This window comes from Rutidosis leptorrhynchoides, chromosome 2, assembly GCF_046630445.1.
Source record: "Rutidosis leptorrhynchoides isolate AG116_Rl617_1_P2 chromosome 2, CSIRO_AGI_Rlap_v1, whole genome shotgun sequence".
Lineage (NCBI taxonomy): Eukaryota > Viridiplantae > Streptophyta > Magnoliopsida > Asterales > Asteraceae > Rutidosis > Rutidosis leptorrhynchoides.
Genome location: NC_092334.1, coordinates 213,648,366 through 213,720,454, shown reverse-complemented (window position 1 = coordinate 213,720,454; position 72,089 = coordinate 213,648,366).

The following is a 72,089-nucleotide window of genomic DNA, read 5'->3' as shown; positions in this document are numbered from 1 at the left end:
TCATTATTAATAAATTATTAATTTATTTAAAACTACTGATATTATCACTATTATGAGATTTATTATTAAAACTATCATTATTATTATTATTATTATTATTATTAGTATTATCTATATAAGTATTATCAAAAATAATTATGTGTATGAAAATTAAAAGTTTTAAGAATATTATTAAGGTATAAGTATGTTACCCATATTAACAAAATTTATATAAATATTCACATATAACATGTTAGGTATTTTTAAATATATATTAATATAACTATATAAATATCAAACATTCTGAATATGTACACAAACCAAATAAATATAGTATATAATTTATGGTATAATATAAATAAACTTGTTCGATTACGATTATATATTTTAATATATATACAAATGATATAGGTTCGTGAATCCGAGGCTAACCCTATACTTATTCAATGTCGTCATATGTATTTTTACTACAAAATACATTAGGTGAGTTTCATTTGCTCCCTTTTAAATGCTTTTGCAATATATATTTTTGGGACTGAGAATACATGCGCTGTTTTTATAACTGTTTTACAGAATAGACACAAGTGAGTAAAACTACATTCTATGGCTGGATTATTAAACCGAATATGCCCCTTTATAGTCTGGTAATCTAAGAATTAGGGAACAGACACCCTAATTGACGCGAATCCTAAAGATAGATCTATCGGGCCCAACAAGCCCCATCCAAAGTACCGGATGCTTTAGTACTTCGAAATTTATATCATGTCTGAAGGAGGATCCCGGAATGATGGGGATATTCTTATATGCATATTGTGAATGTCGGTTACCAGGTGTTCAATCCATATGAATGATATTTTTTGTCTCTATGCATGGGACGTATGTTTATGAGAAATGAAAATATGAAATCTTGTGGTCTATTAAAATTATGAAATGATTATTTATGTTAAACTAATGAACTCACCAACCTTTTGGTTGACACTTGAAAGCATGTTTATTCTCAGGTAAGAAAGAAATCTTCTGCTGTGCATTTGCTCATTTTAGAAACATTACTTGGAATCACTCATGGCATATTTCAAAAGACGTTGCATTCGAGTCGTCGAGTTCATCAAGATTATTATTAAGTCAATTATAGTTGGATACATTCTGAAATGTTATGCATGCCATCAATTTTCGTTGTAAAGAAAGATTGTCTTTTAAAATTGAATGCAATGTTTGTAAAATGTATCATATAGAGGTCAAATACCTCGCGATGTAATCAACTGTTGTGAATCATTTATAATCGATATGGACTTTGTCCGGATGAATTAGGACGGGTCTCTACATTTTGGATGGTTTTGCTAGACGTTGACATGAGACGTGAGATCCATGACTTAAGGGTTACGCTCATGAGTGAGATTACGAAGTTGCGAGGCGAAATGGAGGGGGAGGTCTTCACTATTCACCAACGCCTCGTGGATTTACAAACCAACATGAACTATTGTTTGAGATTCATGGCTAGTGGGGGTGGCAACACTTGATGCAATGCTCCGAAGGTGGACGTTCCCAAGCCGCCACCGTTCGTGGGGAAGCGGGAAGCCCGAGCGGTTGATGATTTTATATGGGAGATGGAACAATAATTGGAGGGAGTCAACACAGTGGATGATGCAATGAAGATCAAGACGACAACCCGTTACTTGAAGGATACCGCAGCGTTATGGTGGCGTCGTCGATATGGAGATATCGAGAAAGGTACGGTTACTATTGATACTTGGGATGATTTCCTTACTGAACTTAAGAATCAATTCTACCCCAAGAATGCTCAAAAGGATGCGATGAGTCGTCTACGTAAATTACATCATTTCGGGACGATTCGGGAGTATATTAAAGAATTCACGAACCTTAGCCTGGAGGTCCCATATATTCCCGATGATATTCTCCTCTTCTATTTTCTCGATGGTTTGCAACCTTGGGCTAAAACGGAGTTGGAGAGACGAGGAGTCCAAGACCTTGCCACCGCAATTGCTCAAGCGGAGGCACTAGTCGACCATGCTAATAGGAAAGATTCGTTCAAGTCAAAAGATAAGAAGGTGATCCATGAGAAAGGTGGGGGGAGATAAGCCCGCCCAATCAAGGAATGATAATACACGTAAGCCACCAACCGGGAATAATAAGAGCATAAAAACTTCTTACAAGAATGATGGATGTTTCATATGTGATGAACCGCATAGAGCCCGAGATTGTCCGAAGAAAGCTAGCCTTCATGCTATGAAAGCTCAAAAGGCGGGTTTTCAGGATGAGGATGTGTGCATGGGATCGATGCAAATACTCAACGCTATCAAGGCCAAGGTGGAGGTACCCAAGGTAATGGCTAAAGGACTCAAATTCGTGGAAGTTTATGTTTGAGGAAACCAGGTACGAGCTTTGGTAGATACGGGTGCTACTCATAACTTTGTCTCCACCGAGGAAGCTAAGAGATTGGGGATTAAAGAGATAAAGGAGGGCGGAATGATGAAGACGGTGAACGTGAATGCTAAACCGATTAGTGGGGTGGCTAAAGATGTGCAAGTGAAGATTGGAGAATGGGAAGGAACGATTGATCTATCGGTCGTGCCTATAGATGACTTCAAGTTAGTACTTGGGATGGAGTTCCTAGATAAGGCACGCGGTTTCCCTATGCCATTCGCTAACTCACTGTATATCTTGGATGGTGGAAAAACTTGTATGGTGTCAACCAAACGTGGAAGCAAGAGTGCATCCAAGTCACATTCGGCCATGCAATTCAAGAAGGGGTACAACAAGAATGAGACATGCTATTTAGCGGTAGCAAAGCAAGAGACGGTTGAAGATAAGGGAAAACTAGAGGTACCCAAGGAAATTGAGAAAGTCCTTGATGAGTTCAATGATGTCATGCCCAAGGAGTTACCAAAGAGGTTACCACCTAGGAGGGAGGTTGACCATGCGATCGAGTTGGAGCCGGGATCAAAACCACCTTCCAAAGCCCCATACCGAATGCCACCACCCGAGTTGGAGGAGTTGCAAAGACAAATCAAGGAGTTGCTGGATGTGGGATACATCCGACCGTCAAAATCCCCGTATGGTGCTCCGGTGCTATTCCAAAGAAAGAAGGATGGGTCATTGCAGATGTGTATAGATTACCAGGCACTCAACAAGGTAACTATCTAGAACAAATACCCAATCCCACTTATTGCTGATTTGTTCGATCAACTTGGGAAGGCGAGATACTTCTCCAAGTTAGACTTGAGATCGGGATATTATCAAGCCCGAATTGCCGAAGGAGATGAGGATAAGACCACATGCGTGACGAGGTATGTCGCTTATGAATTCCTAGTCATTCCATTTGGTTTAACCAATGCCCCTGCCACATTTTGTACTTTGATGAACAAATTATTCCACCCGTTCCTCGACAAGTTTGTCGTGGTGTACTTAGATGACATAGTCGTATATAGCGACACCATGGAAGATCATGTGAGGCACTTGAAATAAGTTTTCCAAGTACTAAGGGATAATGAGTTGTATGTGAAACTAGAGAAATGCTCATTTGGATTAAAAGAGGTGGAATTTCTTGGACATCGAATAAAAGATGGGAAGTTGCTGATGGACGGGGCTAAGATCAAGGCAATCCAAGAGTGGGAGGCGCCAACTAAGGTTACTAATTTACGATCTTTCCTTGGTTTAGTAAACTACTATCATCGTTTTATCAAGGGATACTCGGCGAAAGCGGCTCCATTGACAAAATTGTTAAAGAAGAACAAAGCTTGGTTGTGGGATGAGAAATGTCAAGCAGCATTTGAAGAGTTGAAAGGAGCGGTCATGGAAGAACCAGTGTTGAGACTTTCGGATGTGACCATTCCGTTCGAGTTACACACAGACGCATCGGACTTTGATATTGGAGGAGTTCTAATGCAAGAGGGTCACCCGATCGCGTTCAAAAGCCGAAAACTTAACGAGGCAGAAAGGAAGTACACAGTGCAGGAGAAGGAGATGACGGTGGTGGTTCATTGTTTGAGGACATAGAGGCATTATCTTTTGGGATCAAGGTTCGTGATCAAGACGGATAATGTGGCAACGAGTTATTTTCAAACCCAAAAGAAGTTGAGTCCCAAACAAGCTAGTTGGCAAGACTTCCTAGCTGAATTTGACTATGTGTTGGAGTATAAGCCTGGGAAAGCCAATGTGGTAGCTGATGCCCTAAGTCGTAAGGCGGAGTTTGCAGCGATCAAAAAACCACAATTCTTCCTTCAAGATCGTATAAAGGAGGGATTAGAGCATGATCCTATAGCCAAAAACCTTGTTGGATTGGCTCGAGATGGGAAAACGCAAAGGTTTTGGCTCAAGGGCGATCTATTATTCACCAAAGGAGACTGGTTATATGTGCCTAAGTGGGGTGATCTTAGACGGACAATCTTGAAGGAGTGTCATGATTCAAAGTGGGTTGGTCATCTGTAGCGACCCGACAAAATCGTCATTGACGGCGCCGTCTACTTAGGTCCCGTTACGTGGTCATAAGTCTTTAAAACAACGTTTGACCAAAAGATATGTCGCATTCATTTCAAATGTAAAGATTGTTCAAATTTCACAAGAATAGTTCCACCACAAGTTACGTTACAAAGTTATAAGTACAAGTGAAACTTATGCGACACAATTTAAAAGTAGCCAAAAGACGCTCCATGTATGCATATATACTCGACATCCAATGCAAGTATCAAAATAATGAGCGGAAGCATGTATCACAAAACGTTCAGGGACCTGAGAAAAACATAGAAATCTGTCAACGAAAACGTTGGTGAAATCATAGGTTTAAGTAAGTAAGTGAGTAAAAGTAAGTCGAACCACAAGATTTACATCAAAGATAAAATAGTAATACATTCTAAAAGTTAATATTCACGAGCACCCAATTATCAAGGCTTAACATTCCGTCCGTTGATACCCCATTCATAGTGCTAGAACAACACTGTTTCTCGAAAATATATTTCATCTGTGGACGGTAGCGAACCGTCCGAGATGAGGGTTTGTCAAACCCATATGGCCATACAACATAAGTTCACGCCTACACTTACACCCTGCAAGTGTAACTAATGATAACTGAATTGAGGATTTCGTTCTAAACTCGTATGTAGAATGTTTGTTTTCCTGTACTTGTGTTCACTTAGTAAAAGAAATGTTTATGTTTTCTCATCCCAAATATAAGTTCAAAAAGAGTAAAAGTGGGACTATGATCTCACCTTGAGTGCACGAGTAGTAAAGTACTTCAACAAGTAAACGTGTGCAAAGAACAATGCTAGTCTTGACCTAAACAATAGGTTGTATCAATAACGGTACACACGATAGGTCAAAGATGTTCAATTAGTCCTATGGCTCGTTAAGACTCGATCATAATAGCATGTGAATCAAATTGTCATGTTTCATGCAAGGTACAAGTATAAAAGCATGTTAGAACGATTTCACAAACATTTGGTTAAGTTTGATTAAAAGTCAACTTAGGTCGGGTCAAAGTCAACAAAAAGTCAACACATTCGGGTCGGGTCCCGAACTATTTTTCTGAGGTTTTTAATCATATATGAGCATGTTAGAACAAGTTACATGTGAATCGGAGGTCCATAGCATAGCAAACATTTTTCGTAAAATGACCAACGAAGACAGAGGCCTGCCAGTGTATCTGGACGGCGTCCAGCTTTGAAGGCTGGGACGGCGTCCAAATATCTGGACGGTGTCCAGCTTTGAAATATGGGACGGCATCCAAGGATCTGGACGGCGTCCAGGTTGGTTGATGTGCAGCGGGGTAGTATATAAAATAGTTATTATTTTACTAGGAAAATACTATTAAATACGATACAATTTTACACAAGATATTTATTTATTTATAGAATGGATATACTTAAACCTTGCTACAACACTTATAGGCAGTGTACCTAATCGTACAGTAGTGTAGTTTTTAGTAAGTCCGGTTCGTTCCACAGGGAAATCTTTGAACAAAGCTCAACGCTATATTAGTTTACTTTTATAAAAATACAAATATATATATAAGTAATATTATTATTATAAAGGGGGGTTTTTTTACCGTTTAATAACTGGTTTGTCGATTTTAAGACTTTAGTCGCAGTTAAAACCTAATGTAAAATATAAAATAAATACAAGACTAAAATTAAAGCGTAAAGTAAATAACGATAATGAAATTGCGAATAATAAAAATGCGATAAAATAAACTTGCGATAATTAAAAGTACGATAATTAAAAGTGCGATAAGATAAAATAAATAAAAGTGCGATAATTAGAAGTGCAATTAAATATAAAATAAAGGAAATTAAATATGTAATAAAAGAATTATGCTTATTTAAACTTCCGTAATCATGATGTTTGACGTGTTGATTTTAGTTTTATGCCCATGGGTTAATTGTCCTTTGTCCTGGATTATTTAATATGTCCGTCTGGTTTTTGTCCATAACAGTCCATCAGTCATAAATATAAATTGCAAGTGTCCTTGTCAAATTATTATTATACCCGAAGATAAATATTCCAACTAATTGGGGATTCGAATTGTAACAAGGTTTTAATACTTTGTTTAATGAATACACCAGGTTATCGACTGCGTGTAAACCAAGGTTTTACTACTTTGTTAACAATTACACCAATTACCCTTGAATGTAATTTCACCCCTGTTTTAATTATTCTAGTGGCTATTAATCCATTCCCGTATCCGGTTAAATGAACGATTATTCGTACATATAAATACCCCGCCCATCGTGTCCGATCGAGTGTATATGGTAATTTATAGGGACGCCCAATTGTAAATCTTTATATTAACATTAACAAACTTTCATTTAGTTAAACAAATATAAAGCCCATTAATAGCCCATAGTCTAGTTTCCACAAGTGTCGTTCTTTTATCCAAACCCCAATTATGGTACAAAGCCCAATTACCCAATTTTAGTAATTAGCCCAACATCATGATTACTTCGTTTTAAATAAGCATAATAATAACTTAGCTACGAGACATTAATATAAAAAGGTTGAACATAACTTACAATGATTAAAAATAGCGTAGCGTTACACGGACAGAATTTCGACTTACACCCTTACAACATTCGCTAACATACCCTTATTATTAGAATTATAATTAAAATTAAAATATAAATTATAAATATAAATATATTTACGTATGAAGAGGAAGAGAAAAAAAAAGATGATTAAATTTGATCAGAATTCGGTTGGCTTTATAGCCAGAGTTGAAAATTGGGGCTCCGCGACTCGCGGCAAAATGCCCTTAAAACTCCGCGAGTCGCGGAGAGGTATTTACAGCTCACACCCTTGGAGTTTCTTGCTGCCGACGGTTTTTAATATATATATATAATATATATATAATTAATATAATTAATTATATATTATATTATATTTATATACATAGTTAACTTGTAATTTTTAGTCCGTTGCGTCGAGCGTTAAGAGTTGACTCTGGTCCCGGTTCCGGATTTTCGAACGTCCTCGCGTACAATTTAATATCTTGTACTTTGTGTTTTGAATCTTGTACTTTTGTAATTTCAAGACGTTTCTTATCAATAATTGGAACCTTTTTGATTGTCTTTTGTACTTTTGAGCTTTTTGGTCGTTTGCGTCTTCAAATCGTCGAATCTGTCTTTTGTCTTCACCTTTTATTATTTAAACGAATATCACTTGTAAATAGAACAATTGCAACTAAAAGCTTGTCTTTCTTGAGGAATAATGCTATGAAATATATGTTCGTTTTTAGCATTATCAAATATTCCCACACTTGAGCGTTGCTTGTCCTCAAGCAATATTGTCTTGAAATACTAGAATCACTTCTTTATTCTTCACACTTTGTACATCAGTGATTTCTATATGGCGGTATAAACAATGGTAGTAACGATATGGTTTACAGTCCCACATGACTATAAAAATTTAGATCCATTAAGGAAATTGGATCTTTATGAAAACATTTGATCTTTTGAAAATTAAATCTAGTTTTTACCCTAGATAAGTTTTTCGGAATAACCCTTTACCGGTGTTTGCAAAATATTTTTGTGGGTTTGGTGGGTTTCAGATTTGAAAATTTTAGCTCAAAACTTGCGGTTTTGTGTCACCCACTTGCTAACCTTGTATTTGGAAAGCAACACGTCCAGTTTACTTGTCCCGTATATTACCTTTCGGCAAACTACCGTCCGGTTGTAAAGGAAAGCGTTGAACAAGCAACTGTTTAAGGCAATGTCCCGTGACATGCTTTTGATTATGGTCTATAACGTGTCGGACGCAATTACTATCCTTGGTAGGAGCAATAGTAAAGCTCACCCTTATAATTTTTCGGTCTGGCACAAGGTCCTGTCTTTGACCATGCTATGCAACCACCGTTCTTACGGTTGACACCCGATTTAGTTCAGGTGACCTAATGAATTCCAGGTGAATTCCTAGGATTTTACGTTCAATGGTAATGAACGCATTGAAAATGGGTTTTCAGAAAACAAATCGGTTTGTATTTTTGATCAAAATATTTTCTCGTTCAAGCTCGAGTTTAGATATCATTGAATTCCATGAGTTTGAATTCTCAATCTTTAAGGTCAATCTCAAGGATTGAGTAATATCAGGCTCAAAAGCTGATTTTTAATCTTTAAGGAGATTATCCTTTCTGGGGATCTGATTTATTAGTCTTATCCAGCTAATTTGCACGGTGCCCCCCCATTGTATGAGATAAATCCTTCTCATGGTTAGGATAAATCTGACCACTTGGCGACCCTGTTTAATGCTGAGGTCTGTGGATTTCCTGCTGATTTTAGTGATGACTTTTCTAGATTTTTCGTCAACCTACAGCTGGTCTGGACGACAACTTCATGACCTAAATCAAGAAGCGCGTTTCTTTTTCGGAAGACTTTACTTCCTTTTAATGATGGAATTGATTCATCGTGTAGTTCCATCTCTTCTTTTCTTTCATTGGGTAAAACAGTTTAGTTTAGTCCAAAGCAAAAGTATTTTCAATTATTTGTTACAGATATATGTGACATATGTTTAAGATAACTTGGTAAATTTTCCCACACTTGGCTTTTTATTTTTCTTTTTATCGTCCTCTATTCCATTTTAAATGAATTTTAACATTTTAGTTTGTTTCTCAATTTATGTCCTTTCCGAGGTAACAATAATTTCGGTGTTAAAACCTAGTTTTATCGTTCATAAATATGTATAAACATGATTTGAATTCATTTAATTGAAAAATTTTACTAGAATTGGGTAGTCAGTATATAAGACTAGGGCTGTTCTTTTTTATCAGAGAGCACTAGATTCTAATACAACTACTGCTTTACTAGTATTTTTAATGGTAACCAAGTGTATAAAGTAAATTTTTTTTTTTTTTTTTTTTTTTTTTAATGTTTTTGGCATACTTTAAATCAATAAGATTAAAAATAATGATAATAAAAGTTCTCGTCCCTCCCTCGGGTAAAGCAATTTCGGTTCAAAGACCTAGTCTTCAACTTACGACGAATTTTAAAAATCATATTCTTAACTTAATGAGATAAAGTAAATTTTTGTTTTTAAATTCACACAACTTAAATATAAAATTCAAAATTAATAAAAAAAATAATCACACCAAACTTAAAATTTGAAATGCATAAAATTAAAATTTCATATTTTAAAAATTAAAAATTCACACCAAACTTAATTTAAAAATTCATAAATTCATATCAAACTTATATTAATTTTTCAAATATTTATAATTTTAAATATATTGTTTTTACAAAGTTTACAATATTAATTTAAGATTTAAATATTAATTTTAAAAACATGGTAAAAATAAAATTAAAAATCTTTTTGTCTTTTTATCCCACTTTAATTAATCAAATATTATCAAAAATATGCGCCCCTCTTTTCGGTAAAGTAATTTCGGTTCCAAGACCTAATTTAACTCATGACGAATTTTTGAAATATTTTGGGTTGATTGATTAAAGATATTTATACCTTAAGAATAAACGTTAAATTTCGCAGTGATGTAATAAATTTTTGAATGATATCAATAATTTCGGTCGCCAAACCTAATTTTATTTAATACCAATTTAATACTTTTTAGCGAACAAATTAGCGTTTATTATCAAAAGGTTAAAAATAAAAATAAAAATAAAAACTGTACAGACATACCTGTGAAATAGATTTCTTAGTTATATGATCTATTATATTCATAAGATAGTCGGTTTAATTGATTTTCCATGGCTGCATAGGCGTAACCTCGAGCATTCATTGTCTTTTCTTCTAAACATATGAACGGTCCGTCTCTGCATAAAGTAACAAATTCGGTATTTGAATAGGTTTGATTATTTGAACATTTACCTCCATGTGACCATTTTCCGCATTTGTGACATCGTTCTAGGTGTCGTGCTCTTCTTTTCGCTGCGGATTTTGATTTTCCTTTACCAAATTGTAACTTATTATCTTCGCATCTGGATCCTTTTCTAACTCCGTCCATTCTTTCTCTGATTACTGATACTAATTCACTCGGGAGTATGTCATTATTACGTTTAGTGATCAAAGCGTGTAGCATTAGACCATGGTTTAGTTCACAGGCAGTCTTCATTTCGTAAAAACCTAAAAAAATAAAAATTCAGAATGGGGGGAGAAGACTAGTTCTTTAGGGTCTGCTAGGGAAAGACCATACGTGTTCCATTTTCGAGAACTACACGAAAACAGACAATCTAACTCTAACAGAAATACATATTATCCTTTAAAGACTTGATTCTCCCCACACTTAGTTAGCTGTGGTGTCGAAATTGTGATTAACTTTGTTGTCGACTTCCATCGGACCATGTATGTAATGTTTAACTCTGTGACCATTAACTTTAAATTCAATCCCATTTGAATTTATCAATTCTATCGTTCCGTATGGGAAAACTCTTTTGACTATGAATGGTCCAGACCATCTTGATTTCAATTTTCCAGGAAATAGCTTGAATCGTGAATTGAAAAGAAGAACTCTGTCTCCTTCTTTAAATTCTTTTGAACTTCTGATTCTTTTATCATGCCATTTCTTCGTTCTTTCTTTATAGATTAACGAATTTTCGTATGCTTCATGTCTTAATTCTTCTAATTCGTTTAGTTGACTTAATCGTAGACGTCCGGCTTCATGTAAATCAAGATTACATGTCTTCAAAGCCCAAAATGCTTTGTGTTCAATTTCTACTGGAAGATGACATGCTTTTCCATAAACAAGTCTAAAAGGTGTGTTTCCAATTGGAGTTTTGTAGGCTGTTCTAAAAGCCCAGAGTGCATCCTCCAATTTAATGGACCATTCCTTCGGATTTGATCCTACGGTTTTCTCTAGAATACGTTTTAAAGCTCGGTTTGTATTTTCAACTTGTCCACTTGTTTGTGGATGATATGCGGTGGAGATTTTATGAGTTACTCCATATCTTTTAAGAACTTTCTCAAGTTGATTATTACAGAAATGAGTACCCCGATCACTTATTAAAGCTTTCGGTGTTCCAAACCTTGCAAAAAGACGTTTTAAAAAGTTGACTACAACTCGTGCATCGTTAGTTGGGAGAGCTTGTGCTTCCGCCCATTTAGATACATAATCAATGGCTACGAGTATATATAGATTATTATGAGATTTTGGAAATGGACCCATAAAGTCAATACCCCAAATGTCAAATACTTCACATACTTGGATGACATTTTGTGGCATTTCATCGCGTTGACTTATTTTTCCGGCCCTTTGACATGCATCACAGGATTTGCAAAGAAGGTGTGAGTCTTTGTAAATTGTAGGCCAATAGAATCCAGCTTCATAAACTTTTCTTGCTGTTAGTTGAGGCCCATAATGCCCTCCTGTTGGTCCTGTGTGACAATGGTTTAAAATTTTACTAGCTTCATCTCCAAATACACATCGGCGTATTATTCCATCGGGACAACTTTTAAACAGATGTGGATCTTCCCAGAAATAGTGTTTTATATCACTGAAGAATTTCTTTCGTCTTTGGTACGATAATCCTTTTTCAAGGAATCCACAAACTAAGTAGTTTGCATAGTCTGCAAACCATGGGATTTCTTTATAATCTATCTTCAATAGATATTCATCAGGAAAGTTGTCTTGTATGGCCGATTCATTCAGAACTTCTAATTCGGGATTTTCAAGACGAGAAAGATGATCAGCGGCGAGATTTTCTGCTCCTCTTTTATCTCGGATTTCAATATCAAACTCTTGTAAGAGTAAGATCCAACGGATTAATCTTGGTTTAGCATCTTGTTTTGAAAATAGGTATCTAAGAGCAGAATGGTCGGTATAGACCACCGTTTTTGCTAGAACGAGATATGATCGAAATTTGTCAAAAGCAAAGACAATAGCAAGGAGTTCTTTTTCAGTAGTTGTATAGTTCGTTTGTGCTCCTTGTAACGTCTTACTAGCATAATATATAGGTTGAAATCGTTTTTCAATACTTTGTCCTAAAACGGCTCCCATTGCAAAATCACTTGCATCGCACATTAGTTCAAATGGTAGATTCCAATTTGGTGTTATCATGATCGGTGCATTAGTGAGTTTTTCTTTAAGAATATTAAAAGATTTGATACACTCATCTGAAAAGATGAATGGCGCATCCTTTTCTAGGAGTTTATTCATAGGAGTGGCAATTTTAGAAAAATCTTTTATGAAACGTCGGTAAAAACCGGCATGCCCTAGAAAACTCCTAACTCCTCTAACATTGGTGGGATGTGGAAGTTTAGCAATTACATCTACTTTAGCTCTATCCACTTCAATTCCTTCTTTTGAAATTTTATGTCCAAGAACGATGCCTTCTTTAACCATGAAATGACATTTCTCCCAATTAAGTACTAGATTTGATTTTTCGCATCTAATTAGCATTCGTTCCAGATTAACTAGACATGATTTAAATGTATCACCGAAGACTGAAAAGTCATCCATGAATACTTCCATGCATTCTTCTATCATGTCGTGAAAAATTGCCATCATACACCTTTGAAAGGTTGCAGGGGCGTTACAAAGTCCAAATGGCATGCGTTTGTAAGCAAAAGTACCATAAGGGCACGTGAATGTGGTTTTCTCTTGATCTTCGGGTGCTATTGGAATTTGAAAATATCCGGAAAATCCATCTAGAAAACAATAGTAACTATTTCCGGCTAATCTTTCCAACATTTGATCTATGAAAGGTAAGGGAAAGTGATCTTTTCTGGTGGCGTCATTTAATTTTCTATAATCAATACATACATGCCATCCTGTTACAGTCCTAGTAGGAATAAGCTCATTTTTCTCATTTGTAATGACAGTCATGCCACCCTTCTTAGGCACGCATTGAACTGGGCTTACCCATGGACTATCAGAGATTGGATATATCAAACCTGCATCTAGCAGTTTAATAATCTCTTTCTTAACTACATCTTGCATATTAGGATTTAGTCTTCGTTGGCGTTGCACATACGTTTTATGACCTTCTTCCATAAGGATTTTATGTGTGCAATACGAAGGACTTATTCCTTTAATATCATGAATCTTCCATGCAATGGCTGGTTTATGAGCTTTCAACACAGAAATGAGCTGTGATTTCTCATTTTCAGTAAGAGAAGACGATATTATTACAGGTAATTCAGATTCACCATGTAAATAAGCGTATTCCAAATGGTTTGGAAGTGGCTTTAATTCTAATTTCGGAGGTTCTTCTATCGATGATTTATATCGATATCTGTCTTCTTCTTTTAATATTTGAATTTCTTCTGTTGTTGGTTCATATCCATTAGCTATAAGTGTAGCTAACATTTCAGCTTCATCAATTGGTTCATTACCTTCTCCTAAAGAACATTCTCCTGTTCCTTGTAATTCTGGAAATTCTTCTAATAATTCTGCATGTGCATCTATAGTTTGAATATAATAACATGTATCATCTGCAGATTGTGGTTGTTGCATTGCTCTATCAACTGAAAAGGTAACACTCTCATCCTCTATACTTAGGGTCAGTTTCTTACCGAACACGTCTATCATTGCTTTAGCCGTGTTTAAGAATGGTCTTCCTAATATGAGAGGAACTTGAGAATCTTCTTCCATGTCCAAAACAACAAAATCTACTGGAAATACTAAAGTACCAACTTTAACTAGCATGTTCTCCATTATCCCTCTAGGATATTTTATTGATCTATCGGCTAGTTGTATGCTTATTCTGGTTGGTTTCAATTCTCCAAGGTCTAGTTTAGCGTATAGTGAATACGGCATTAGATTTATACTAGCACCTAAGTCTGCCAATGCTTCTATTGAACTAAGACTACCCAGAAAACATGGAATTGTGAAACTTCCTGGATCAGATAGTTTTTCTGGTATCTTATTCAACAGCACTGCTGAACAATTAGCATTCATAGTAACAGCCGAGAGTTCTTCCATTTTCTTTCTATTCGTGATTAGATCTTTCAAGAATTTAGCATATCTTGGCATTCCTGAAATTACATCAATGAAAGGAAGATTTACATTTATCTGTTTAAACATATCCAAGAATTTGGATTGCTCGGCTTCAAGTTTTTCCTTCTTCATTTTACTCGGATAAGGAAGTGGTGGTTGGTATGGTTTAACATAAGGTTTATCCTTAACTGTGTTATCTTCATTAACCTTTTCAACTACCGGTTCTTTTTCCTTATCTTGATCAGGTTGTGGTTCTTGTGTAGTAGGAATAGTTTCATCAGAAGTTACAGGTATTTCAGGTGGTTTAAGTGTTGTTCCACTTCTTGTGGTAATAGCTTTAGCTGTTTCATTCCGGGGGTTAGCATTTGTATCGCTTGGTAGACTTCCCGGTTTTCTTTCACCTATTAACCTTGCTAGGTTACTTACTTCTTGTTCTAGATTTTGAATAGAAGCTTGTTGATTTCTAAATGCTTGAGCATTTTGTTCATTGGTTTGTTTTTGAGATGTGAAAAACTGCGTTTGAGTTTCAACTAGCTTCGTCATCATATCTTCTAAATTCGGCTTTTTATCATCGGTTTGTTGTGGTGGTTTGTTTTGAAAATTCGGTCTTTGCTGATTGTAAGTATTATTGGATACTTGTTGATTGCTAGGACCTTGTTGGTTGTTGTATGGAATATTTCGGTTATAATTCTGGTTTTGATTGTAAATCGGTCTTGGCGGTTGATAATTATTCTGATAATTATTTCCAGGCCTTTGGTTTATGTATGAAATATTCTCTCTTTGTTCCATTGTTAATTCAATACTGAGACAATCTTTTGTCAAATGTGGTCCTCCACACTGCTCACAACTAATTCGTATAGCATGAATATCTTTAGTCATCTTTTCCATTCGTCTCTCGAAAGCATCTATCTTTGCGGAAATGGAATCTAAGTCATGGCTAGAATCGGCTCTAGCTGCTTTAGATGATCTAATGATATCTTTTTCTTGGTGCCACTCATGTGAGTGGGAAGCAGTATTATCAATAATTTTGTAAGCATCAGTTTCGGTTTTCTTCATAATAGAACCACCAGCTGCTATATCTATATCTTTTCTTGTAGTGATGTCGCATCCTCGGTAGAATATTTGTACTATTTGACAGGTGTCTAAACCATGTTGCGGACATCCTCTTAATAACTTTCCATATCTAGTCCACACCTCATATAGAGTTTCATTTGGCTTCTGTGTGAACGTAACAATTTCTGCTTGAAGTCTTACGGCTTTAGATGCAGGAAAAAATTGTTTAAGAAATTTGTCAACTAAAACATCCCATGTATCGATCGCTCCTTCAGGTAACGATTCCAACCAATCTTTGGCTTCTCCCTTTAAAGTCCAGGGAAATAACATGAGATATATCTGTTCATCCTCCACTTCTCGGATTTTAAATAGTGTGCAGATCCTATTAAAGGTACGTAGATGTTCATTTGGATCTTCCTTCGGCGCACCACTAAATTGGCATTGATTAGTCACCATGTGTAGAATTTGTCCTTTGATTTCATAATCTGGCACATTAATGTCTGGATGAGTAATTGCGTGACCTTGGCCAGTGCGTTTAGCTCTCATTCGGTCTTCCATACTTAAAGGTTCCAGATTCTCCATAATTGAATTTGTTGAATCGGTATCACTAGATGATTCTGATTTAATAGTTCGTTCCTCAACAATCTCTGTTTGAATGATTGGTGGTTCCGGAGGAAAGTTTAATGGTTCAGGATCTACGAACCGTTCCTGAATATTCTCTGGATTCTCAATTGTGAGGTTTGTTTCAAAAACTGGATTATCGGAAATTTGAACTGAAGTACTTGGTCGACTGGATGACGATTCTAAAGAAAAATCAACGGCGGTTATATTTGTTAAACGATGTCTTGATCGAGTTACAGGTGGTGAACGTACAAAAGGTGATGAACGTCTTGCTCGGTGCATTCACTGAATATCCTATTAGTTTTAAAAAAAGAAAGAAAAATTATAATAAGTTATCCAATCAATAGACTTTTCTGATTTTGCCCACGTTTCGAATAGCCAAAAGATGCAGCAGAGGGGCAGGATTCGTTTGGTCTCAATATAATTGAGGACTGTTTGGCTCCAATAACCCGGTCCACGTACAAATCCAACTATTACTACGAACCAGAAAATTTTGATGTCTATCAATTTAACCACTTACAATAAATTTTCGTAATTTTAAGAAATTTAGATAAGAAGTAGAAAAAAAAATTCTAAGTCCTAAAAACTAGAATGGCGAGAAATAAGAAAGAAAAAGAGAGTTCGTCGAAAAAGGTCGAAAAAGAAAAAAATGGTTGAAAAATAAAAGGTGACGGAAAAATAAAAGAAACTTATAAAAACTTAAAAATACTTAACTAACCTAACCTTATTACTACAACTAACTTAAAATTATAATCGCAAATTGAAATTACTAATTGGAATGATAATTGATACATAATAAAAGGTCTAAAAATATTAAAGCTTACAAGGAAAAACTAAATCCCAAATGGAAATAACTTAAAAAGAAACTAAAACTTAAAAAGGGCGTCGCAAAATTCTAAAGCACCTAAATCTTAGTCTAAAGAAAAAGCACTTAAGGAATTCTACGGCAAAGCCTAAAAATATAGGAGTAAAAATAACTATAGCAAAAACTAAGTTTAAAATTAAATATGAGCTAAAAAATACAAATATTACGCTACAACGATTAAAAAGGTACAAAATATAAAAATATACAAAAAGTTGTAAAAAGTACAATTTTTATAAAAATATTATTTTTATATTATTTATTTAATAAAACTACTAATTTTACAATTTAATAAAACTAATTTAACTAAAATATATAAATAAAAAGTAAAAGTAAAATTAAAACTAATAATAATAATAATAATAATTAATTTTAATTAATAATTAATATTAATAATATCCCGTAATTAATGCTCGATTAGGGCTTCCTTGTCGCCTGTCAGAAACCCTCCGCGAGTCGCGGCAATTAAAGAATAAAACCCCGCGAGTCGCGGGGTTCAGGAATTCAGTTGACAGCTTTGTGTTTTTACGCGTTTTTCTTTATTTTTTTTTTCTTTTTTATGTTTTCTGTTTTTAATTTAAATAAACGATTTTAAAATAAAACTTATATTTTTATAAACTAAAATAGAAATAAAGAAACTTATAAAACTTAAATATTTACAAAATCTTAAAAATACATATATTTTTGTTTTTCTTTTTATATTTTTGAATATTTAAAACGTATTTTTACAAAAACGACTTTTAATAAAAGTAACTAAAAATTTTTTTTTTTTTTTTTATTAGCGTTGCGCTTCCGGCTTTTAAGATAGTTCCCCGGCAGCGGCGCCAAAAATAACTTGATGTGCAGCGGGGTAGTATATAAAATAGTTATTATTTTACTAGGAAAATACTATTAAATACGATACAATTTTACACAAGATATTTATTTATTTATAGAATGGATATACTTAAACCTTGCTACAACACTTATAGGCAGTGTACCTAATCGTACAGTAGTGTAGTTTTTAGTAAGTCCGGTTCGTTCCACAGGGAAATCTTTGAACAAAGCTCAACGCTATATTAGTTTACTTTTATAAAAATACAAATATATATATAAGTAATATTATTATTATAAAGGGGGGTTTTTTTACCGTTTAATGACCGGTTTGTCGATTTTAAGACTTTAGTCGCAGTTAAAACCTAATGTAAAATATAAAATAAATACAAGACTAAAATTAAAGCGTAAAGTAAATAACGATAATGAAATTGCGAATAATAAAAATGCGATAAAATAAACTTGCGATAATTAAAAGTACGATAATTAAAAGTGCGATAAGATAAAATAAATAAAAGTGCGATAATTAGAAGTGCAATTAAATATAAAATAAAGGAAATTAAATATGTAATAAAAGAATTATGCTTATTTAAACTTCCGTAATCATGATGTTTGACGTGTTGATTTTAGTTTTATGCCCATGGGTTAATTGTCCTTTGTCCTGGATTATTTAATATGTCCGTCTGGTTTTTGTCCATAACAGTCCATCAGTCATAAATATAAATTGCAAGTGTCCTTGTCAAATTATTATTATACCCGAAGATAAATATTCCAACTAATTGGGGATTCGAATTGTAACAAGGTTTTAATACTTTGTTTAATGAATACACCAGGTTATCGACTGCGTGTAAACCAAGGTTTTACTACTTTGTTAACAATTACACCAATTACCCTTGAATGTAATTTCACCCCTGTTTTAATTATTCTAGTGGCTATTAATCCATTCCCGTATCCGGTTAAATGAACGATTATTCGTACATATAAATACCCCGCCCATCGTGTCCGATCGAGTGTATATGGTAATTTATAGGGACGCCCAATTGTAAATCTTTATATTAACATTAACAAACTTTCATTTAGTTAAACAAATATAAAGCCCATTAATAGCCCATAGTCTAGTTTCCACAAGTGTCGTTCTTTTATCCAAACCCCAATTATGGTACAAAGCCCAATTACCCAATTTTAGTAATTAGCCCAACATCATGATTACTTCGTTTTAAATAAGCATAATAATAACTTAGCTACGAGACATTAATATAAAAAGGTTGAACATAACTTACAATGATTAAAAATAGCGTAGCGTTACACGGACAGAATTTCGACTTACACCCTTACAACATTCGCTAACATACCCTTATTATTAGAATTATAATTAAAATTAAAATATAAATTATAAATATAAATATATTTACGTATGAAGAGGAAGAGAAAAAAAAAGATGATTAAATTTGATCAGAATTCGGTTGGCTTTATAGCCAGAGTTGAAAATTGGGGCTCCGCGACTCGCGGCAAAATGCCCTTAAAACTCCGCGAGTCGCGGAGAGGTATTTACAGCTCACACCCTTGGAGTTTCTTGCTGCCGACGGTTTTTAATATATATATATAATATATATATAATTAATATAATTAATTATATATTATATTATATTTATATACATAGTTAACTTGTAATTTTTAGTCCGTTGCGTCGAGCGTTAAGAGTTGACTCTGGTCCCGGTTCCGGATTTTCGAACGTCCTCGCGTACAATTTAATATCTTGTACTTTGTGTTTTGAATCTTGTACTTTTGTAATTTCAAGACGTTTCTTATCAATAATTGGAACCTTTTTGATTGTCTTTTGTACTTTTGAGCTTTTTGGTCGTTTGCGTCTTCAAATCGTCGAATCTGTCTTTTGTCTTCACCTTTTATTATTTAAACGAATATCACTTGTAAATAGAACAATTGCAACTAAAAGCTTGTCTTTCTTGAGGAATAATGCTATGAAATATATGTTCGTTTTTAGCATTATCATTGGTATTCCAGTCTGATGCAGTAAGTTTCTAAGTACACGAACCAAAAACCAAATAAATACAATTTATGATCCGCAAACAATCAAGTCAAGTATTTTATACCGTTGGGATGGTAATTTGACGAGGAAGACAACTAAACACATTTCAACAAGTAATTTAACACCTACAACAACCCAAAACCGCATTAAGCGTTCATAATCAAAGGTTCAAGTTCTAAAAACGCATTTCATGATTCGGGTAACCAATTTACATGTATGATATGCCGTTTCGAAGGTAATCAAACACACGTTGCAACAAAACACTTATCAACAATATTTCATAGCATTTGATACATCAAAAGTTCATATAAAGCTTATCAAACCCTAACCAAAATCTCAAAACCAATAATCATGTTAATGTAAGGTTTTCATGTCAATCAACACACCAAAACGAAGTTAATGAAGTAACTAACACTTTGAACACACAACCATTAACATCTAAACACATTTTATCATTCAAAATCAAAGGTTAAACTAACCCATTTCAAGTGTTCATGCTAGTTACACCAAATAACAAGATCGAGCCTACAAATTACATACACGACATCACAATGAGCCATAGACACTAACTAACACCATTTCAAGTCAAAAACACGAATTTAGAGAAATCTAGAGTTTTAGAAATGTTACCCAAACTAGATGAAGTTGGTACCAAAATGAAGAGGATGAAGAGAGGATCACGAATATGTAATTTATTTTGTTGTAAGCCTCCTAGATCGAATTTAGATGATGATTGAATGAATTTGGTAATTGTGTGTGTGTTCTTGCTAGAGAGAAAGAGTGAGAGATGGAGATGATTGAATGGTGGTGATTGGGTGGACTTGTTGACCTAGTCAACTAGTTTGACCCGTGTCAATTTTAGTCCCTCAAGTTTGAATCGGGTGCGTGAATTACCTAATCGAGATAATTTAAAACGCGTATTAACGAAAAATGTTATAAATATATAACGGACTTTAAAATAGTTAAACGGAAAGTAACCGGAAAAAGGCGGGATGTTACATTACCTACTCCTTAAAAGAAATTTCGTCCCGAAATTTAAGTAGGCGTAGTAGTCGTTGTTCCTTCCTCGAGATCTTGCATTTCCGAATTTACGAATAGATGAGGATACTTCCTTTGCATTTGATCTTGTCTTTCCCAAGTAAACTCGGGTCCCCTTTTGGCATTCCAACGGACCTTGATAATTGGAATTCGGCTTTGTTTTAACGTTTTGACGGAGGTGTCCACAATTTCAACCGGTTCCTCCACAAAATGAAGTTTGTCATCGATAGTAAGCTCCTCGAGAGGGATGACGAGTTCGGGTTCGGCTAAACACTTTTTCAAGTTAGATATATGGAAAGTAGGATGAACGGAACTCAGTTGAGGGGGAAGATCTAAACGATAAGCAACGGTTCCAACACGCTCCAAGATTTCGAAAGGACCAATATACCGCGGATTTAGCTTCCTGCGTTTCCCAAAGCGGATTACACCTTTCCAAGGTACGACTTTTAACATTACTCGGTCACCGACTTGAAATTCAAGATCGTTGCGTCGTTTGTCGGTATAGCTCTTTTGACGACTTCGGGCCGTCCTAAGCCTATCTCGGATTTGAACGATTTTCTCGGTGGTTTCGTGAATGAGTTCGGGTCCGGTGATTTGTTTGTTGCCTACTTCGGCCCAACAAAGAGGAGAACGACATTTTCGGTCGTATAATGCTTCGAATGGTGCGGCGTTAATACTCGCGTGATAACTATTGTTGTAGGAGAATTCGGCGAGAGGCAAGTGCTTATCCCAAGCTTTTCCAAAGTCGACAATGCAGGCTCGTAGCATGTCTTCCAAGGTTTGAATTGTGCGTTCGCTTTGTCCGTCGGTTTGTGGATGATATGCGGTGCTCATGTCTAAACGCGTTCCCAATGCTTCTTGCAAAGTACGCCAAAATCTAGAAACAAAAAGGCCATCTCGATCGGAGATAATCGATATGGGTACACCGTGTCGGGCTACGATTTCTTTGATGTAGAGTTGTGCGAGTTTCTCCATGTTGTCGGTTTCCTTCATGGCTAGGAAGTGCGCGGATTTGGTGAGTCGGTCAACAATGACCCAAATAGTATCATAACCGCCAACCGTCTTTGGTAGTTTGGTGATAAAATCCATCGTTATCCTTTCCCATTTCCATTGCGGGATTTCGGGTTGTTGAAGTAGTCCGGACGGTCTTTGATGTTCGGCTTTGACTTTGGAGCAAGTTAGGCACTTTCCAACATAAGTAGCGACGTCCCTTTTAATGTTCGGCCACCAATATTGTTCTTTGAGGTCATGGTACATCTTATTGGCACCGGGGTGAATCGAATACCTTGACTTATGGGCTTCGTCTAAAATAAGGCTTCGCAAGTCCCCATAACTAGGTACCCAAATTCTTCTGGCGAAATATCGGAGTTCGGTTTCTTTAACTTCGAATCGAGAGGTGAGGACGTTCAAGTGTTCGAGAGAGATGTTTTCATCCTTGAGAGCCTCATCTTGGGCTACCCGAATTTGGCTATTAAGGTTTGTGTGGATGGTGATGTTTAAGGCTCGGACACGAAGAGGCACCGCTCTTTCTTTTCGACTTAAGGCATCGGCTACTACATTTGTCTTCCCGAGATGGTAACGAAGCTCGCAATCGTAATCGTTTAAGGTTTCGATCCACCTTCGTTGTCTCATGTTTAGTTGCTTTTGATCGAAGATGTGTTGAAGGCTTTTGTGATCGGTGAAGATAGTACTCTTGGTTCCATAAAGATAGTGTCTCCACATTTTAAGTGCAAAGACAACGGCTCCAAGTTCGAGATCATGAGTCGTGTAATTCCGTTCATGAATTTTTAGTTGTCGAGAGGCATAAGCAATGACTTTCTTCCGTTGCATCAATACACACCCAAAACCATGTTTCAAGGCATCGCAATATACAACAAAATCATCATTGCCTTCGGGAAGTGACAAGATAGGAGCGGTGGTTAGCTTTGTCTTCAAGATTTGAAACGCGAATTCTTGCTCGGTCGCCCAAATGAATTTCTTTCCCTTGTGAGTTAATGTGGTTAGAGGACGTGCAACCAAAGAGAAGTTTTCGATGAATCTACGATAGTATCCGGCGAGACCCAAGAATTGACGAATGTGAGTAGGAGTAGTAGGAGTCTCCCATTTACTAATGGCTTCGATTTTCGTTGGATCGACTTTAATACCTTGGTCACTTACAACATGACCAAGAAATTGAACTTCCTTTAACCAAAATTCACACTTGGAGAATTTGGCATAGAGTTGTTCTTGTCTTAAAAGTTCAAGCACAAGTCGGAGGTGTTCCTCGTGTTCTTCTTCGCTTTTTGAATAGACTAAAATATCATCGATGAACACGATAACGAATTTGTCAAGATACGGTTTGCACACGCGGTTCATAAGATCCATGAACACCGCCGGTGCGTTAGTGAGACCAAATGGCATTACGAGAAATTCATAACTACCATAACGAGTTCGGAAAGCGGTTTTGGAGACATCTTCCCCCTTAACCCTTAATTGATGATAACCCGAGCGGAGATCGATTTTTGAATATACACAAGACCCTTGTAATTGATCAAAGAGGTCATCGATGCGAGGAAGAGGATATCGGTTCTTAACCGTCAATTTGTTTAGTTCACGATAGTCAATGCACATTCGTAGGGATCCGTCTTTCTTTTTAACAAACAAAATCGGAGCGCCCCAAGGTGAATGGCTAGGTTGGATAAAACCACGATCAAGTAGTTCTTGGATTTGACTTTGCAATTCTTGCATTTCGGATGGAGCGAGTCTATATGGTCCACGTGCTATGGGTGTGGCTCCCGGAATAATATCGATTTGGAATTCAACCGGTCGATGAGGTGGAAGACCCGGCAATTCGTCGGGAAATACATCAGAATAGTCACTAACAATTGGCACATCATCGATGTGCTTCTCATCGGACTCGACTTTCTTAACGTGTGCAAGGATCGCAAAACAACCCTTACGGAGTAGTTTTCTAACTTTAATACACGAAACGAGGTTGAGTCCGGTGCAACTCTTATCACCATAGACGATCAAAGGTTCACCATTCTCGATAGGGATTCGGATTGCGTTAAGATCACAAAGGATGTGAGATTTCGTTTTGGCTAGCCAATTCATACCGATTATTACATCGAAGCTACCTAGTTCCATGGGTATCAAGTCGATTTCAAACTCATTACCCAAAATGTTTAATGTGCACCCCCGGTAATATGTGTCGGCACTCAATAGTTTCCCGTTAGCCACTTCAATGGTATAAGTGGTATCTAGTGGACGTGGTGGAGTATTAAAAGAATGAGTCAAAATCTTGGATACAAAACTCTTATCGGCACCCGAATCGAATAAACAAGTAACATAAGTGTTGTTGAGAAGAAACATACCCGTGACCAATTCATTATCATCTCGGGCTTCCTCGGTGTTGATGTTGAAAGCTCGGCCGCGCGTATTGGGGTTATCTTTCCTCTTCGGGCATGCATTTCTATAATGGCCCGTTTGGCCACATTCGTAACAAGTGACCGTTTTTGGGGGATTGGGCCCCTTTCGAGCGATGGGGGCGGCGCTTGTACAATTGTTGGCCTTATGACCAACTCCTTGGCACCGGTGGCAAATTAGCTTGCCGCATTCACCCGAGTGGTGCTTGTGACATTTGTTGCAAAAAGGTAGAGTTCCGGCATAACCTTTCTTGCCGTCGTTGTTGAAAGGCTTTTTGGTGAAGGTATTGTTGTTGTAGTTGCTTGATGGAGTGGCTTCCCATTTTCTTTTGTTGTTACCTAACTTGTCCTCGGCTTTAGGTGCCGGTACTACGATTTCGTCCACCGTCACTATCAATTTGCGGGCCATGTTCAAAGCTTCTTGATGATTAGGGGGTTTGGATGACATTACTTCGTGTTTGATGCTCTTTGGAAGACCATCCATGTAAAGTTCAACCTTTAAAGACTCGGGGTTCACAAGGTTTGGGCACATCAAGGCTAGTTCAGAAAATCGTTGATTATAGGCCTTGAGATCGTTTCCGACTGCTTTTAGAGTTCTTAGCTCTTGTTCGAGCTTTCGGGTATCTTCACGAGGGAAATATTCGACAATCATCTTTTCCCTCAAGTCGGCCCAAGAGAGGGCGTGGGCTTCATCGGTACCCACTGATTGTACATAGGTGTTCCACCAAGTGAGAGTGACGCCGGAGAAAGTGTGAGTGGAGTACTTGACCTTATCTTGGTCCCGACAACCGCTTATGCTAAAAACGGCTTCCGTTTGCTCAAACCATCGAGTGAGAGCAACCGGTCCTCCGGTTCCATCGAAAGTGTGAGGTTTGCACCCCATGAAAGCTTTATAGGAGCATCCCTCGTTTGAGTTACCGGCTCCATTGTTGTTGTTGTTGTGGTTGTTATTATTATTGTTGTTGGATGAGTGACCGGCCATGGCCGCATCTACGGCGGTGGCTATCATGCATTGTAGAGCTTGTTCGGGAGTTTCACGGCGTGGCGCACGGCGAAGAGGCATTGTTCCTTCAAAACAAAAGAATACCGTTGGTTAGTATTCTAAATAATACTAACCGTGATATGGAATAAAGATAGAGAGAAAATTTTTCCTTGACTCGCCTTAAATTCTTTATGCCACAATGTCGGAACGTTCATATGAGTCACCGTAATATAATCCCGGAAATTATATTACCCTGATTCATATGTTGTAAGACCCGAATATTTATCTTGCTTGTTTGTGTATTAAGACATTCGAGATTGGGTTTCGCGGATTATTTATATAAAGTTTAAAATGAAAAAGAATCTGTTTCAGAGAGGCCGCGCGCCGCGCGGGGTAGGGGCGCGCCGCGCCGATTGCTGCTGACAGAACTCCCTTGTTTTTATTTAAATTAAATGAGGGGTAAAAGGGTAAAATCACATGGGGCCGGATTTGTGTGCCATATTAGCTACTTTGGATCAGTTTTGGATCATTTTTCATGTCCATTCATCCCTTCCAAATATTTAGAGAGAGATTGGAGGTTTTGGTGAAGAAGAAGCTCGAATCGTTCAAAGTCTCGGGTTTTAAAGTTGTTCCTTTCGTTCTCGGCTACGCGGTGATAGTATTGGTAAGCTCAAACTCCGAATTTCATTTATCTAATTTGATATTCAAGTTAGGGTTTTGAGTTAATTAGTTGTAAAACCCTTTTAGGTGATGAAATGAGTTTAGTGATGCTAGTAATCGGGTTTGTTGTTAATTGTTGGCGGATTTCGGGTTGGTGAACTATTTGGCCATGTTTAGAACTTGAAATTTAGTTAAATCACTTAAGTTAGTGATTATGGAAGTATTGGAACCCATTTAGGGTTATTTGGTTGACTAACTTTGACTTTGGGTCAAATTAGGGTTTCGTGGTGATTATGACCCAATTGGCGATTTAATGAAGTTTATAAACTTAAAATGGATTAAGTTGAAGTATAAAACCGAGCTAAATGTGTTTTGGTGTCAAAACTTGCAAAGAATGAGATTTTGACCTTTATGGGTCAAAATTAGGGTTTAAGGGTCAAAATGGGTATGACACGTGTTTAACACTTGAGTTCGGGTTTAATTGGCATATTAGGACCATTCTCACTTGTGTTAGTGACTATTGGTTAGTTTGGGCACGGTTTGTGCTTGGAAGTGCATTTGGGTCGAAATTGCACTTACGAATTGGGTTGATTTGTAAATCCACTCTAAGTGTATTATTGTAATTGTGGTAATGGAATAGGTACTTTCCATTGGCGAGTTGCGGATTACTTGGAAGCATTCTTCAAGACTTCAAGGTGAGTGGAATATCTATATATGTATGTATATGATTTATGTGCCCGTGGAAATGGTGTCACATAGCCGTTTGGTGACCATAGTTGTGGGATATAGCCGTTTGGTGACCATAGTTGTGAGATATAGACATTTTGTCCACATTGATAGTTGCCCGTAGTAATGATGTCACATAGCCGTTTTTGTGACCGTAGTGGTGGGACATAGCCGTTCTTGTCCATAATGATTATTGTGAGTGGAATATGTATATATGTATGTATATGATTTATGTACCGTGTTGATGGTGTCACATAGCCGTTTTGTGACCAAGGTTGTGGGACTTAGCCGTATTAGTCCATGTTTTGTACTAAGGCACATAGCCGTGTTTGTGCATTTAGTGGCAAGTAATAGCCGTGTTTGTGTATTTAGTGGCAAGTAATAGCCGTGTTTTACTCCCACGTTGTTATTTGAGTTACCCGTACACATAGCCGTGTTGGTGTACGAAAGCGTGAGTAATAGCCGTGTTCTACTCACATTGAGCAAGTGATGCCATAGCCGTTTTTGGAACACTTGAGGGGTGATGCCATAGCCGTTTTTGGAACACCTCGGGGGGTTAGCATGCCATAGCCGTTTTTGGAAGCTAACGAATGTTATGAACATCGATGACTTGATTCGCGAAGTCGTTCCCCTAGCGAAGAGATTGGTTAACCATGAATTGTAATTGTTGATGCTAGCATTTAATTTGATTTATTATTTATATTTATTTATGCTAATGATGTTGCTAGTTGTACGGTTTGACGTTACTAGCTATTGATTGCTCATGAGGTTGCTAGTTATACGATTTGATGATACTAGCGTTTGGTACGATGAGGTAAGTGATTTATGTGTATTTATGTGATGTCGTGGATGCGAGTAGGTAAGTTGTATATGCATGTATATATTTATTCTACTCACTAAGCATTAGCTTACCCTCTCGTTGTTGACTCTTTTTATAGATTGCATGCGGATTGGTGGCTCGGGTAAGCGCGAGGACTAGAAGACTTGCATAGTTTGCTTTAGAGACTTGCTTTGGATTGTTTAGGATTGGGTAGCGTATTCCCAATCGCCATGCTCGGCTTCGTTTTGTATTAAAAGTCTTATGGTCAAATATTGCATTTTGGTACTCAAGGGGTAATTTGGGTCGATGTGGGACCCGCTTCGTAAAATTGATTTTATTAATTAAACGTGCTAGTTTTTCATATATGAAGTCATGGTTAAAAGCGTTTTAGCTAAATGTGTCGGGAACTAGTCAAACATTTTCGTTAAATTGACTTCCGGGGACAGCGGGCTGTCCAGGTGGTTTGCCGCGCCGCGCGGCCACCTGGCGCGCCGCGCAGATGGCCTGCACCAGAATTTTTTTTTTTTGTTTGAAATTTCGTCGTGTTTGGTCGGTTACGGTTTGGGTTGTTACAAGTGGTATCAGAGCATGGTCTAAGGGATTTAGGTGACTTGAGATAGGTGCCTAGACTTAGACTTTTGTGTGTGCTTAATTTGTTGCGGGACTTGTAGGATTACGGGTCGGAATGGGTTTAGTTAGTGCCTTGTTTATAGGTCGACTAACGTTTATATTAGTAATGCGGATATTATTAATATATTATTTGTGTTGTGGTGTAATTCTCGCGTGTGCTTCTATCGCGTAGAATTTTGTTTGTGTTTGTTTATAGCATCGAGCGAGGCGGTCGTTGTACTAACGAGTCGATGCGGCGTGCGTGCGTAATAAGAACTTGCAGACCTTATTACGGGTGCAAATCGTGTCTAACAAGTGATGTACGACGAGTGTTTAGCAAGATGGGAGGGTGTTGTGCGTGTCGTATTATACGTGCGTGGACTAATCGTTTTGCATTCTTTAGAATGACGACGCGAAACGAGACCGAGACGAACGACACGGAATTTAACGCTAGAGTTACGGCCGCCGTTGCGGAGCAAATGAGGGCGTTTCGAGAAGAAATGGATGGGAAGTATTCCGAATTCCAAAATAGGGGTGAAATGGAGCGTTGTCTTAAGAGCTTCATGAGGACTAAACCCCCTATGTATGATGGGAAACCGGATCCTTTGGTGAGTACGACTTGGGTTTCGGATGTCGAAGGGTGTTTTCGTACTATGGAATGCCCACCCGAGAAAAAGACGAGACTCGCTACTAGTTTGTTGCGAGGTAGGGCGAAGGATTGGTTGGATGGCAAGATTGATCTTGTCGGTGGTGAGACGTTTATGGCATTATCATGGGACGAATTTAAGGAGGGATTCTTCGAGGAGTTCCGAACTTCAGCCGATTTATCGGAATTGCGCTGTGAGTTGCGAAATTTGCAACAGGGTTCTATGGACTTGAATACTTTAAAGACGACTTTTATGTCGAAGGCTCGTTTTTGCCCGGATTATTTGGGGAACGATCGTTTGTTGATGGAGGATTTCTATCGAACTTTGAGCGATGACTTGAAAAGCAAAATTAGCCGGGGTTACGCGAAGTCGTTTGCGGAGTTATTTGCGGTGGCTAGAGGTTTCGAGTCTTATACGCGATCGAAAAAGGCCGAACCTTCAAGTGAGAGAAGGGTTATTACTTATGGTGCTCCGAGTAAGAGGACTAAGGGTCCGAGTGCGAGTACGAGTAATGTGGTAAAGGGCGCGGTGGATTCTCGTGCGCCTAGGTGTTTAAATTGTGGCGTTAGGGGTCACAAGTTGTGGGAATGCACAATGCCGAGAAGTGATGACGGAATGTGCTACTATTGTCATAAAGAGGGACATCGCAAGCCGGATTGTCCCGAGTTGGCGGCGGCGAATGCCGCAAGGAGACGTTGAGGTACGTTTCGTTTTAATAAATATGTCTTTTGAATATTTATTTATGTGGCGTTTAGGTTCGGATTTGTTAGATGCATTGTGTTGTGCATGTTGTTGTTATGGGTGACGTTCCTAATGGAAGTACCCTATGGTGACGTTTTAATTGATTTGTGAAGGGCGTAAGACTTGGTGCAACCAAGCATTCCTTAGTATTTGGGAAATGTTACTACCAAGCCACGGAAATGGATTTGGTGTTCGATTGTTAAGCGCGTGTTCGCTTCTGTGTTGAAGTGATGAACCATGGGGTTCGTCGGGTGATTGGAACCTTTGAGATCGAGTGTTTAAAATCTTGACGTATGTTGGTAATGGAGTCTTTATGACGCGACATTAGGTGCCTCTTTTATACCTACTAGCGTGGTGTCGACTCCGATTGTGTTGTGGTTACATTGTACTTAGGGTCCCGGGAGAAACCCTTAGGTACATGAGTGACTAAGTGAAACTTGACAAACTAAAGCAATTGGATAATTGCGAGGGTATGGTTTGTGTAATCGTGCTACACTTTTCGTTCGAAGTGTTTAAGGATTGATTGAAATCCTTTGTGTGCTCAAGATTAGAGCAAGGTGTGGTGATGGGTCGTGTGTACCCAATTGTTGGTAAAGTCTACCTTTGGTAGCATCGTACGGGTGTACGAGTTGTGATATAGGAACGTGGTTCCAAGTGGGGGAGTCGCACTCCCGCACGAGGAAGTTTTAGTGTGATATTTCGGATGATGCTTTTGGTAGATCCGGACACTTTGTCGAGACCTAGTTTTGGTCGATTTGTGGTAGAGTACGATTTCGGATGAATTGTACTTATGGTTTAGATTGGAATTACCACCGAGGTGGTAATGTGGTAAACCTCGTTGAGAGATAATGGTCGTGTTTGGTGAGCAAGGTGAAATCCTTCGGTTAAGGAAGGTGTGTGTCGGGTTCTCTTTTGGAGAATTCTTGTTCGGTACCTATGTTTGATATAGGTGGTTCTTGCTCGATTATGGTATGTGGTTGATGAAGCATGACCTTCGGGGTCCGCTGACTTCATCGTAGTATTGTGGATTAATGAAGCATGACTTTCGGGTCCGCTGACTTCATCATGGGAGTACGTGATTGATGGAGCATGATCTTTAGGGTCCGCTGACTTCGTCATGAGCGTGGTGTTGAGATCGGTGAAGCATGATCTTCGGGTCCGCTGACTTCATCCGGTATTGAGATTGGTGGAGCATGACCTTCGGGGTCCGCTGACTTCATCAAGAGAGTTGTGTTGTGGGACGTGAATATCGGGTTGTTCGTATTCACAATATTTCGGGTAGTACGATTGTCCCTGTTAGTTGGGCTCATAGTTTGAGGTAGTGAATATCGGTTTGCGCGTATTCACGATGACTCGGGTTGTGCGGTCATTTCGTTGTGAGATATATGGATTGGGTTGGTGGATTTCGGGTTGTTTCGACCATCCTCCATATGTGTTTTGGCTCGGGTTGTTTCGGCCATGTTGAGTTGTAATCTATTGGTTGTTTGATACACCAATGGTGGGGTCGTAAGGACCATGTTGTAGGAACTATCGGTCGTTTTATGCGTCGATGGTGGGGTCGTGAGGACCACGTGGTATGATTAGTGATGCGATAGCCGTGTTTCGCTCACATGTTTGTTACGGGTGTGACGATGGATGATTTCGTACACCTTGGGACTTGTGTTCCCATAGCTGTTTTGGGCGCTATCGGTTTCTAACCGTGGGTTTGTGTTGCTACGGTAGCTGCGTATGGGTCGTATTGCGCACTACAATGGATGTTGTTAAGTGGTGTTGTCCGTAAGGATTCGTTTGGTTCGGTCTTCATCGGTTCGGGTTGATGACCTTAGGTTGTGACTTAGTTGCTTTTAGCGTTGTACTCGGTAATAGTACGCTAACGGATTTATATCTCGGTACGAGAGTGGTTGAGTTTTCCCGATGTTAGGGAGGGAGCATGGTTGTAGTGCTCGGATTGTGGTTTCGATAAATCGCGGGTGACGATTTAGTTGTGGAAAGCGATTCGTTGGGAAAGAATTGCTTAGGAAAGTCGGATTGGGACTTATGTCGAGGACCGTAGGGTGAGGTCCACGTGGTTAAGTGATGAGGATCACGAGGACGTGATCGAGTTTAAGTGGGGGAGAGTTGTAAGACCCGAATATTTATCTTGCTTGTTTGTGTATTAAGACATTCGAGATTGGGTTTCGCGGATTATTTATATAAAGTTTAAAATGAAAAAGAATCTGTTTCAGAGAGGCCGCGCGCCGCGCGGGGTAGGGGCGCGCCGCGCCGATTGCTGCTGACAGAACTCCCTTGTTTTTATTTAAATTAAATGAGGGGTAAAAGGGTAAAATCACATGGGGCCGGATTTGTGTGCCATATTAGCTACTTTGGATCAGTTTTGGATCATTTTTCATGTCCATTCATCCCTTCCAAATATTTAGAGAGAGATTGGAGGTTTTGGTGAAGAAGAAGCTCGAATCGTTCAAAGTCTCGGGTTTTAAAGTTGTTCCTTTCGTTCTCGGCTACGCGGTGATAGTATTGGTAAGCTCAAACTCCGAATTTCATTTATCTAATTTGATATTCAAGTTAGGGTTTTGAGTTAATTAGTTGTAAAACCCTTTTAGGTGATGAAATGAGTTTAGTGATGCTAGTAATCGGGTTTGTTGTTAATTGTTGGCGGATTTCGGGTTGGTGAACTATTTGGCCATGTTTAGAACTTGAAATTTAGTTAAATCACTTAAGTTAGTGATTATGGAAGTATTGGAACCCATTTAGGGTTATTTGGTTGACTAACTTTGACTTTGGGTCAAATTAGGGTTTCGTGGTGATTATGACCCAATTGGCGATTTAATGAAGTTTATAAACTTAAAATGGATTAAGTTGAAGTATAAAACCGAGCTAAATGTGTTTTGGTGTCAAAACTTGCAAAGAATGAGATTTTGACCTTTATGGGTCAAAATTAGGGTTTAAGGGTCAAAATGGGTATGACACGTGTTTAACACTTGAGTTCGGGTTTAATTGGCATATTAGGACCATTCTCACTTGTGTTAGTGACTATTGGTTAGTTTGGGCACGGTTTGTGCTTGGAAGTGCATTTGGGTCGAAATTGCACTTACGAATTGGGTTGATTTGTAAATCCACTCTAAGTGTATTATTGTAATTGTGGTAATGGAATAGGTACTTTCCATTGGCGAGTTGCGGATTACTTGGAAGCATTCTTCAAGACTTCAAGGTGAGTGGAATATCTATATATGTATGTATATGATTTATGTGCCCGTGGAAATGGTGTCACATAGCCGTTTGGTGACCATAGTTGTGGGATATAGCCGTTTGGTGACCATAGTTGTGAGATATAGACATTTTGTCCACATTGATAGTTGCCCGTAGTAATGATGTCACATAGCCGTTTTTGTGACCGTAGTGGTGGGACATAGCCGTTCTTGTCCATAATGATTATTGTGAGTGGAATATGTATATATGTATGTATATGATTTATGTACCGTGTTGATGGTGTCACATAGCCGTTTTGTGACCAAGGTTGTGGGACTTAGCCGTATTAGTCCATGTTTTGTACTAAGGCACATAGCCGTGTTTGTGCATTTAGTGGCAAGTAATAGCCGTGTTTGTGTATTTAGTGGCAAGTAATAGCCGTGTTTTACTCCCACGTTGTTATTTGAGTTACCCGTACACATAGCCGTGTTGGTGTACGAAAGCGTGAGTAATAGCCGTGTTCTACTCACATTGAGCAAGTGATGCCATAGCCGTTTTTGGAACACTTGAGGGGTGATGCCATAGCCGTTTTTGGAACACCTCGGGGGGTTAGCATGCCATAGCCGTTTTTGGAAGCTAACGAATGTTATGAACATCGATGACTTGATTCGCGAAGTCGTTCCCCTAGCGAAGAGATTGGTTAACCATGAATTGTAATTGTTGATGCTAGCATTTAATTTGATTTATTATTTATATTTATTTATGCTAATGATGTTGCTAGTTGTACGGTTTGACGTTACTAGCTATTGATTGCTCATGAGGTTGCTAGTTATACGATTTGATGATACTAGCGTTTGGTACGATGAGGTAAGTGATTTATGTGTATTTATGTGATGTCGTGGATGCGAGTAGGTAAGTTGTATATGCATGTATATATTTATTCTACTCACTAAGCATTAGCTTACCCTCTCGTTGTTGACTCTTTTTATAGATTGCATGCGGATTGGTGGCTCGGGTAAGCGCGAGGACTAGAAGACTTGCATAGTTTGCTTTAGAGACTTGCTTTGGATTGTTTAGGATTGGGTAGCGTATTCCCAATCGCCATGCTCGGCTTCGTTTTGTATTAAAAGTCTTATGGTCAAATATTGCATTTTGGTACTCAAGGGGTAATTTGGGTCGATGTGGGACCCGCTTCGTAAAATTGATTTTATTAATTAAACGTGCTAGTTTTTCATATATGAAGTCATGGTTAAAAGCGTTTTAGCTAAATGTGTCGGGAACTAGTCAAACATTTTCGTTAAATTGACTTCCGGGGACAGCGGGCTGTCCAGGTGGTTTGGCGCGCCGCGCGGCCACCTGGCGCGCCGCGCAGATGGCCTGCACCAGAATTTTTTTTTTTTGTTTGAAATTTCGTCGTGTTTGGTCGGTTACGGTTTGGGTTGTTACATATGTGCATTCGACATCATTTCATATAGTCAAGGTGGCGTGTCAATCAAATTAAACATCGTGAGATTAAGATGAACTAAGAGTAGATATGAGTAGAAGTGTTCGAGTATAAATGCACAAGTAGTCAAGTAATTCCTACTTCAAGTCTATATGCCGGTTGTAGTCTAGACTCACCAATGTACCCTATGACTCGAGGTTGACACCAATGAACTCTAAATCCCTACAACCAACGCTCTGATACCATATGTAACGACCCGACAAAATCGTCATTGACGGCGCCGTCTACTTAGGTCCCGTTACGTGGTCATAAGTCTTTAAAACAACGTTTGACCAAAAGATATGTCGCATTCATTTCAAATGTAAAGATTGTTCAAATTTCACAAGAATAGTTCCACCACAAGTTACGTTACAAAGTTATAAGTACAAGTGAAACTTATGCGACACAATTTAAAAGTAGCCAAAAGACGCTCCATGTATGCATATATACTCGACATCCAATGCAAGTATCAAAATAATGAGCGGAAGCATGTATCACAAAATGTTCAGGGACCTGAGAAAAACATAGAAATCTGTCAACGAAAATGTTGGTGAAATCATAGGTTTAAGTAAGTAAGTGAGTAAAAGTAAGTCGAACCACAAGATTTACATCAAAGATAAAATAGTAATACGTTCTAAAAGTTAATATTCACGAGCACCCAATTATCAAGGCTTAACATTCCGTCCGTTGATACCCCATTCATAGTGCTAGAACAACACTGTTTCTCGAAAATATATTTCATCTGTGGACGGTAGCGAACTGTCCGAGATGAGGGTTTGTCAAACCCATATGGCCATACAACATAAGTTCACGCCTACACTTACACCCTGCAAGTGTAACTAATGATAACCGAATTTAGGATTTCGTTCTAAACTCGTATGTAGAATGTTTGTTTTCCTGTACTTGTGTTCACTTAGTAAAAGAAATGTTTATGTTTTCTCATCCCAAATATAAGTTCAAAAAGAGTAAAAGTGGGACTATGATCTCACCTTGAGTGCACGAGTAGTAAAGTACTTCAACAAGTAAACGTGTGCAAAGAACAATGCTAGTCTTGACCTAAACAATAGGTTGTATCAATAACGGTACACACGATAGGTCAAAGATGTTCAATTAGTCCTATGGCTCGTTAAGACTCGATCATAATAGCATGTGAATCAAATTGTCATGTTTCATGCAAGGTACAAGTATAAAAGCATGTTAGAACGATTTCACAAACATTTGGTTAAGTTTGATTAAAAGTCAACTTAGGTCGAGTCAAAGTCAACAAAAAGTCAACACTTTCGGGTCGGGTCCCGAACTATTTTTTTGAGGTTTTTAATCATATATGAGCATGTTAGAACAAGTTACATGTGAATCGGAGGTCCATAGCATAGCAAACATTTTTCGTAAAATGACCAACGAAGACAGAGGCCTGCCAGTGTATCTGGACGGCGTCCAGATTTTCTGGACGGCGTCCAGCTTTGAAGGCTGGGACGGCGTCCAAATATCTGGATGACGTCCAGCTTTGAAATATGGGACGGCGTCCAGGTTGGTATTCCAGTCTGATGCAGTAAGTTTCTAAGTACACGAACCAAAAACCAAATAAATACAATTTATGATCCGCAAACAATCAAGTCAAGTATTTTATACCGTTGGGATGGTAATTTGACGAGGAAGACAACTAAACACATTTCAACAAGTAATTTAACACCTACAACAACCCAAAACCGCATTAAACGTTCATAATCAAAGGTTCAAGTTCTAAAAACGCATTTCATGATTCGGGTAACCAATTTACATGTATGATATGCCGTTTCGAAGGTAATCAAACACACGTTGCAACAAAACACTTATCAACAATATTTCATAGCATTTGATACATCAAAAGTTCATATAAAGCTTATCAAACCCTAACCAAAATCTCAAAACCAATAATCATGTTAATGTAAGGTTTTCATGTCAATCAACACACCAAAACGAAGTTAATGAAGTAACTAACACTTTGAACACACAACCATTAACATCTAAACACATTTTATCATTCAAAATCAAAGGTTAAACTAACCCATTTCAAGTGTTCATGCTAGTTACACCAAATAACAAGATCGAGCCTACAAATTACATACACGACATCGCAATGAGCCATAGACACTAACTAACACTATTTCAAGTCAAAAACACGAATTTAGAGAAATCTAGAGTTTTAGAAATGTTACCCAAATGAGATGAAGTTGGTACCAAAATGAAGAGGATGAAGAGAGGATCACGAATATGTAATTTATTTTGTTGTAAGCCTCCTAGATCGAATTTAGATGATGATTGAATGAATTTGGTAATTGTGTGTGTGTTCTTGCTAGAGAGAAAGAGAGAGAGATGGAGATGGTTGAATGGTGGTGATTGGGGTGGACTTGTTGACCTAGTCAACTAGTTTTCCCCGTGTCAATTTTAGTCCCTCAAGTTTGAATCGGGTGCGTGAATTACCTAATCGAGATAATTTAAAACGCGTATTAACGAAAAATGTTATAAATATATAACGGACTTTAAAATAGTTAAACGGAAAGTAACCGGAAAAAGGCGGGATGTTACATCATCCAGGTATCAAGAGGACGTTGGCATTAGTAGAAGGCACTTATTATTAGCCAAGGATGGAAGACGACATAGAGACGTACGTGCGGACATGCCTAATATGCCAACAAGACAAGATAGAGCAACGCCAACTAGGAGGACTATTAGAGCTGCTACCTACACCGAAAGGACCATGGGAGAGTGTTTCCATGGACTTCATTACTTGCTTACCCAAGTCAGAAGGGTGTGGGAGTATTATAGTCGTGGTAGACCGGTTTTCTAAGTATGGTACCTTCATAGCCGCATCATCCGAAGTTACCGCGGATGAAACCGCAAAACTATTTTTCAAGAATGTGGTGAAGTATTGGGGGATACCGCATGTGATAGTAAGTGATCGAGATTCGAGGTTCACAGGGCGTTTTTGGACGGAGTTGTTCAAGATCATAGGGACGGACTTGAATTTCTCCACGAGTTTTCATCCCCAAACAGACGGACAGACGGAAAGGGTGAATGCACTATTGGAGCTCTATCTTCGACACTATGTAAGTGCAAATCAACATGATTGGACTAAGCTTCTTGATATTGCTCAGTTCTCTTATAACATGCAGAGGAGTGAGTCCACGGGGAAAAGTCCTTTTGAGTTGGTAACAGGGCGTCAACCATTGACCCCAAATGCTTTCGCCGCTTCATATGATGGAAGCAGCCCATCCGATTATAAAACGATGAAGGAGTGGCACGAACAAGCCGACTTGGCACGAGCATCACTAGATAAGGCGGCCAAGAAAATGAAGAAATGGGCGGATGAGAAAAGACGACATGTTGAGTTCAAGTTGGGGACCAAGTGATGGTGAATCTTTTACCTCAATAATATAAAACATTTAGGAAGGTGCACAAAGAATTGATCCGGAGATATGAAGGCCCATTCCCGGTAATTGGACGTATTGGGAACGTATCTTATCGAGTTCAACTACCGCCCAAGTTAAAGATTCATCCAGTCTTCCACGTAAGTTTTCTAAAACCTTATCATGGGGACGAGGAAGACCCAGAACGAGGAGTTTCCAAACGAGCACCAATGGCAGTTGCGACCTCATTAGATCGTGAAGTGGAAGATATCTTATTGCATCGAAAGGTACAGAGACGAGGTGTACCGAGCCATAGAGAATACCTAGTTAAGTGGCGTAACTTGCCCGATAGTGAAGCAAGATGGGAAGCCGAAGACTTATTGTGGCAGTTCACAGACAAAATCAAGAAGTATCACGAGGATCACACGACGAGGACGTCGCGAGCTTAGGTGGGGGAGAATGTCACAACCCAATAAGTTTGTGGCCCAACCCACTAAAATTATGACCCAATTAAGAGTTTTAACCCAAGAACCTCATGGAAGGCCCAAGAACATCATGGAAGCTCCCTAGAACTTTCCCATGAGTTCTTCCATGGAATGGTATGGAATGTTCATGGAAATATCTATCTCCATGTATATACTTGAAGTTTCTAGTACTTAGATCCTAACCATTGATTTAGATTAATCTTAGCCATCCATTTTGTGATGACCCGGGAAATTTCGACTAAATTTAAACTTAATCTTTATATGATTTCGATACGATAAGCAAAGTCTGTAATATTGAGTCTCAAAACTGTTGAACTGTTTTATATATCATGTGACCTTTGACTATTTCTGACGATTCACGAACCTTTGATATTAAACAGAAATGTAGATATAAATAATTACATGATGGTTTAATTATATTAATGAACTATTATGTGTTTAAGTTATTATTAAAAATAACTTAAAATAACTAAAACTTGTTATTTTAAATATATTGAGTATATAAATTATAATTGATTTCGAACATAATTTGTCAATGATAACAAAGTACTAAATATATAATGTTATACTTTGAGTGTATTTGTTTCCATATATAATTAACTATTGTATATTTAAAACATATTTATATATATAGTAGTTTAAAATATGTATCTATATATGATTTCTGTGCATAAATATTGATTCTATGTATATCATAATATATTAAAATGTGTAAGTAATAAATATTCAAAATGTGTTACTATAATATATTCATTAATTATTAGATATTTAATAAGATATAAATTCTACATATTAAATCTAATTACAAGTTAAAATATACAAGTTATAGCTAATATTATTTTAGTATCATTAATAAGATTATTAATATCAAATTTAATTATCATTATTGTTAATATTATCATATTAGTATCTTTATAAATAATATTATTATTATTAATAATATTATTAATTACTAGTATTATGATGATAATAATTATTATTAGTAATATTAACAAGTATAAATATTATTAAGATATTTAATATTTAATAAATATATAAAAAAATGTATAAGTATAAAGGCAGATTTATGAGATCAAGTTTTTATCTTCATTCTCTTTTCTTCTTCTTCTGTTTCACTCGTGACCACCTGTCCAAATCTCGATCGATTATTATTTTATTTTTTTTTCTTTTCGACATCAATCATTCGTTTGGTATATCAGCTGCGAGATGAAAACAAATCAGATACATATTTATTTTTTTTCCTCTCTTCGGTCCTCTGTATATTCTACTTTATGGCAAGAATAAAAAATTGAATCAGTTTTAAAAATCCATTAATGTAGTTATGTTAGAAATCGTCCCTTTAAACTCTCTATAAAATATCGAGCCTCAATTCATCGAATTGATTATTAATTTTCGAAGTCAAGGTTTTTGAAATAAAAAGTCAATTTTTGTTCTAAGATCAAATTGAAGTTTTATAGATCGTTTTTGCTGAAATTAATGATTGAGGAAGTTTTTATGGATTATTTAACACACAATTCATGTTATCAACTTTGTCCAAAACATTATAGATTGCAAAATCATTTTTTTTTTGTATATAGCGACGGCAGCAGAAGCTGAATTCTGTTTTTTTTATTATTTTTTATTATTTTTTATTTCTCTTTTGTTCAATAACTCTCTTTGAAATTTTAATAGTCGTTTACATGTAATAAATAAAATGATGAAATCGTTAATTTGGTTTTTGAAATTGAATTGGGGGATCGCTACTTTAGGAAGATGAAGAACAAATAAGGAAAATTTATGTAATACGGGTTAAATAAAAAGGGTGTACGAATTAAAACAAAAAAACTGAGTTAGATAGATGGTTAGGAAGTGTTGATGGATAGCGAGGGGTCTCGGGTTCGAACCTGGGCGTGGTCTTCTTTTTGGGAAAATATTTAAAGGTAGCTTTTATTTGTTATTACTATTATTATTACCATTTTATTATTTCTATTGTTATTATTTCTATTGTTATTATTATTGTTGTTGATATTATTGATTATTACTATAGTAATATTATTATTACTAGTATTAGTATTATTATTATTATTATTAATATTACTATGATTATTATTGTAATATTTTGATTATCGATATTAAGGTGATTATAAATATATTAACAACATTCATGTTACAAATTTAATAATAAAAGTGATACGATAAAGATTATGGAAAATGGTCATAATTATTTGAATATAGGTACAATTATGAATATGATTACGAATTTAAGTTATAGAAACTATAGTCATAAGTTTAGAAAATTATACGAAGCTTATGTTAAATCTGATATGTATTATTAGCACTGATATTATTATCATTTTACTAAATGTATCATTTTAATTAAAATTATCAAAATTAGCAATTTTTTTTTTTAGATTACCATTTACATTAAAATAGATACTATTACTACTATTATTAGTACTATTATTATTATCATTATTATTAGTATCATTTTTGTCAACACTACTACAAATAGATACTTTATACAACAATACATTACAATAATATTAATATTATGTATCATTATATCGTTATTATTAAAATGATAATTACTATATTATATATATAAAATGTATAAGTTAATACTCAAATATATATTATTATCATATATAAAACCTTATATATATTTTATAATATAAATAATGATAAATATTAACTATATAAAATGTATAAATTAAATATATTAAAATGATCTAAATAACATGAAATATAACAAGTATATTATTAATAATAAAATATATAAACTTGCTCGATTACGATTACATGTTTTAATATATATACGAATGATATAGGTTCGTGAATCCGAGGCCAACCCTGCATTGTTCAGTTGTTCGATATAGTCATATGTATTTTTACTACAAAATACATTAGGTGAGTTATAGTCCCACTTTTAAAATCTAATATTTTGGGATGAGAATACATGCAGTTTTATAAATGTTTTACGAAATAGACACAAGTAAATGAAACTACATTATATGGGTGAATGATTGAAGCCGAATATGCCCCTTTTGCTTGGTAGCCTAAGAATTAGTAAACCGATCTACTAATTGACGCGAATCCTAAAGATAGATCTATTGGGCCTAACAAACCCCATCCAAAGTACCGGATGCTTTAGTACTTCGAAATTTATATCATATCCGAAGGGTTTCCCGGAATGATAGGGGATATTCTTATATGCATAATGTTAATGTCGGTTACCAGGTGTTCAATCCATATGAATGATATTTTTGTCTCTATGCATGGGACGTTTATTTATGAAAATTGGAAATATGAAATCTTGTGGTCTATTAATGTTATGAAATGTTTGTTTATGATAAACTAATGAACTCACCAACCTTTTGGTTGACACTTTAAAGCATGTTTATTCTCAGGTACGAAAGAAATCTTTCGCTGTGCATTTGCTCATCTTAGAGATATTACTTGGAGTTATTCATGACATATTTTAAATGACGTTGCATTCGAGTCGTTGAGTTCATCAAGTTTATTATTAAGTCAATTATAGTAAGATATATTATGAAATGGTATGCATGTTGTCAATTTTTGATGTAATGAAAGATTGTGTTTTCAAAAACGAATGCAATGTTTGTAAAATGTATCATATAGAGGTCAAGTACCTCGCGATGAAATCAATTGTTGTGAATCATTTATAATCAATATGGACTTCGTCCGAATGGATTAGGATGGGTCTTCACACATTTTGTGTTAGGAGTAGTATAAATAGGGGTGGTCTCATTTGACACACCATGTAGCGACCCGACCAAATCATGTTTGACGGCGCCGAATACTTCGGTCCCGTTGCGTGGTCATAAGTCTTTATCATGACGTTTGACCAAAATATGTCGCATCTATTTCACAAGAAAAAGGATGTTTCAAGTTTACAAATGTAGTTCAAAGACTAGTTACATTACAATGTTTAACGTACGTATGAAACCTATGCGACACAATTTAAAATAGTCAAAAGACGCTCCAACTATGCATGTATACTCGACATCCAAGCAAGTATCAAAAAGAGTGCGGAAGCATGTATCAAGTAGCTTTCAAGGACCTGAGAAAAACATAGAAATCTGTCAACGAAAACGTTGGTGAAATCATAGGTTTGAGTAAGTAAGTACAAGTGAACCACAAGATTTGCAACAATGATATAATAGTAATACATTCCAAAAGTTTGTTTCACGAGCACCCAATTATCAATGCTTAACATTCCTTCCATAGAACCCCATCACAATAGTGTTAGAACATACACTGTTTCTCGAAAATACATTTCATTCGTAAACGGTAGCGAACCGTTTGAATGAGGGTTTGTCAAACCCATATGGCCATATAACATAAGTTCTCGCTTACACCCGGCAAGTGTAACTAATGATAATCGAATTGAGGATTTTTGTTCAAACTCGTATGTAGAATGTTTGTTTTCCTGTACTTGTGTTCACTTAGTAAAAAGAAACGTTTATGTTTTCTCATCCCAAATGTAAGTGCAAAAGAGTAAAAGTGGGACTATGATCTCACCATGAGCGGAAGAGTAAATAAGTACTTCGACAAGTAACGTGTGCAAAGAACAATGCTAGTCTTGACCTAAACAAATAGGTTGTATCAATAACGATAGTCACGATTGGTCAAAGATGTTCAATTAGTCCTATGGCTCATTACGACTCGATTATGTAGCATGTGAATCAATTTGTCAAGTTTCATGCAAGATACAAGTTAGGAATGTTGCATAATCATTTGGTTAAGTTTGACAAAAAGTCAAACTTTGGTCGGTCAAAGTCAACGAAAAAGTCAACACGTTCGGGTCGGGTCCCGAACTATTTTTCTGAGGTTTTTAATCATATATGAGCATGTTAGAACAAGTTACATGTGAATCGGAGGTGCGTAGCATAGCAAACATTATTCGAAAATTGACAAAGTTGGACAGACCACTTTGGCGCGCCGCGCGGGTATATGGCGCGCCGCGCCATTACCTGTACAGAGAAATCTGGCAGTTTTTAAGTTTTATGCACGAACCTAACTTCATACAATCACCATTTATGACCCGCAAACAACCAAAACATGTATCTTATATCATCGGAAAGGTATTTTGACAAGGAAAACAACTAAACACATTTCAACAATCACATTTACTTTTACAACAACCAAAATCACATTCAAGGCTCCTCATTAAATGCATTCAAGTTCATAAATGAAATTTGATGATTCGGCAACCAATTTACATGAATGATATGCCGTTTCGAAGGTGATCAAGCATACAATACAACCGAACACTTACAAATAACATTTCATGTCATTCAAAGCATTAAATGTTCACATTAAATTCTATCAAACCCTAACCAACAACATCAAAATCACTAATCATGTTTATGAAGTTTTCTAAAACAACCTACACATCAAATTGAAGCTAGTGATACTAGGAACACATTTAATACATGTATTTATCACTTTTAACAACATTCAAACAACCAAATCACCAAATCAAACACACCAAAGTTCATATTCAAACTAGTTACTTCAAATAACGAAATCGAACATATAAATCATATATTCATGTTAGACTTGAGCCATAGACACTAATTAACAACTTTATAAGTTAAAAACATCAAGAACACAAAATCTAGTGATTTTAGAAAGTTACCCAAACTTGATGAAATCGGTATGGAATCGAAGAGGAAGATGAGAGGATTTCGAATATGCAATTTGTTTAGATGGATGCTTGCTCGATTTGATTTGGATGATGAATCCTTGAAGTGGTGTTTGAGAGATTTGGTGAAAGTGTTAGAGAAAAAGGGAAAAGAAAAAGAATTAATGAATAGATGAGAGTGAAGGGTTGACTAGTTGACCTAGTCACCACTTTGCTCTCTTGGCAACAATGGTCCCTCTAGTTCGGTTGCGGGTGCGTGAATTACCTAAACGAGATATTTTAAAACGCGTATTAACGAGGGATGTCATAATCATATAACGGACTTTAAATAGTTAAACGGAAAAGTAAACGGAAAAGGCGGGATGTTACATTACCTACTCCTTAAAAGAAATTTCGTCCCGAAATTTAAGTAGGCGTAGTAGTTGTTGTTTCTTCCTCGAAATTTTGCGTTTCCGGAATCGGGAATAAGTGAGGGTATTTCTTTTGCATTTGATCTTGCCTTTCCCAAGTAAACTCGGGTCCTCTTTTGGCATTCCAACGAACCTTGACAATCGGGATTCGGCTTTGTTTCAATGTCTTGACGGAGGTGTCCACAATTTCAACCGGTTCTTCCACAAAATGAAGTTTGTCATCAATAGTAAGTTCTTCGAGAGGGATGATGATATCGGGTTCGGCAAGACACTTTTTCAAGTTAGATACATGGAAGGTAGGATGAACGGAGTTCAATTGAGGCGGAAGATCTAAACGATAAGCAACGGTTCCAATACGCTCCAAGATTTCGAAAGGACCAATATACCGCGGATTTAGCTTCCCGCGTTTCCCAAAATGAATTACACCTTTCCAAGGTGCGACTTTTAACATTACTCGGTCACCGACTTGAAATTCGAGGTCGTTGCGTCGTTTGTCGGTATAACTCTTTTGACGACTCCGGGCCGTCCGAAGCCTATCTCGGATTTGAACGATCTTCTCGGTTGTTTCATGAATAAGTTCGGGACCGGTGATTTGTTTGTCGCCTACTTCGGCCCAACAAAGAGGAGAACGACATTTTCGGCCATATAATGCTTCGAATGGTGCGGCGTTAATACTCGCGTGATAACTATTGTTGTAGGAGAATTCGGCGAGAGGCAAGTGCTTATCCCAAGATTTTCCAAAGTCAACAACGCAAGCTCGTAGCATGTCTTCCAAGGTTTGAATTGTGCGTTCGCTTTGTCCGTCGGTTTGTGGATGATATGCGGTGCTCATGTCTAAACGCGTTCCCAATGCTTCTTGGAAAGTACGCCAAAATCTAGAAACGAAACGGCCATCTCGGTCGGAGATAATAGATAAAGGTACACCGTGTCGGGCTACGATCTCCTTAATGTAAAGTTGTGCAAGTTTCTCCATTTTGTCCGTTTCTTTCATGGCAAGGAAGTGTGCGGTTTTGGTGAGAAGGTCAACAATAACCCAAATGGTATCATAACCGCCCGTCGTTTTTGGTAGCTTGGTGATAAAATCCATCGTTATCCTTTCCCACTTCCATTGCGGAATCTCGGGTTGTTGAAGTAGTCCGGAAGGTCTTTGGTGTTCGGCTTTGACTTTGGAACATGTCAAACACTTGGAAACATAAGTAGCTACGTCCCTTTTGATGTTCGGCCACCAATATAGTTGTTTAAGGTCGTGGTACATCTTATTGGCACCGGGGTGAATCAAGTATCGTGACTTATGGGCTTCATCTAAAATAAGGCTTCGTAGGTTCCCATAACTAGGCACCCAAATCCTTCCGGCGTAATATCGGAGTCCGGTCTCCCTAATTTCGAATCGAGAGATGAGAATGTTCAAGAGCTCGTGTGAAAGGTTTTCATCCTTGAGAGCCTCATCTTGGGCTACCCGAATTTGGCTATTAAGGTTTGTGTGGATGGTGATGTTTAAGGCTCGGACACGAAGAGGCACCGCTCTTTCTTTTCGACTTAAGGCATCGGCTACTACGTTTTCCTTCCCGGGATGGTAACGAAGCTCGCAATCGTAATCGTTCAAAGTTTCAATCCACCGTCGTTGTCTCATGTTTAGTTGCTTTTGATCGAAGATGTGTTGAAGGCTTTTGTGATCGGTAAAGATAGTACTCTTGGTTCCATAAAGATAGTGTCTCCACATTTTAAGTGCAAAGACAATGGCTCCGAGTTCGAGATCATGAGTCGTGTAATTCCGTTCATGAATTTTTAGTTGTCGAGAGGCATAAGCAATGACTTTCTTCCGTTGCATCAATACACACCCAAAACCATGTTTCGAGGCATCGCAATATACAACAAAATCATCATTGCCTTCGGGAAGTGACAAGATAGGAGCGGTGGTTAGCTTTGTCTTCAAGATTTGAAACGCGGATTCTTGCTCGGTCGCCCAAATGAATTTCTTTCCCTTGTGAGTTAATGCGGTTAGAGGACGTGCAAAGAAAGAGAAGTTTTCGATGAATCTACGATAGTACCCGGCGAGACCCAAGAATTGACGAATGTGAGTAGGAGTAGTAGGAGTCTCCCATTTACTAATGGCTTCGATTTTCGTGGGATCGACTTTAATACCTTGATCACTTACAACATGACCAAGAAATTGAACTTCCTTCAACCAAAATTCACACTTGGAGAATTTGGCATAAAGTCGTTCTTGTCTCAAGAGTTCAAGCACAAGTCGGAGATGTTGTTCGTGCTCTTCTTCATTTTTAGAATAGATCAATATGTCATCGATGAACACAATAACGAATTTATCGAGATACGGTTTGCACACGCGGTTCATAAAATCCATGAACACCGCCGGTGCGTTAGTGAGACCAAATGGCATGACAAGGAATTCATAACTACCATAACGAGTTCGGAAAGCGGTTTTGGAGATATCTTCCCCCTTAACCCTCAATTGATGATAACCCGAGCGGAGATCGATTTTTGAATATACACAAGACCCTTGTAATTGATCAAAGAGGTCATCGATGCGAGGGAGAGGATATCAATTCTTAACCGTCAATTTGTTTAGTTCACGATAGTCAATGCACATTCGTAGGGATCCGTCTTTCTTTTTAACAAACAAAATCGGAGCGCCCCAAGGTGAATGGCTAGGTTGGATAAAACCACGATCAAGTAGTTCTTGGATTTGACTTTGCAATTCTTGCATTTCGGATGGAGTGAGTCTATATGGTGTACGTGCTACGGGTGCGGCTCCCGGAATAAGATCGATTTGGAATTCAACCGGTCGATGAGGTGGAAGACCCGGCAATTCATCGGGAAATACATCGGAATAGTCACTAACAATTGGCACATCATCGATGTGCTTCTCATCGGACTCGACTTTCTTAACGTGAGCAAGGATTGCAAAACAACCCTTACGGAGTAGTTTTCTAACTTTAATACACGAAACGAGGTTGAGTCCGGTGCAACTCTTATCGCCATAGACGATCAAAGGTTCACCATTCTCGATAGGGATTCGGATTGCGTTAAGATCACAAAGGATGTGAGATTTCTTTTTGGCTAGCCAATTCATACCGATTATTACATCGAAGCTCCCTAGTTCCACGGGTATCAAGTCAATTTCAAATTCATTACCCAAAATGTTTAACGTACACCCCCGGTAATATGTGTTGGCACTCAATAGCTTTCCGTTGGCCACTTCAATGGTATAAGTGGTATCTAGTGGACGTGGTGGAGTATTAAAAGAATGAGTCAAAGTCTTGGATACAAAACTCTTATCGGCACCCGAATTGAATAAACAAGTAACATAAGTGTTGTTGAGAAGAAACGTACCCGTGAACAATTCATTATCATCTCGGGCTTCCTCGATGTTGATGTTGAAAGCTCGGCCGCGCGTATTGGTGTTATCTTTCCTCTTCGGGCATGCATTTCTATAATGGCCCGTTTGGCCACATTCATAACAAGTGCCCGTTTTTGGTGCATTGGGCCCCTTTCGAGCGATGGGGGCAACACTTTTACACTCATTGGCCTTATGACCAACTCCTTGGCACCGGTGGCAAATTAACTTGCCACATTCACCAAAGTGATGTTTGTTGCATTTGTTGCAAAGAGGTAGGTTCCCGGCATAACCCTTCTTGCCGTCGGAGGTGTAAGGCTTCTTAGCAAAGTTTTTGTTGTTTGATTGGGAGGGTTCCCACTTTCTTTTGTTGCCGCTCGATTTATCCTCGGCCTTAGGTGCCGGAACTACGATTTCGTCAACCGTTTCTATCAATTTGTGGGCCATGTTCAAAGCTTCTTGATGATTAGTGGGTTTGGATGACATTACTCCGTGTTTGATACTCTTTGGAAGGCCATCCATGTAAAGTTCAACCCTTAAAGCTTCGGGGTTCACAAGATTTGGGCACATCAAGGCTAGTTCGGAAAATCGTTGATTATAAGCCTTGAGATCGTTTCCGATCTCCTTTAAAGTTCTTAGCTCTTGTTCGAGCCTTCGGGTTTCTTCACGAGGGAAATATTCGACAATCATCTTTTCCCTCAAGTCGGCCCAAGAGAGGGCGTGAGCTTCATCGGTACCCACCGATTGTACATAAGTATTCCACCATGTAAGAGCGACACCGGCGAAGGTGTGAGTGGAGTATTTGACCTTGTCTTGGTCCCGACAACCGCTTATGCTAAAGATGGCTTCCGTTTGCTCAAACCATCGTGTAACGTCCTCCCAATAGGGTCTGGAAGAAACGTTACTAATATCAAATAAACCAACATATTATAATACGAGAACAATACTAAATGAGAAAATTTAACTTTATTGAGTACGCAGCGGAAAATGAAATGTCGTTACAATAATGGAAATAACGATAAAGTAATTGTTCATATGCAGAAGTAATAAATGCGATATCTCTTGATCCTAAGTCCAAGTAGCATCACATAAGTAGTAGATAAGAAAGCTTGAATCAAACAGCACCTGAGACAAGACATGCTAAAGTGTCAACCAAAAAGGTTGAGTGAAGTTCATAGGTTTAACAAAAGTAGTTATCGTTGTTTTTAGACCACAAGATTTAGTTGTAAAGTTGATCTCCCGCAGGATCAAAAAGTAGATCTCGTAGATCCAAAAGTAGTACTGATTCGTGATATTTTAGACTAAACGTTTGTTTTGTTGCCCCGATGATAAGTTGGCAGTACCTTATCACCATGTTTAAATCATTATTAAGTAATACAAAGACATCACGATCAAATGTATCGGGGACGTTACTCCCGATAGGCCTACCCCCAATAATTAAGAATGCCTTATCCTGAAAGCAATTAAAAAATATCACTGTGGGGTCTTAGTAGCATAAGCTAGTCATAGTACAGTTTAGGTTCGTACTTGTGTCTAAGTTGTTTAAAGTATAAAAGCAGCATGTGTCTCACCCCAGTAAGTATAAAAAGTGCTATAGCAATAAGAGTGGGGCTATGAAAGTCACCTTAGTAAGTAGAGAGAGAGTTATTCCTCGGAATAAAGAGTTGAACGAGTGAGCAGGAAAGTCAACCTATTGACATTTAAGAGTAGTTAAGTGTTTTGCCCATGTTTAAGTTTAAGTGTGTGTTTAAGTATAGTTTGTTTTACTAAGTTTCTATTCCTAGTAAGTTACTATTTTTATAAAGTTTCCATTTTTAGAAAGTTTCTTATTTTACTAAGTTTCTATGACTAGAGAGTTTCTACTTTTATGAGTGTTTTTCATTTTATGATACTTGCCGTATTAGATAAGCTTCCAATCACCCCTTTCCCTTCGAATGGCTAATTTAGATCTAGGGGCTTGAGCCATAGGACCCTTTAAATCGGAAATCCAAACCCTCTGCCTAGAATCTCGTAGAAACCATTCGTCAAGAAAGTTCGAAGATCTATACATCTCTAATACATATCCCAAAATGTTTTTGTGCTACAATATAAGTAGTAGGTTATAGGTGCTAGTAATAGTAATAGTGTATACATGTTAAGTACTAGTATAAGTAGTATTAGGGTTTAAGGTTTTAATATGTATATGTATATATAATTCGTATATATACATAAAAATATATTTTTTTTACATGTATATATGTATATATAAATCTAGGAGTGTTTATGTATATACTTATGAATAACAAGTTTATAATATGAATATGAATTAACAAAGATTAAAGTTTATGTAAATAGTTTAGGGTTTATGTTATACCTTTGAAGATTCAAGATAATTAACAAAGAAAAGATGAACACGATGAAGATGGAAGATCAAAGCCTTAAAAATCTTGAAGAACTCCTTGAAGATTCTTGAAGAACACGAAGAACAAGCTTGAAGATCCGAATACCATAAGAGAGGGAGAGGGAGAGATTGTTTTTGAGAGAGGATTTTGGTGTGATTTGTGAATGAGAAACTAGGAGTCTAGGAGTGTTTATATAGTGCAAGTATTAGAGTGTTAGTCAACATAAGGATGTTCTAATTAATGATTTTATTTTGTTTTATAATTTTTAGTCAACAAAAGGTGGTACTAGTTTATAATTAGTCAACATAAGGATGTACTAGTTTATACTTTATTTTTAGTCAACATAAGGATGTAATTGTTTAAGATTCTTTAGTCTCATTATTATTACTATTATTATTATTATTATTATTATGTTTATTATTATTTTTACATTTACTACATGATAAGTATTATTTTCTTTTTACTAATTCATGACTTGTATTTATTTTTATTTAGTTCCCAATTGTTTTATTATTTATATAAATGTCACTTTTTATTTATTACTTATAGATTAATAGTTATAAATAATATTATTGAAATGCATAAATTTTAATTAGCAGTGAGTGTCGAATAAAAGTTTATTATTTGGTCAACGTTAAATTGATTGTGTATATAACAACCCTTAAATAATTAATACGTATAGTCAGACAGTAAACCCTAGGGTCATTTCAGTAATTTCAGAAGTCAAAAAGTGAGGGTTGTTATAGTACCTCCCCGTTAATAAAAACTTCGTCCCGAAGTTTTAGGTAGACTTCTCGGATGCATCAGCAGTTGAGAAGAGATGGGGATATTTCCGTTTCATATAGTCTTTGCGTTCCCAGGTATATTCGGGGCCTCTACGCGAATTCCAACAGACTTTAATGATAGGTATGTTGCTTTTACGCGTTTGTTTGACCTCTCCTTCCATAATTTCTATAGGTTCTTCAACGAAGTGCATTTTATCATTAATGTGAAGATCATTCAAAATGATGATGTTATACAAGTCATTTCAGTAAATTGGATACATGAAATGTGTTATGAATGGTATTGAGCTCATTTAAAACCTTGAGCATTTTATGCCACAATATTAGGGCAGACAAACAGAGAGGAGTTCGTGAAAATCACAGTCATGAAATTTGATAGAGATCTTCATTGTTTACAACAAGAATATTTTAATGATGAATATAAGTTGAAAAATAAAGTTTTATCACTATTGAATAATATGGATAAAACGATTCGTTTATAGGAAGAGTATAAACGAAGCTATCATAAAAGAGTGAAATGAGAAAATTAAATGTTCGCCTTAACTTTTGACGTAGTCACGATTGATTTCCGGAATTCAAGGAATTAAAGGAAATCTTCGTAATCTATAAGATTTGATTCTCCGGTATTTACGAAATTTTGAGATTTGTTTGATTAAATGCGGTGATTTGCCTCGATTGATGTGTTTGGAATTTTGCTATAAATTAGCTTCTTCCGTTTCATTATCTTCACCACTTCTATACTTTCTTTCTCAATTCAAACTTCCAAAAGATTAAGAAAATGCTAAATCCAGTTCTGATCCTGGTTATTATATTGACCATCTATGCAGTCATTCTTCTTTTTCTTTTACCGCCAGAGGAATCTGTTTACTTCTTCTATGCTCTTGGGGTTATAGTGTTTTTAATTATCCCGTGTCTTTATATTGCTATACGCATTGATATACACGGTTTGTAATTTCGGAGTCGTTATCGGGCTTTATATTTTCCCTTATATGTCGGAGCTTTATGTTTTTGTTTCTTCTTCCCGACTTCAAGTCAAGCGAGTAATGGTCCAGAATTCATAGGTATGAAGTTTTGAATGATCATAATATATAAAGTAGAAAGGAAAGGTAATAGCACGATTTGATTTGTCATATTACCAGAATATCCGAAAAAGACCGAATCATCAAGAAAAATATTTTCTTGATATGTTTAGAGGTTAAATAGAATGTAAGAGTCGTGTGACATGGCAAATGATGATTATAAAATCTATGAATCATCATCTTCCATTAAAAACTTAGCATGACTTACTGTAATATAATCACGTTGGCCTGACGTCATTATATTATACTAACTCATGCTTCAATTCCCAACACTTCTTCAAAGCATTTATAATTTAAACTCGAATTTTACAGAATATAGAAACTAAAACAGTTTCCTTTATAAAGATATCGCAAAGAGATACTTAATTGAGGACATGAATCGTTATGAAGATATCTTCCGAAATATAGAGAATATTTATGATGATATTTTTAAATTTCTAAGTTCGGAAGTTGATGAAGAAAATATTTTCGCAAGCTTTTAACATGACTTCGGAGCAAGATATTCTCTAAAGATTTCACCGGATCCAGAATTACCTGGATTCTTTGAATATAAGGTTTGGCCCTTGTGTTTGTCCTTGGTCTCCTCCATGGTTAGCTCAATCCGTTTTTCAGTTCCAAATTTTCTTTTGAGCTTTTCCAACGTACCATTCTTTATTATCAAACTGTTGGCCCTTAAGACCATCTACAATTTTTCTGTTTCCTCTGCATTTAATGCAGCCATATTTGAATCATCGGTTATTAATCCGAGATGGTTTCAAGAAATTTTGTTTTTAGATGATTAAACGCTGATTGCGATCGTCAAGATTCAAAGGATGTTTTCAAGAATTTTGAATTTGAAGTGTTTAAGCATAAGATGCATCCATCAATGGATCTAACGGTTGACGAAGAAATGTTGTGATTTTCAAAAGTCAGGAATGGTAAGTTCGGTGGTTTGATGTGATAATTCATCATAGAATACGAATGAATATAATTCATGAATGTAGTGATCTTTAGAAAGATAACACTTGCTAAAGCTTTACTTAAGTTCCGATATGTCAAAATCAGAGTATGTAACTGAATTTGTATGAAAATGGTTGTTCTTTGGTGAACATATACATATATCATGTGAATGTAAGTAGTATAGTTAACAACTGCTGAATCAGAATGGAAGAATGTACAATGTAACATATTTATATGAGATATGAATATCTCTCGGGTTTTACCTACCCGTTAAAATATTTTTTTACAATTAACAGTTTGTACAAAAGAGAAGATATACTTTCATATATGTATTCTTCAGATGTAATCATGGTTTTAATGAGTTAATATAATATTAAACTCATTTGATTTGCTGTTGAAACGAGAATAAATAATCTCCAAAACCTTAGAGATTTCATAATTGTCGTGAAATATTTCGCTGATGAAGTTATGAATCAATACTTCATCGTTCATTGTTATTGATATACTTCGGTATATGATGTTGGTGCTCGTGGAATTCTCGTGAAATTCATAAGGCACTAATGATGTTTTCTAGAAAGTTTCGAGTACATCGAAAATTAAAGTATACAATCAATCATGTATTTGAGTAATACACTTGGTTTATTACGAAATGGAGTTTATTGTGTTGAAGCAATGATTAACGATTGTTAAGTTATTAACAAAAGATGTACATCATAGCATATTGTGATATGAATTAACCATGTAGTACATACTAGTTAAGATTCACACGTAATAGCTTAGTACGAAAAGATTTATTATTATTCCAATCCATATATATAAAGTATACATATGTAATTCTTCAAGAAGAATGAGTCAATACATCTTAACTCATTATTACTAATATTCCTTGGTATCTATGGGGCGTATGATGTTGATGTTTGGGGTACTGAGTGTGATGTTGAGGCGTGGAATGCGGATGTTGTCATTGGTGAAGCTGGTGATGTTGGTGGTGATGCCGATGGTACTGGTGGTACTGGTTATGCTGCTGCTGGTGTTCGTAGGTTTCGCACCATATTCTCCAGAGCCACTACTCGAGCACGAAGCTCGTTGACTTCTTCTATTATTCCGGGATGATTGGCGGTTCGGACAAGTGGATGAATAAGATCTAAAATTTTAGATATTATATATTCGTGACTGGATATCCTGGAAATGAGGGTGAAAATAGTGTTCCGAACGGGTTCGCCAGTAAGTGCTTCAGGTTCTTCACCAAGAGGTGAATTCGGTTGGTGGAAGGGATCACCTTCTTCTTGTCTCCATTGATTAAGTTTACTACGAACCCATCCCCAATTCATCCAAAATAGATGATGGCTGATTGGTTGGTTCATTCCGGTTACGCTGCCATTGGAGCTCGAAGAGTTCGAGGAATCCATATTATGTGTTTGGAATTAGGGTTTTTGATATGATATTAGTGTTGAATACTGGATGATATATTCGTCTCCTCGAATACGTGTATATAGCAAAAAGATTTCCGTAATTTACGGAGGGAATTTAGGAAAAGTGTTAGATAAAATCTATTGGGATAGATACGATAAGATATAATAAGATATGATGTGTCTATACTTTAATAATGGCAGTATGACGTGTCGAGATCATAAAGTGATAAGTATGTAATCTAATAATCTTTTGATTAAAGACTTTCAATTCGTATACTGTGATAACCCAATGACATTTTTTGATTCGTAAACCGATGCATAAAGGCATAAGGCATATAAGTACGTGATATAACAGGGAGTTATATACGTTTGAGTGTGAGTAGTAACAATTATAAGAGTTTCAAAATCATGGATAATATTTCATGTAATACATATGTAATACACATAACCATGATAGATGACTTATGAATGTCAAGAATTTCTGAAATCATTGTGTCGCATTTAGATGCGGAGGTGTAATTCGATAGTACTCAGGAAAGTGAGCAAAGTTCTTAGATTAGCTCGGCATTCTAAGATAAGTAAAGTTTATAAAGTATAGTGTAGCATTTAACAGTTAAAGGCAACAATTAAAGGCACTATGGTCAAGGAAAGTTGTAGTCCTACATTAGGAAAGAGACTTTGATTAGAATCTTTAAGTCAAGTTTGGTAAATCAAGATTGTTAAGATTATAAGGTAATCCTAAGTGCTTTAAGTCTAAGGCAGGAAAGGTTATAGTTTCCTAGATTGCTAAGGCACCCTAGCTAGCAAGTAACGCACACATAAAAATGCAATCCTGGTTCTCTATAATAGCCTGGTTATGCTCTGATACCAATCTGTAACGTCCTCCCAATAGGGTCTGGAAGAAACGTTACTAATATCAAATAAACCAACATATTATAATACGAGAACAATACTAAATGAGAAAATTTAACTTTATTGAGTACGCAGCGGAAAATGAAATGTCGTTACAATAATGGAAATAACGATAAAGTAATTGTTCATATGCAGAAGTAATAAATGCGATATCTCTTGATCCTAAGTCCAAGTAGCATCACATAAGTAGTAGATAAGAAAGCTTGAATCAAACAGCACCTGAGACAAAACATGCTAAAGTGTCAACCAAAAAGGTTGAGTGAAGTTCATAGGTTTAACAAAAGTAGTTATCGTTTTTTTTTTAGACCACAAGATTTAGTTGTAAAGTTGATCTCCCGCAGGATCAAAAAGTAGATCTCGTAGATCCAAAAGTAGTACTGATTCGTGATATTTTAGACTAAACGTTTGTTTTGTTGCCCCGATGATAAGTTGGCAGTACCTTATCACCATGTTTAAATCATTATTAAGTAATACAAAGACATCACGGTCAAATGTATCGGGGACGTTACTCCCGATAGGCCTACCCCCAATAATTAAGAATGCCTTATCCTGAAAGCAATTAAAAAATATCACTGTGGGGTCTTAGTAGCATAAGCTAGTCATAGTACAGTTTAGGTTCGTACTTGTGTCTAAGTTGTTTAAAGTATAAAAGCAGCATGTGTCTCACCCCAGTAAGTATAAAAAGTGCTATAGCAATAAGAGTGGGGCTATGAAAGTCACCTTAGTAAGTAGAGAGAGAGTTATTCCTCGGAATAAAGAGTTGAACGAGTGAGCAGGAAAGTCAACCTATTGACATTTAAGAGTAGTTAAGTGTTTTGCCCATGTTTAAGTTTAAGTGTGTGTTTAAGTATAGTTTGTTTTACTAAGTTTCTATTCCTAGTAAGTTACTATTTTTATAAAGTTTCCATTTTTAGAAAGTTTCTTATTTTACTAAGTTTCTATGACTAGAGAGTTTCTACTTTTATGAGTGTTTTTCATTTTATGATACTTGCCGTATTAGATAAGCTTCCAATCACCCCTTTCCCTTCGAATGGCTAATTTAGATCTAGGGGCTTGAGCCATAGGACCCTTTAAATCGGAAATCCAAACCCTCTGCCTAGAATCTCGTAGAAACCATTCGTCAAGAAAGTTCGAAGATCTATACATCTCTAATACATATCCCAAAATGTTTTTGTGCTACAATATAAGTAGTAGGTTATAGGTGCTAGTAATAGTAATAGTGTATACATGTTAAGTACTAGTATAAGTAGTATTAGGGTTTAAGGTTTTAATATGTATATGTATATATAATTCGTATATATACATAAAAATATATTTTTTTTACATGTATATATGTATATATAAATCTAGGAGTGTTTATGTATATACTTATGAATAACAAGTTTATAATATGAATATGAATTAACAAAGATTAAAGTTTATGTAAATAGTTTAGGGTTTATGTTATACCTTTGAAGATTCAAGATAATTAACAAAGAAAAGATGAACACGATGAAGATGGAAGATCAAAGCCTTAAAAATCTTGAAGAACTCCTTGAAGATTCTTGAAGAACACGAAGAACAAGCTTGAAGATCCGAATACCACAAGAGAGGGAGAGATTGTTTTTGAGAGAGGATTTTGGTGTGATTTGTGAATGAGAAACTAGGAGTCTAGGAGTGTTTATATAGTGCAAGTATTAGAGTGTTAGTCAACATAAGGATGTTCTAATTAATGATTTTATTTTGTTTTATAATTTTTAGTCAACAAAAGGTGGTACTAGTTTATAATTAGTCAACATAAGAATGTACTAATTTATACTTTATTTTTAGTCAACATAAGGATGTAATTGTTTAAGATTCTTTAGTCTCATTATTATTACTATTATTATTATTATGTTTATTATTATTTTTACATTTACTACATGATAAGTATTATTTTCTTTTTACTAATTCATGACTTGTATTTATTTTTATTTAGTTCCCAATTGTTTTATTATTTATATAAATGTCACTTTTTATTTATTACTTATAGATTAATAGTTATAAATAATATTATTGAAATGCATAAATTTTAATTAGTAGTGAGTGTCGAATAAAAGTTTATTATTTGGTCAACGTTAAATTGATTGTGTATATAACAACCCTTAAATAATTAATACGTATAGTCAGACAGTAAACCCTAGGGTCATTTCAGTAATTTCAGAAGTCAAAAAGTGAGGGTTGTTATACATCGGGTGAGCACGACCGGTCCCCCGGTTCCATCAAAAGTGTGAGGTTTGCACCCCATGAAGGATTTGTAGGAGCACCCTTCGTTTGAGTTACCGGCTCCATTGTTATTGTTGTTGTGATTGTTGTTATTGTTATTGTTATTGTTGTTGGAAGAGTGACCGGCCATGGCCGCATCCACGGCGGTGGCTATCATTCGTTGTAGAGCTTGTTCGGGAGTTTCGGGAGGAGCGCGTCGACGAGCCATTGTTCCTTCAAGACACAAGAATATCGTTGGTTAGTATTCTCAATAATACCAACCGTGATATGGAATAAGGATAAAGATAAAATTTCCTTAACCCGCCTTAAATTCTTTATGTCATAATGTCGGAACGTCCATGTGAACCACCGTAATATAATTCCGAAAATTATATTACCCTGATTCACATGTGCATTTAACACTACTTCATAAAGTAAAGGTGGCGTGTCAATCAAATTTAACAACGTGATATCAAGATCGAATAAGAGTTAGATATGATAGGAGAGTTCGAGTATAATGCACAAATAGTCAAGTAGTTCCTACTTCAGTCTATATGCCGGTTGTAGTCTAGATTCACTAATGTACCCTATGACTCGGGGTCGACACCAATGAACTCTAAATCCCTACAACCAACGCTCTGATACCATCTGTAGCGACCCGACCAAATCATGTTTGACGGCGCCGACTACTTCGGTCCCGTTGCGTGGTCATAAGTCTTTATCATGACGTTTGACCAAAATATGTCGCATCTATTTCACAAGAAAAAGGATGTTTCAAGTTTACAAATGTAGTTCAAAGACTAGTTACATTACAATGTTTAACATACGTATGAAACCTATGCGACACAATTTAAAATAGTCAAAAGATGCTCCAACTATACATGTATACTCGACATCCAAGCAAGTATAAAAAAGAGTGCGGAAGCATGTATCAAGTAGCTTTCAAGGACCTGAGAAAAACATAGAAATCTGTCAACGAAAACGTTGGTGAAATCATAGGTTTGAGTAAGTAAGTACAAGTGAACCACAAGATTTGCAACAATGATATAATAGTAATACATTCCAAAAGTTTGTTTCACAAGCACCCAATTATCAATGCTTAACATTCCTTCCATAGAACCCCATCACAATAGTGTTAGAACATACACTGTTTCTCGAAAATACATTTCATTCGTAAACGGTAGCGAACCGTTTGAATGAGGGTTTGTCAAACCCATATGGCCATATAACATAAGTTCTCGCTTACACCCGGCAAGTGTAACTAATGATAATAGAATTGAGGATTTTTGTTCAAACTCGTATGTAGAATGTTTGTTTTCCTGTACTTGTGTTCACTTAGTAAAAAGAAACGTTTATGTTTTCTCATCCCAAATGTAAGTGCAAAAGAGTAAAAGTGGGACTATGATCTCACCTTGAGCGGAAGAGTAAATAAGTACTTCGACAAGTAACGTGTGCAAAGAACAATGCTAGTCTTGACCTAAACAAATAGGTTGTATCAATAACGATAGTCACGATTGGTCAAAGATGTTCAATTAGTCCTATGGCTCGTTACGACTCGATTATGTAGCATGTGAATCAATTTGTCAAGTTTCATGCAAGATACAAGTATAGAAACAAGTTAGGAATGTTGCATAATCATTTGGTTAAGTTTGACAAAAAGTCAAACTTTGGTCGGTCAAAGTCAACGAAAAAGTCAACACGTTCGGGTCGGGTCCCGAGCTATTTTTCTGAGGTTTTTAATCATATATGAGCATGTTAGAACAAGTTACATGTGAATCGGAGGTGCGTAGCATAGCAAACATTATTTGAAAATTGACAAAGTTGGACAGACCACTTTGGCGCGCCGCGCGGGTATATGGCGCGCCGCGCCATTACCTGTACAGAGAAATCTGGCAGTTTTTAAGTTTTATGCACGAACCTAACTTCAAACAATCACCATTTATGACCCGCAAACAACCAAAACATGTATCTTATATCATAGGAAAGGTATTTTGACAAGGAAAACAACTAAACACATTTCAACAATCACATTTACTTTTACAACAACCAAAATCACATTCAAGGCTCCTCATTAAATGCATTCAAGTTCATAAATGAAATTTGATGATTCGGCAACCAATTTACATGAATGATATGCCGTTTCGAAGGTGATCAAGCATACAATACAACCTAACACTTACAAATAACATTTCATGTCATTCAAAGCATTAAATGTTCACATTAAATTCTATCAAACCCTAACCAACAACATCAAAATCACTAATCATGTTTATGAAGTTTTCTAAAACAACCTACACATCAAATTGAAGCTAGTGACACTAGGAACACATTTAATACATGCATTTATCACTTTTAACAACATTCAAACAACCAAATCACCAAATCAAACACACCAAAGTTCATATTCAAACTAGTTACTTCAAATAACGAAATCGAACATATAAATCATATATTCATGTTAGACTTGAGCCATAGACACTAATTAACAACTTTATAAGTTAAAAACATCAAGAACACAAAATCTAGTGATTTTAGAAAGTTACCCAAACTTGATGAAATCGGTATGGAATCGAAGAGGAAGATGAGAGGATTCCGAATATGCAATTTGTTTAGATGGATGCTTGCTCGATTTGATTTGGATGATGAATCCTTGAAGTGGTGTTTGAGAGATTTGGTGAAAGTGTTAGAGAAAAAGGGAAAAGAAAAAGAATTAATGAATGGATGAGAGTGAAGGGTTGACTAGTTGACCTAGTCACCTCTTTGCTCTCTTGGCAACAATGGTCCCTCTAGTTCGGTTGCGGGTGCGTGAATTACCTAAACGAGATATTTTAAAACGCGTATTAACGAGGGATGTCATAATCATATAACGGACTTTAAATAGTTAAACGGAAAAGTAAACGGAAAAAGGCGGGATGTTACACACCACACCTCAAAAACTCAATTATTCTCTCTTGTAAAGCTTTCATAATCAATATAAGCATTTTCTTTAAGTTCCCACTTGTTCTCTATTTTGTTCTCTTTTAGTCACTTGAATCATTGGAAGGTCCGAGCTAGGCTGACTTAGTAGAGACTAAGTGCCGCACGGTGAGCTTATCGAGATAAGTCCGTGACAAATGCCTTTTTTCTTTAACTATTTTTCTTCCAGGCCCTGCGCAACGTGGCCCAAACCATCCTCATTTGAAACAACCAATGCATCGTATCTATAACAAGAAAAGACTGCTCTGATTTCCACTAGTTGATTTTTGGGAGGTGATATTTCCACTCCATATTTTGATAGATCCAACTCTTTTTATGTCATTTGCCCAAATTACCCCTCAAGATTAATTATTTATTCATTCTCTTTCATGTTAGTTTTTTCGATGTATATTTATTTATTACTGTATTCATTTAACCCGTTTCTCTTTTATATTTCACAACAATCATTTTCTCTCTTTCAAGAACAGCAAGTTTTTCTTCCAAATAGATAATACAGAGAAAATTAGAATATTTTTAATAATAAAAATAACCAACCACAAATTAAAATTTAACTAAATGGAGTAAAACATTCACTTGTTTTACTTCAAAAATATCATGGTTAACAAAAGAGTTCAGTGAACTTTCCAGTTAAAAATTACGTACATATTTTACTCAAAAGCTTACCATCCTAAGTTGCTTGAGGCTTCACGGATAGAAATCAATAAAAAAACACACGCACACAAAAATTGAGCTTAAACATATAATAGTTATGAAAATCAAGACACAATTTGCGTGTGAGGTATATTCACTATATATAGGATTACAACAAAATCAAAGTAGCAAACAAATAGGGATTGACCCAATCTATAATTTAAATAAAAGATTCACAAAATATTTATAATATCTTAGTCTTGATCTCATTACCCCCCCCCCCCTCCTCTCGCTAAAGGGAGATGGTCGAACACGTAGCTTGGATCGAAATTCTTCAAAGAGCTATCGTGGAAGATTCTTTGTGAAGATATCAGCTAGTTGAAGGTGAGTGGAAACATACTTAGTGACAAGCTTGCCTGAAAGTACCAATTCACGAACAAAATGATAATCTATATCAATATGTTTAGTTCGTTTAAGAGAGATATGATTTTGACTTAAGAATAGAGCACTGCGGTTGTCACATAATAATGTAGGGTGGCCAGCAGGCAAAACGTGAAGTTCTCAAAGTAAGTGAGTCAGCCATATTATTTCAGAAGCAGTGTTTGCCATTGCACGATATTCAGACTCACAACTCGAGCGAGAAACAGTAGGTTGTTTCTTGGCACTCCAAGAGACAAGATTTCCACCCAGAAATATAGAGTAACCGTATGTTAACCAACGAGTTTCAATGCAGCTAGCCCAGTCAGCATCATAATAACCAAGAATGTTGGGAGATGAAGCATGCAAAAAAGAAAGGCCATATGATAAAGTCCCTTTGACATATCGTAAAATTCATTTAACTCCTTGAAAATGATCCTGAGTTGGAGAATGAAGAAACAAACTCACTTGGTTAACCGCATACGAGATATCTGGACGAGTTATAGTGAGATATTGAAGAGCACCAACCAAGGAACGATATTGTGTTGGATCATGATAAGGAGTGCCTTGACGTGTGAAATAAGTAGATGTAGATAGTGGTGTAGAGGCAGGCTTTGCATCCAATAGCTTTGCTCGAGCTAGTATATCATGCGCATATTTTGACTGGCACAAGAAAAGACCAGAATCATGATAAGAGACTTCAAGGCCAAGGAAATAATTCAGTTTACCAAGATCGGTGATGAGGAACTCCTTATGTAATCTGTTAATAAAATAACGAAGAAGTGATGGGTTGTTTCCAGTGAGAATCACATCATCAACATAAACTAGTAAATAGATAACAAAGGAGTCTTTCTTAAATACAAACAAGGAATTGTCAGTGAGGCTACAGGAAAACCCGAGGTTGACTAAAAATGAACTTAAACGTTGAAACCAAGCCCGAGGGGCTTGTTTAAGTCCATATAAGGCTTTCTTTAAGCGGCAAACATGATTAAGAAATCGTGAGTCCACAAAGCCCGGAGGTTGTTCCATGTATACGATGTCCGTAAGATTGCCGTTTAAGAAGGCACATTTTACATCCAGTGGATGTAACGGCCACTTTTGAAGAACAGCTAGAGATAAAATAATGACCGTAGAGGCCTTAACTACGGGACTAAAAGTGGCAGAGAAGTCAACACCCGAGACTTGAGTGAAACCTTGAGCAACGAGGCGAGTTTTGAGCTTATCAACGGAACCATCAACAATAAATTTGGTTCGAAAAATCCATTTTGAGCCAACCACATTGGCATTTTTCGGTCTAAGAACTAACTCCCAAGTAGCATTGTATTTCAGTACTTTCATCTCATTGCACATAGCTGAAAACCAGTGAGGATCCTTAGCTGCTGATTTATAACCTCTAGGCTCTTTAGTAGAGAAAAGAGCATAATGAAGAGGAGAAGCCGAAACATGGGATAGATCAGCAAAATGACGTGGTTTAAAAGTTCCCACTTTGGAGCGGGTCACCATAGGGTGTGTAGAGGTAGATGGAGGTAGTTGTGGGCTGGGTTGGGTTGCCTGTTGAGGTGATATAGATGTAGGCAAAGGTGGTGAGGGCTGATGAGAGGAGATTGGTAATGGTGAATCATCACAGAAAGTACATGGCTGGAAGCTAGGTGTGTTATTCAATGAAGAGTTGATAGGCGAAATTGATGAAGGTATAGGCGTGGGAGTAATGTCCATGGGTGAGGAATCATCACAGTATGTAAATAAAGGAGGGATAGTGGTAGATAACTTGACCGAAGAATCCTTGAAAGGAAAAATTGATTCATCGAACTGTGCATGACGGGTAATGTAAATGTGTTGTGTGGCCAGGTCAAGCACTTATATCCCTTGTATTGAGAACTATACCCAAGAAAAACACACGGGGCACTACGTGGGGAAAGCTTATGAGAAGCGTAGTCACGAAGATAAGGATAAACACAGCTACCAAATACCCGAAAATTGCCATAAGATGGCTCACGAGAGTAGACTAACTCGTATGGTGATTTATTGTCGAGTAGTTTAGTTGGTAGTTGATTTATAATATGAGCAGCAGTGCTAAAAGCATGAGTCCAATATTTAGCAGGTACATGTGAATTGAACATTAGAGCCAAACCAGTTTCAGTGAGATGACGATGTTTCCTTTCTGCACGTCCATTTTGTTGAGGAGTATACGGACAAGATAACTGATGGTGAGTGCCATTTTGAGAGAGCAATTCGCGGACCTGATGATTCATAAATTCACCTCCTCCATCAGATTGAAAGGTCTTGATTTTACCCGAAAATTGGGTTTGAACAAGAGCAATGAAGGATTTAAAGATAGCATAAAAATCGGATTTTGCCTTCATAGGATAAATCCAAGTAAATTGAGAGTGATCATCAATAAATATAGCATAATAACGAAAGCCATCAACAGATATAACGGGTGAAGGTCCCCACAAATCACAATAAATTAAATCTAATATATGCAAAGAACGTTTCAAATTTAATTCAAATGACAAGCGTTTACTTTTGGCTAACTGACACGAAGAACATACTCGTGGAGTCGGTAAAACAGAAGTAACGTTTAAACAACCCATTTTATTCAAAAAAGAAATAACATCATTCGAAACATGTCCCAATCTACTATGCCATAGTTCAAATGATCCTTTAAGCCGTGTAGAAGACAACATAGTTAAGAAAGCTTGCTGACTTCTATCAAGAATATATAGGCCATTTCTACATCTTCCTTGTGCTAATGTTTCCTTGGTGTGGCGGTTCTGTATGAAGAACAATGGATAAGAAAACAAAACATCAACACTATTATCCTTGGTAAGTTTACTAACAGATAGTAAACTCTTCTTAATATTTGGTACCACGAGAACATCAAGAAGAGAAATATTAGGAACTAAAACAGATTTGCCAATATGAGAAATAGGTGAATTTGCACCATTTGCAAAAGTAACACATTCATTACCAGGATAAGATGTAGAAGTATCAAGAGAGGTGAACGATGGGGTCATATGTGCTGAAGCACCAGTATCCACATACCAGTCAGACGTGTTGCATTGTGCTTGAAAGGCCTCGGCAAGATTAGAATCATTAGAAGGAGAACCACGAGCAAAGGTGTGCAAATCAGGACATTGAGATGCATAGTGTCCCTCTGTACAGCACAACTGGGAGCGAGGAGGGTGACGGGTGCCTCGACCTCGTCCACGAGAAGATGAACCACGATAATTATTTCTACCACGACCACGATAATTTGATGTTGAAGAAGCGGTGGTGGTTATGGTATTAAACGCAACCGTGATAGCAGTAGAGTCAGTTACGGATTGAAGAAACATCTCATGGCATTCGGCCTGAGATAACAGATCTCGAAACTGTGGTTTTGGAGACATGAGACGTTGTGTGGTTGAGAAGGTTTCAAATGTGGACCCAAGTCCACATAAGAACCAGTGCATCTTGTCTTCTTCAAGAACTGGGTGACCAATGGCCTGTAACTGATCACATACACCTTTAAACTTCTTCGAAAATTCAGTAACTGTGGAAGAGCCCTTCTTAAGATGATGAAGAGAATCACGGAGAGTGTGAATACGTTCAACCGAACCATGACGATAGGTGCTTTCTAAGGCAGTCCAAACTACGTGAGATGTGGTATGACCGAGGGTTTCTGCCATAGCTTCTTCAGATAATGAAAATTGAAGAAGAATAAGGGCTCGTTGGTCAGCGGCTACCCAGGAGGAATAGGCCGGATTGGGAGTAACAGTTTCACCGGTGGTGATGGTAGGGGGCGGCTTTGGAATGGTTCCAGTAACATAACCAGTTAGCTGCTGATAAGCAAAAAGAGGAACCATTTGTTTATGCCAAAGCAAGTAGTTTGTAGAAGAGAGTTTTGTGACGACCAGGAAATTTCCGAACAAATTTAAACTTGATCTTTATATATTTGCGACACGATAAGCAAAGTCTATAATGTTGAAATCTCAAAACTTTGAATTATGTTCATATGACCAATTACCCTGCGATTGTTTTCGACGATTCACGAACCATTAAATGAATATGATTAAATATATATATATATATATATATATATATATATATATATATATATATATATATATATATATATATATATATATATATATATATATATATATATATATATATATATATTATAACTTGAAAACGTAAACAAAATATTAGATTTAATACTTTACATGATGGTATCTGTTTCAAAATGTTTATCGATGGATTTAGAAGATAAGATCAAATGATTGAATTATCAGATACATTGAATTATGATTATGAGTCTCTGTTGAGAGGTCCACTTGGATTTAGTAAATATGTTCCTTTTAACGGTATTCGGATTATTTATTAATGTAATTTATAAATAAGAACAAAAGTGTCATTAACAAGGATTAGACAAAAGTTAGTGGAAGATTTAAATTACATAAGAATCAATTGACTTAATTTAAAATGTACGAAAACATTTTTCGATATAATAGAACTAGACTATTAGTGTCTTTGTTTATATAACGTATGTTAGAATATGAGTTGTTGAATATATAAATAACTTGCAACGTATATTTAAAACGTGTTCATTAAATATATATGTTTTCAAATTAGTTTAGTACACGATAGTAACACTCACTTAGTGATGCGATTGATATTTAAAAAGTTAGTACATAAATGAATTGTATCTATTTAAGTTCTCAAATGAAAACGTTACGGGTTATAGTATTTTTCTAAACGATTTTAAAACGAACTTTGAAATATAATTAGTTTGAAAAAAAAAACTAAATATTATATAGATATTTCTAATATATATATTTATATTTCCAAATGAATATATATATTTTTTTACAAAGTGATATCAACTTAGTCATAAAAACGTTTGATTTCAGATAATATATTTTGTTAAACAACGAGACAGTAATTTATAAAAGCAAATGACCACAATACTCAATTATATAAGTTACATTTTTCATAAAATAATTTATCAATGATTAAGTCTAAATTTTGATAAAAGTACACGTCGCGAAATGTAATGTATCAGTTTTCTAAACGTACGAAGATGCGTTCGAGAAACTGGAAGCAAGACATAAGTCGAGTGACAACGTACGAGTCATTAGAACTAATTTTACAAGTTTACTATGCACGTAAATATAATATAATATATAATTAATTATATAGATTAAATAATTATTTATAATTAATAATAATTAAATGAGTGTCGGCAAGAAACTCGATGGATACCAGCTGCAATATGGCTTCATGCGATCGCATGAATTGTTACCACAAACCCCATGCGATCGCATGGGGTATGGTTGTCCAAAAGATGTATAAAGCTCGCGTTTTTGGTTTAGCCGAATGCATTTAATTTCTTTCTTAATCTCTTACACTCTCTTCACTTCTATATTTATATTTAATAAAATTATTATTATTATTAAGAATAATATTTTTATTAATATTATTAGTAGTATTAATATTATTAGTATTTCACATAAAATACTACGACAGAGTGCTGCTCGAGTGATCTAAAACGGGTTTTCAAAACTGGTTCTCGAGTAGGATAGGGCTAAGGAAATTATGGGTTATAGCTATGGAGATGATGGGTAATGTTCAGGGGTATGCTCGTGAGGTCAATCTAGTGTTTATCATCTCCGTTACGTTTACGTACCTTTCCTGCAATATTGAATCTCAATATTAATACGTGAGCACTCATAACTTAACTTTTATATATTAATAGTGTATCCCTGACTCGTGCTCGAGTAGATATGATTATGCATGCATGTATGTTTAATTTAGTTGTTAGATAGTTTTAATGAATCATAAGTTTGATACATATGCTACTAAGATAAGGTATAGGATATGCATGTCGTTGGAAAGCTAGCGAAAAATTAAGAACTTTTCATTTAGATATCGAATGGTTTCGATGAACGGATTAGAAGTTATAGTCAACTGAAATTTAGTATTATTGTTAAAATGATTATTATTACTATCGTCGTTATTACTATTATTACCTAATAATAATAATAATTATTATTATTATTATTAATATTATCATTATTAATATATGTATCATTATTTAAAAATTGTTATTGTTATTATTATTATTATTATTATCATTAAAATAGTTATTAGTATTATCGTTAATATTATCATAATATTTATTATTTTTAGTATTATTGTAATTAAAACTAATATTAGTAATATCTAATTATTTTGATTACTATTATTATCATTATTATGAACGCGATATAAAAGACGACTAAAAGCTATTAACAAATTGATTAGGAAATAATGAGTATAATTATCATGATGAAATTAAAATATTAAAAAGTATTGATTTAGATAAAAATATCGTTTTCATTAATTTTATCATTGTATTATTAAAAGTATTAATATTAAAACTACCATTTTTACAAAAATTATTATTTATAAGAATATCATTGTTAATATAAAATATCATTATTATTATCATTTTAATAAAAATTATCGCTTTATCATAATATCATTTTTAGTAAATATAAATATTATTATTATTACTAATAGAATAATAATTATTATTATTACAAAATAATACAATTTTATGTACTATTGTTATTGTCGATATTATTTTATCAAATAAATATACGATACAAAGATATTTTACTACGTATAATATAATTACATTAATAAAACCTATCATAATATTTTTATGATATTAAATGAACTTTATAAATTTTATTACTTAAGATATATAAAAGTATATTTTATTATATAAATTTTAATATACAATTTTATTTATTAATAAATGAATTATACTATTTACTCTAATAAAATCTGTTAAAAATATTTAAAAATATAAAACGACTATATTTAAACTATATAATAATCATGTATAAATTTTGAAAATCATTTTGAGTCAACTTGACTTTTGTTGACTTTTGTATAGTAGTCTCGAGCATTAGGATTGTGCTACACTATGACTTAACCTAAATTGTTAGACAGGTATTGACCAACATATAAATATATATACTTAATATATGTTCGTGAATCCAAGGCCCACCTTGCACTTGTTCAGTGCCGTCATATGCATTATTGCTACGAAATACAGTTTTGTGAGTTTCATTTGCTCCCTTTTAAATGCTTTTGCAATATATATTTTTGGGACTGAGAATACATGCGCTACTTTTATAAATGTTTTACGAAATAGACACAAGTAATCGAAACTACATTCTATGATTAGATTATTAAATCGAACATCACCCTTTTTAGTCTGGTAATCTAAGAATTAGGGAACATAAACCCTAATTGACGCGAATCATAAAGATAGATCTATTGGGCCTAACAAACCCATCCGGGTTACGGATGCTTTAGTACTTCGATTTTATCATGTCCGATGAGAGTCCCAGAATGATGGGGATATTCTAGATGCATTTTTGTTAATGTCGATTACCAGGTTTTCACCATATGAATGATTTTTAATTCGCGGGTTACGCGTATTATTTTGTACTCGGGTTACGTGTACAATTAAATATCTGAAAATCTTGTGGTCTATTAAAATTATGGAAATGATCGATTATGATAAACTAATGAACTCACCAACCTTTTGGTTGACACTTTAAAGCATGTTTATTCTCAGGATTGAAAGAAATCTTTCGCTGTGCATTTGCTCAATTTAAAGATATTACTTGGAGTCATTCATGGCATATTTCAAAAGACGTTGCATTCAAGTCGTTGAGTTCAGTAAAGATTATGATTAAGTAAATGACAGATTAGATCATTTATAGTTGGATATTATGAAATGGTATGCATGCCTGTCAATTTTCGATGTAATGAAAGTTTGTCTTTTAAAACGAATGCAATGTTTGTAAAATGTATCATATAGTGGTCAAATACCTCGTAATGTAATCATATGTTATTGAATTCGTTCTTATGAATTAGGACGGGTCTTTACAAGTTTGATGTTTAGCATGTGAAGAATGGTGTTTAGAGGGAGATGAGAATCGGCATCAGATGTATTGGATTGGCCGGCCATGATTACAGAAAAGAGAAACCAGGACCCAAATTAGACTGATACCATATAATAGTTATGAAAATCATGACACAATTTGTGTGTGAGGTATTTTGACTATATATAGTATTACAACAAAATCAAAGTAGCAAACAAATAGGGATTGACCCAATCTATAATTTAAATAAAAGATTCACAAAATATTTATAATATCTTAGTCTTGATCTCATTTAAACATATAATGCAACATATTAAAATCTCTAATATAAACTATCATATCAAAAATAAGAACCCTAACAATTTTTGCAAGTCGCATTAATATCATAGCGGAGTTCATAATTATTGGAAGGGCTTGTATTCACAACTATATTTGAAAAATAAAACATTTATACATATCTGAAGTTCCGAGTTGATTTGGTTGAATGAGAAGACATAAAACTAGAGATTATAGTTTATGTTGGAAGAATAGAATGTAGCAGGTAGAAAATAAAAGAGAAATGAGACTATGAGAGTAATGAAGAGAGAGGTGAGAAATGAAAGAGACCAAAGATGTACATGTGAAAAGAAGATTAAACATTTATGAAGTACACGCAATCATATAATTAAGGGTATTTTGGGTAGATGGTGTAAAATATAGTGGATCTATAAAAATATGATTTGAAAATATCAATACCCTTGATTTTTAGAAGACAATTGACATATAATTTTGACTCTCTGCATTTTATACTTAGGCCACTTGCTATGCTATGGTTCCTAAGTTTAACGCAACATTTATCCTCCACATCAGCGTCACATCAGCACAAACACTTTAACATTCCTTTCACTAAACCCTCAATATCTTACACTCCATTTCAAACTTTAAGTAATTTTAAATTATTATTAAATATTAAATACGATAAATAAATAAATAAAAATAGCATACTCCGTAAGTAGTTAACTCTTACCAATTGCAATTAGGTCAAATTACAGCATATAAGAATTTTAGTCACGAATTAATCATCAATCAAGGTTTACATCACTAAAATCAGTCAAATCAAATCATTTGCAATTAGGTTAAATAGCATACGTACATCATACACACATGAATTACTTATATATTCAAATCCGACCCAAATCAATACTAAAAGAACTACATAACTTAACAGATAAACAGATCTATCATATAAACAAAAACTTCAATCTCAGATAACTGAACTAATTAATTAATTATACACATATAGATATAGAAATACGGATATATAGAAAAAAAGAGATGATGATCGTACCAGCATACTTTCCGGTGTAAGCAGTCATGATTTGAGATCTGAAAATAAGAGAAGTTTAGAGAAAAAAAGAAGTTGGTGAAGATTGAAAAGAAAAGAGGTCGAAGAAAAGAAGTTTGTGAATTAGGGTGAAGAAATAAGAGTGGGACCCACTGAAATTCGTGAAACCATCGTTGCAGGTGCCACTGGGACCCTGCTGGCGATTTGAAGGTGATGGTGGTGAGTGGGTGGCGGTTTCTGGCGGAGCTGCTCACGGACCCATTTCAATGTTAGATTACAGCTATTTTTCAGAGTCAACAAAGTCAAATAACCCTTTTTGGTTAGTTGATTTAGTGGGATCAGATTCAAAGCTCATCACTTCCCTTTTTTGGTTATGTGACAAAAGAGTCTAATAGATGCCAAGTTTAACGGGTCAAGCATGCAATCCAAAGCTGCAGTTTTCCTCAATTGTAATGCGGGTTCCAAAAGCATGTTTGGAGCCTAACCATCTTAGGAAATTACTGTTAGATTTATTTTGTATATATTTCTTGTAAGATGAAAAACAGAAACACAATTCAGTTTACAATATCAATCGAAACAATCAATATTCAACCGATCATTTTTCTGTTATTCAATATTTTGTTTATCAAATCGACATGGTATCAGAGCGAGTGTGATCGATTCAAATCAAATTAACACTCTGCTTGCTCAAATCATTTACCATTCGTTTTTCTGCTATGAGTGATGATGCCAGTTCAGCAACCGGGCCTAGCAACAACGAAAAGTTGGCTGCCCAAATTGCAAACCTGTATAAGAATGGGTTCAATTTTCAAAATCAAAACGGCAAACTTTCAGATGTTTTGAAGATTAATCTGAGCTTAAATAGCCAGAATTATGCTCTCTGGTCTCGTATGATCAAAGTTGCAATTGGTGGAAAATCAAAAAATTAACTCAACCACTTAACCAATAATCCTCCTGAAAACACTGACCAACAATATGATCAATGAGAACAAGAGGATCTAGTGGTTTTTTCTTGGTTAATCCAAAATATTGAACCAAGTTTAGCAAGCAACCTCACCGAATTTCCCACTGCTAAATCTCCGTGGGATGCTTTGGTCACCACATATAGTAGTGGAAAAGATAAGTTGCAGACTTATGATCTGCGTATCAAAGCAAACGAAATCAAACAAAAAGGTACCTCACTTGAGAATTTGTGGATTGTATTGCAAGGTATATAGGGTGAGATCGAACGAAGGGATCCTAACCCAATGAAGTGTAGCGTGGATATTGTTGCTTACAACCGAATTAGAAGTGAACAAAAACTATTTCAATTTCTGGCAGCTCTTGATCAAAGGCATGATCAAATCAAATGTGAAATACTCAGGTGGGACCCATTACCCTCAGCAGAAGAAGCATATGCTGTTGTGAGGAAGGAAACCGCTCACCAGCAGATACTAGGGCATGGCAGTGACACAACACAACAAGATCAAGGAGTTGCCGTTGGTTTAGCCACCACTAAGGAGGTTGAAGGATCTGGTTTAGCAGCAAAATCATATCAACACCGCAATACATCTTTTGTGTCAAAAATTAACAAATCCAAGTTGAAGTGCACAAAGTGTGGTAAAAAGAGACACACAATTGATCAGTGTTTCAAAATCTAAGGGTATCCAGAGTGGTGGAATGATGGTCACAAAAAGGGAACGGCTGCAACCACCGTGGGCCATCAAGAGATCACCAACAACGGCGGTCATCAAGTTAACAAAC